The 72,089-nt window shown below is 32.4% G+C and overlaps 3 protein-coding genes across 5 annotated transcripts; 1 reads left to right on the forward strand and 2 right to left on the reverse strand.

Annotated features, from left to right (window-relative positions):
- Positions 1-8,540: 8,540 nt before the first annotated feature.
- LOC139492247 (translocator protein-like) lies at positions 8,541-11,902 on the reverse strand. Its single transcript, XM_071280442.1, has 4 exons — positions 11,793-11,902; positions 10,913-11,014; positions 9,710-9,925; positions 8,541-8,766 (listed from the first exon to the last, which is right to left on the reverse strand). The coding sequence occupies exons 1-4, from the start codon at positions 11,799-11,801 to the stop codon at positions 8,596-8,598; spliced, it is 498 nt and encodes a 165-aa protein (XP_071136543.1). The 5' UTR covers positions 11,802-11,902; the 3' UTR covers positions 8,541-8,595.
- Positions 11,903-16,955: 5,053 nt separating this feature from the next.
- LOC139492248 (uncharacterized) lies at positions 16,956-33,944 on the forward strand. The gene is made up of 8 exons (XM_071280443.1): positions 16,956-17,066; positions 18,893-19,053; positions 20,154-20,217; positions 21,434-21,595; positions 22,831-22,940; positions 25,507-25,844; positions 26,900-27,111; positions 32,308-33,944. Exons 2-8 carry the CDS (start codon positions 18,983-18,985, stop codon positions 32,806-32,808), a joined length of 1,458 nt encoding a protein of 485 aa, XP_071136544.1. The 5' UTR covers positions 16,956-17,066; positions 18,893-18,982; the 3' UTR covers positions 32,809-33,944.
- Positions 33,945-46,294: 12,350 nt separating this feature from the next.
- Positions 46,295-65,768, reverse strand: LOC139492249 (transcriptional enhancer factor TEF-1-like). 3 transcript variants are annotated; one of them, XM_071280446.1, is made up of 11 exons: positions 65,691-65,768; positions 63,606-63,851; positions 56,691-56,818; positions 55,962-56,123; positions 55,637-55,671; positions 51,171-51,336; positions 50,525-50,587; positions 49,675-49,782; positions 49,075-49,215; positions 47,992-48,144; positions 46,295-46,547 (listed from the first exon to the last, which is right to left on the reverse strand). In XM_071280446.1, exons 2-11 carry the CDS (start codon positions 63,835-63,837, stop codon positions 46,434-46,436), a joined length of 1,302 nt encoding a protein of 433 aa, XP_071136547.1. In that variant the 5' UTR covers positions 63,838-63,851; positions 65,691-65,768; the 3' UTR covers positions 46,295-46,433. The 3 variants fall into 3 exon arrangements, with proteins under 3 accessions (XP_071136547.1, XP_071136545.1, XP_071136546.1); XM_071280444.1 differs by having other exon boundaries at positions 55,962-56,138; XM_071280445.1 differs by lacking the exon at positions 65,691-65,768 and adding an exon at positions 65,244-65,369 and having other exon boundaries at positions 55,962-56,138.
- Between the last annotated feature and the right edge of the window lie 6,321 nt (positions 65,769-72,089).

Genomic DNA, 72,089 nt, shown 5'->3' on the forward strand with positions numbered 1-72,089 from the left:
TGTAGATAATAAGGACATACTACGTAGATGTGCATATCAACAGGAAATTACGATTCAATTTTTTTTCTAGGAGTTACGCCCCTTTGAACTTATTTACTTTAATGTACTACTGCAACAGTTTGTCATCGCAACTCCTCTCAAACCACACAACAGAATTTCACGAAATCTTTTTATATGAAAAGGACATATTATGTAGTTGTGCATATCGACAGGAAATTACGATTCAATATTATTTCTAGTAGTTACGCCCCTTTGAACTTATTTACTTCAATGTACTACTGCAACAGTTTGTCATCACAACTTATCTGAAACTACATAACAGAATTTCATGAAACCTTTTCAGATAATAAGAACATACTATGTAGATGTGCATATTGACAGGAAATCACGATTCAATTTTTTTTCTAGGAGTTACGACTCTTTGAACTTATTTGCTTTAAGGTACTACTTCAACAGTTTGTCATCTCAACTCTTCTGAAACCACAGAACAGAATTTCATGAAACTTTGTAGATAATAAGGACATACTACGTAGATGTGCATATCAACAGGAAATTACGATTCATTTTTTTTTTTCTAGGAGTTATGCTCCTTTGAACTTATTTGCTTCAATGTACTTCTGCAATAGTTTGTCATCTCAACTCCTCTGAAAACACACAACAGAATTTCATGAAATTTTGTAGATAATAAGGACATACTATGTAGATGTGTATATTGACAGGAAATTATTATTCAGTATTTTTTCTTATACAATTTTTTTTTCTTATACTTATTTAATTTCTCCAATGACAATGTGGGTGCGTGGGGTATGTGAGCGTGCTCACTAAGGTTCTTTGATTAATTATAACACTGCTTACAAAGTTTCATAACAATAGGATATATATTATAGACAGTATGTTAAATTCTATACTCAACTTTGCGTGTTAAATTTTGACATTAAAATTGAAAAATTTAAACTATCAACATTTTGGGCTTTAAAAATTCAAATATTGAAAAAGAATACTTTTTAAATGTCTTAATATATCAATTATCATGTACTAAAAGCAAAAGAGTACTCATTTGATTTATCAGGCTTAGTATAATTATTCAAAAGTCAAATTTATATGAGCCTGTGCCTAAAAATTGAGATTTTTCAATGAAAGGGGGCCTTACATGAAGATGTGATATTTTCCAGCAATTTTAAATTTGTGAAGCTTTTTGATTATAAATAATCCTTACATATGTATTAAATGTACTTTAAATGGTAAGAAAAATTACAAATAACATATCATATTAGTTTAAAAGGGTCTTAGGCCAAGTATTAGACTGGAAATAATTTAGGGTCTATTTAGGCCGTGCCACATATTTACATTAAAAAATGCATATTGAGGCTATAAGAAATAAAAATGTGTGTCTTTTTTATCATTTCTATACTCATGTGACATGTTACAACAAATCTGAGCACTAAAAGACTCTTGCAAGTAACTTTTCTTACAGACAGTATGGTCTGATACAAAGATTTTTGCCTTTTAAGGGAAAAACTTGCATGCAATTTATTCTCAACAGGCCTAGGCTTATATTTAAACCACTTGCTATCCTACAGAAGAACAAAAAGATATTATGTGAAATGGAACAAGTACAATAGACATTGTAAAGTGCTTTTGATACAAATTTAGTGAGGTCTTTATTATGGACTTCAAATTTTATGTACCAAGCACCCCACTTTTGACTTCATCCAAACAGGGCGTTAGACAAGGGTCATTTATACAACACATTTTGCACATATTGTCTGAGATAATCTTCTTTTCTGTAGATTCAGAGTTCATAAATAAGTAAAAGAACTAGATAAAAGCATAGAAACACAAATATTGACACATGAAAACCTGTCAGATAGAAAATCAGGATGTCATTTATGCATCAATATTAAAAAATCTAAAAAATGCCTATTTTGACCATAAAATGCCAAAATTGGTAATTTTTGCAGAAATTCTATAAAATAAAAGTTTAAATCCTTTAGTTTCATGCTATTTGACAAATTGACACCATCAAATCATTTAGGGGAGTTGCCAAAGTACAGATTCTACATTTACAGACTTCACAGGTCTGAGACCACAATTATTTCGTAGTGCATTTCTTTTAGAACATAAATGAAAATTAAAAATATCCCACCTGCGCTTTCTCAAAGAAATTTTTACAGTGTGTTGTACTACTTTTGGGACAAATTATATGAAAATTATAGAAAACTTCATCGGCTCTAACTCAAAATATGGACAATTTCATGTTTAGGGCGTCTTGAAATCTTTTGACAGCTTCCGAAGTGCTAATTTTTAACCTTTTTCAGCTGGACCAAATCACTACTTTCCTTTAAAATTCTAGACCCAAATTTTTTTACAGTGTGATTTCACCCCCCTACTTGCAATTTGAGGCATTAAACATGGAGAATTAAATTTGGAAGGGGTATAAAAATTAATGGCAAATAACCCACTGTCAACACTAGGGACTATATTCAATCAAGGGACGACAATTGAGGTCTCGGACCAACTGTGTATGCAGATTCTTAATTTTTGGTCCTGTTTTCAAATTGGTCTACATTAAGGTCCAAAGGGTCCAAAATTGAACTTAGTTTGATTTTAACAAAATTGAATCATTTGGGTTCTTTGATTTGCTGAATCTAAAAATGTACTTAGATTTTTTATTATTGGCCCAGTTTTCAAGTTGGTCCAAATCGGGGTCCAAAATTAAACTTTGTTTGATTTCATCAAAAATTGAATAATTGGGGTTCTTTGATATGCCAAATCTAACTGTGTATGTAGATTCTTAATTTTTGGTCCGGTTTTCAAATTGGTCTACATTAAAGTCCAAAGGGTCCAAAATTAAACTAAGTTTGATTTTAACAAAAATTGCATTCTTGAGCTTTTTTGATATGCTGAATCTTAAAACATGTACTTAGATTTTTGATTATGGGCCCAGTTTTCAAGTTGGTTCAAATCAGGATCCAAAATTATTATATTAAGTATTGTGCAATAGCAAGAAATTTTCAATTGCACAGTATTCAGCAATAGCAAGAAATCTTCAATTGCACAGTATTGTGCAATAGCAAGAAATTTTCAATTGCACAGTATTGCGCAATAGCAATAAATCTTCAACTGCACAGTATTGTGCAATAACAAATATTTTCAATTGCACAGTATTGCGCAATAGCAAGAAATATCTAATTGCACAATATTGTGCAATAGCAAGAAATTTTCAATTGGAGTTATCTTTCTTTGTCCAAAATAGTAGTTGAATTCAATTTTTTTAGTTTTAGGTTCCACCTAGCTACCATAATAGAAAACTGGGATTTAAAAGCTAGTCTATTAGAGGGATATTTCCAGTGGCGAATCCAGAAATTTTCATAAGTGGGGGTCCACTGACTGCCTAAGAGAGGGCCCACTCCGGTCATGCTCCAGTGGTTCTCTAAATAATCAACCATTTTTTCCAGACAAGGAGTGGGGGGGGGGGGGGGGGGGGCCTCTTAATTCGTCTTTGATTTCATTGGTTGTAATTTTGTAATTTTATTTTATCATGAATCAGATTTGAACACTACATGGGGAATGAAGGTAAAGACCGAATGTCAGTTTTAGTCTTATATATGTACTTTAATTTTAGTCTTACATGTATATATGTGTACATATATCACTGATTCAGTGGCGATGGTGAATAGCTATATAAAGGCACTGACATGTCTTAGATAACATTTTATAGTTTTGAATGTTTCTTCATCAGCTGACTAAAATTAGGTGGAGGTATGTTTTTATTTCAAACAGAGGGGCACTGAGACATGCTCAACCTATATCAATTTGTGCATGAAGCGATTGATAGTTGCCAGACACTGAATGATTATACCACAAATTTGTGAAAGTTTTAACCTATGCATATATACTTTAAATACGATAAAAAAAAAATCATGTCTTTTTCAGGACTTCTGATCCAACCAGTATGGCATGTTATTGAGATATGGTTCTGGTTGATGGATGTTCATGAAGGACCTGTAGTACAAAGTATATCACTGGATTGAGCTCTCTGTCTAAGTGTATTATTTAAGTGCTTTGCTTTGAGCTCGGTTCATTGTTATGCAATTCATTCTTTGTGAAATAAATATTTTACAGACAACTCTCATTTACAAGGATGTCTCAAAGTATTATCATTTCTATGTTCAATGTAAGTAACAGGGCGATTAAAGCATTTTATTTTTTGTTTGAACCAAACATTATTTGTCCATTGACCAAATTTAAAAAAAAAAAGAACAAATTTACACAACAATGCTAGTCCCGCTACTAGCAAAATGATGATAGGTTGTATTAATACATCTGTAATGCCTACTGATGACTCGGTCCTGAGTGTAAATGGTCATTCAATTATGTTAAAAATTAGACCAAAATTTCAACATTGTTACTCGTTTGTTTATTTTGTGTGAATTAACATTGTAACAGTAAATGTTAATTACAACAGCAACACTTCATATCACAACAAATACTGTATTGGTATCACTTATATTTGTATCCACATATTAACAAAAAAAATGAAAAGAGAATAATTTTGCAATACCATTTTCATATTGAATACTATAACTATTTAGATATTTGGACATATTAAGTAAATGTTTATAATATCCACTTGACATGCTTGAAATTCTTTCAGATAACTTTTGGAGCAGTTATGAGTCTTTAATGCATGCTCACAAAGGTTCTTTCGGTGATATCATTTTCGTATTGGTCAAAACTTTGTTTTGCTTTCACCAGCTTTGAAGGAGATATTATCAAAGAATTGATAGAAAACAGCACAGGTCAGAAGCTTACTTTCTAGCTCATCAGGCCCAATCATCATGTTAGGCATTGTCATTACTAAAAACCAATAAATGTCTTCTAATCTGAGGATCAATTCAACATTTTAAAGTGTTTTACTAATGATACTGACAAGCCACCACAAAGATATATAAATAGAACCATGCAAATACATATAAAAAAAGATGTGATATGATTGCCAATGAGACAGTTCTCCACAACAGACCAAAATGACATAGAAATTAACAATTACAGGTCACCGCACAACCTTCAACAATGAGCAAAGCTAATGCAGCAGAGTCAGCTATAAAAGGTCTCGAAATGACAATGTAAAACAATTCAAAGGAGAAAAATAACAGGCTTATTTATGTACAAAAAATAAAGAAAAAACGAATATGTAACACATAAACTACGACAACCACTGAATTACAGTCTCCTTATATCATGTTCTCAGATATCATCTCTCAATTTAAAAAAATCACAAAAATTGAACCTATTATGTGTTGCTCTCCTAGCTATCAAATGTATCCAAAATCAAAGATGTGGAACATATTCTATCATAATCATTTGGTAACTAATGCAATTAGTGTCTCTTCCATGCCCGTTTGGAACATAAAAACTAAACTAAATATAAAATAAACAACACTCCTAATGCTCAGGTTGGTTGTCATCGTGCAACACAGTTAATAACACATATAGGAAAATCATAGAACTACATTTATCATAAAACACTGTCAAACATCCAAACATACTATCCACACTCATCTGTGTCCACACTTGTATCATTATAAAAAAATGAAATAAAGGTTGTTTTCTCTTCAAATATAACCCAAAATATTTTGGGGCAATAACTCTTAAAGCCACCTACATATAGTTTTTATTGATCCTTACCTGTATATGCAATGATTGCATTAGTCAGACCTTTTATCAAAATAATATTAAATATTCAAAGTTTAAAGAAAATGAATCGGTTTTAATTTTTTTAAACAATTTAAAACCAATTAGATTTGCTCATCTCCTTTAATATGTGTCTCCAGTAATAAAGTACAGACTAAAGCTCCTGAACTGACATCTTCCAAGCAAGGACCGAAGCTCATAAACTCAGCAACCAATGCAATGATTGTGCAAGTGTTAAACGCAGGACTTTGGGAAAGTTCGGAGAGACGACAACCTTGCTTCGGAAGATGCTGAACTGACTAGTGAGTTATGTCCCCTTTTTGAAACTCTTCAGTAATAAGAGAGAGAAGATCTACACAAATGGCAGACACACAAGTTTACTAAATGTCAACCACTAAAACATATTTTAACCATTATGAGTGTAGAATGTACTTTCTTTAGGAAAATTGCATAAATCAATTGTGATCTGCAAATACCGTTAAATTTGAACAGTTTCAATCAACAGACTTAAACACAACTTTTTGTAGAGCTAGGGCTTATAACATTGTGACTCCAATCCTCATGATGATGATGGAACTAACATTTGTCAAAACCATTTAAATTTAATTCACCAAATATCAGCAAACAGAAGTAGAAAACAATCTTGTGACATTCCAGAATTAATAATCAAGAAACAAAGTAGGAGCAAAGGAACGGCTATTTCTGCAGACAGAAAAATTGGGGTAGAACATGTTCCCATCACTTACAGAAATACTGGATATGTTTTGCCGGTTGGAACAGGTACGTAAAAATATGTAATACTGATAATAAAATGAAAAAGTTTCATGATACGTGTGTGATACTTTAACTTACAGAAATCTTTCTTAGAATAAATGTGGGTGAGACATCAATCAAAAACCAAACATTCAGGAGGGTAGCTGCAAAACCCTTAGCTCTTATACATGTCCTTGTTATAATATTTTACTATTTGCGAACCATTGTCCTTAACCATGGTCGCAATTCCAAATGTTTTGAAATAGATAAAATCCATAGCTCTATGGGTCAATAATAGTACGGTAATAAATTATCATAAAGACCTAAGAGCTACGGTTCCACAGCTAGTAGGAGGGTACACTTCAATGTATCAATGGGGGTCTTATATTTTTGTATTATATAATTTTAAGGATATTTTTCACCTATCATTATACTTTTTTCCCATTTTTCTCCATTCTTAAACTTCTTAAAGTAAATTGACAGCTAACCACCTAAAAAAATACAATATTTCTATATACATAATTTTAAAGCAGACAGTGTAAGGGAGGTAATCCAACATATTATGTTTGGATTACTTTTGGATTAGTTAAAAACATATTTATTTATAGTGGATTGGGAAACAAGTTTCGCAACTTATATTAATCCCTTTCAACTTTGCGGGTGCGAGTGCTTGGATTACCTCCCTTAATTCCTCACCTGTTTGCACCGTAACCCCCAAAATGAATACAAACCTTCTATTTGTGGTATAAAAGATTGTGGAACAATTTCAGAGCAATTGAAATACAGATACCTAAGTTATTATCCTGAAAGTAGAAAATGCTTGTTTTAGGCCCCTTTTGGGACCCTTTTTCCTAAACAGTTAGGACCATCATCCCCAAAATCAATCCCAACCTTCCTTTTGTGGTTTTGAACCTTCTAATTAAATTTCAAAGAGATCCATCCATGTAAACTAAAGATATTGTCCAGAAACCAATGTGCCTTCGGACGATGCAGACGACAACATCATACCATTATATGATCCCAAATTTTTTTTTTGCGGTTGTATACAAATTCTTATTCGGGCCCCTTTTTGACCCCTTATTCCTAACCTGTTGGAACCATAACCCCCAAAATCAATCCCAACCTTCCTTTAATGGTATTGAACCTTTTGGTAAAAAATTATAGAGATCCATTCACTTAAACTAAAGTTATTGTCAGGACACTCAATGTGTCTTCGGACGACAAATCAGACGACGACATGATAGCATTATACTACGCAAAAAATTGACAACATTAGGAGTCACATTTATTCTAAAATGTGACTGATGACACTGCCTGCCAACCAACATGGCAGACATGGCTAAAATAAGTGCATGAGGGGAAAATGCATTTTGGGACTTGTATCTTTGAAACAAGAGCAAATGTATAACAGTTGCATTATTTCATGCATCAATTGTAAATAAAAACATCATGTGAGCGACACAGGTTCTTTGGAGCATCTAGTTTTAAAGCAGGGGTATATTTAAATGGTCTGCTTTTGTTGATCTATAGTAAATTAATTATAATGTTTAGATTCTAGTTTTCACTTGACCTTGTAGTCATTTAATGGTTTATTGGTGAGCATTATGCTTTTATGAAACATGTAGTCTGGCTTTGTGAGTTTTGTGCTTAAAAACATCTGTGATCAAAATATTATAAAGGGCAGCAAGTTATAAAAATTCCAATGCAAATTTGTATTTAGGGGTCATCCATAATTGTCAAACATTTTCCAAGTGTACAAAACATACACTTGAGGGGAAGGGGTTAAAAATCAACATTTTTACTGTATGCTTTAAAAAAAAATTAAAAAAATAAAACAGTCAGATATGTTTCGGTTTATTTTAGTACAAATTTTTGGGTTAAACTAAACTATACTAGACAGGATCTTCTTTTCATTGAGAATGATTGATTGTCTTGAAATCTGAAAATGGTTGATGTACACTTTTTGAGGGAGGGTTGGGGTTCGGAAAAAGTGTACGTTTTGTACACTTTGGAAAATGGTTGACAATTATGGATGACCTCTTATGTTGCATGTCTTTTAAATACTTGTACTAAAATATACAAAAAGCCAGTTTTCTTTAAATATTTTTTTCTTTAATCACATTCATATAAAGGTAATATAAAAAGTTAGTCTATTTTATCTTTATTGTCTTTCCATATTCTGTATGTTAAAGCTGTTGCCAATGTCAACCATGCCATGTATGGAATGAACAATAAACCAGCAGTTCTATTGACAGTTCCAAAGGCATATCCACAAGCACCTGCTGTTCCCCATAGAAATCCCATCTCAATTAAAGACTGAAAAAAAATAGTTAAAACCTTTTAAATGTCGTCCTTACAATCATACAAATTGTATTTCTTTTCATTTTGAGATTCTTACTATTTCTGATGCTGAGTAATTTTTTTTTTTTACTCCATATACTGTTTAGCTCCCTTCTCATTTCATCGAGATTTCACACACCAAACTTGTTCGACAACTTTATTAAATTAAGATTGTAATATTGTGCTTTGTACAAATCCTTATTCTTTGTATTTTCTTTTTGCAGATATTAGCATGAACAGTTGAGATGAATAATATGACGCATGCTGTAATATGGAGTTATGATCATACATATGTATTTTGAAAAAAATTAAAACTATTTAGAGTGTATCTCCTGCTATATTAGTCTTTGTTGTTTCTTTATATAGAATGAGAATATATTTATTTTGAGACGAGCAAAGCGAGGTAGAACATAACATATCTTTAAATGAACATTTACTCACAAATTAGAGCATTGATTGATAATCTAAGTTAACAGTATGATGGACAAAAAATTCATTACGATGAAAGATAATCTATATTGAAATGTTCGACCGCTGAAATAAGAAAGAAAAAGAGATTTCAACACTAAATTATTTGTAGGAATTACTTATTTGGCTAAATTGATTACATTAGTTCTATATTGTATACTTATTGACTGGGTATGAGTGGATTAGTAAGTTTATTGTCCCCTGAGGTGCATCTATTGTCCTGAGGTGTAGCAAAACTTTGTAATAGGTACCAATCTTCACCTTTATCCGAAACAATAGTGTAACATCACAACATAGAAAGCCACTGTCCTACTACTTAGCTATTCAGGTAAAATAATGTATTTACATGTATTTTGAAAAACATCTCTGAACCAAATTAAATAGTGTATTTATACATCAGCCTTTCTTATATAAAATTTTGCATCTCTTTCATAAGCTTTATATATCTTACAGCGCCTATTTTATGAGCACCAAAAAAGAGTGGTGACCAAGCCCAGTTAAGTGCAAGCTGTGAACCATATAAGGCAAGTGGTATTGTTGCTTCACCATTAAAACCACCACCATCTCTCCACACCATGTACGAAGCATATCCCATACTTGTGTATAAGGTTGTCCAGACTGGACCAAATACCCAGTTAGGTGGTTTCCATGAAGGTTTTTCTAAATGCTGAAAAAGGTTATCTATGTTAATATTGTAACAATAAAAAGCTACTCCATGAGTGCATGATACATCCCTTGTTTTTACAAAGAATAAAGTTTGAATAACTCCTCAATGTCATATCAGAAATAAAAAAACACCTAAGAAGGTTATTACAATAGATGTAAACCGGTTGCCAATTTTTTATGAAACATAAGAAGCTTTTTTAATAGACATAAACAATTAATCAAAATTTCATAAAAATTGCTGAAAGCACTTTTGAGTTATTGTATGGAAACTTGAAAATCTTTTTCAATGACCAAAACCTCATGACTCAGAAACCTAATATTTTGAATTTAGAAAATCAAAATACAATGAAATAGAATTTCCAGTTTCATACACATTTCCTCGGTAGTAATTTGTGTCTGTGTGATTCTTTTATAAATTTACTTCATACCAATATAAATAAATTTGGTGTATTTACTGTTTTCTGATTGGTTAAAATTAATAGTTTTATTTTCAATGTTGTCAATTTTGATGGTGACACGCCCACTCTGACATTGAGTATTCATACGCCAATATGTGTGTACGTTGTTTTTGTTAATATAAAAAGTTCTTTGAGCCATATTTTTGATAGAAATTTATTTATAATGAATAGCAATAATTTATTTTGATTTTATTAAACCATAAAACTAATTTTTGACTCTTCACATTTTACATAATCCGCTTTGTGGATTATTCAATGTGAAGAGTCAAAAATTAGTTTTATGGTTCAATAAATTCAAAATAGATAACAGCCATTCATTAAGTATGCTTTGTATAGAAATAATATGGAAACACTTAAACAGACAATATAGGTGACTGTTAATTAAATTACAGTCATCATCTTTACCCCCAGTGATATATGTAAGTAGGTCATTAAATCAATCTACTTATCAACCTACTTCCAATGCAATAAACTTATCTTTGATTACTAAATTATTTTCTACACAAGCTTAATGCAGAGAGTGTACCTACCTCAAACCATGTCTTCATGTTCTTTCTTGACACAAAACCACCTAAGATTCCTCCAATATGGGGTAGTAAAGTCGCTCCCACTGGTGCAATGTATTCTGACATCTGTAAAGGAAAATCAATGACTACAATGAAAAATTATCAGACACACACACACACAGAGTTATTGCTTATCTGACAAATAATACAATAATAGTTTCTTGTACATAATTTTGAATGAAGAGGTACAGATTAATTGTGGTGGTCAGATGTGGCCATATTGCCTTTTCGCATTTTCGTGTTTTCTCCTTTCACTTTGTAAACGTGAAATATAAAGGAAATCGAAAATGCGAGAAAGCAAAATGGAGAAAGCAAAAACCCAAAAAACGTGAAATGAATTTTCCTGATTCCACAATTTCATGCTAATGTAGATTTCTCGATTTCGCTTTCCCGATTACGTGTTGGAAAAGTGAGAGGAGAAACGTTTTTATACTGATATTTTCATTTTTTAATATTTTTTTTTAATGCTCGGGTGGTATATTAATAGTAAAAAAAAATATTGAGAAATAGGACATGTTATAGGATTAAAGTAGGAGCGAGATTAGAAAAGAAACAAGTCCCACGGCACAATTTAGCCTGTCTGGCAAAACATGCAGCTAGCCGTTCGGCACTTCATTCTGTCCATATATAATATATGGTCGATTATATGAACCCCTCATATATAGATAGTCGATCTTCCCATGACCATGTCCATGGATAGGAACAGGAGGCACGCCCCCACGAAATATAATTGATAATCTCAAACTATGCTTTAATTAATTATCAGTAACTGATAGTATATGTCCCTTCTTTGCTTTTATAGAATAATTTTTTCCAGATTTGAATTTTTCCAGAATCTAATTACCTTTGACATCCAGTATTTTGCAACCGCAGAAAATTATGTAAACAACTATTTATGAAGCAATCATCGAAAAAATGTTTCGTTGAGGTTACCTCCCTTTTCGCGGATTATTTTGGAAATGTCTAAAAACAGGAAGGTAAAACTTGAACAGATATTTTGATACGTTTTTACTTGTAACTTTTAATTATCTCAACATATTACCGAACTCAAACTACACTGTACAAGCTACAGAACAGATTTATGAAATAACACTATATGAACAGTTTTTAAAATTTCAAATTATTAACTATAAGTAGAGACAAATTTTTACAAGAACTTTATCATACACAAGAATGAAGGACATATAATTTTTTACATTAATCAGTACACGTGCTATGTCATTGATAAATAAAATCTTGAATCTTGAATCTTGATTAATCTTATAAATAGTTATCATTAAATTAAACGGAAAACAATTATACCCTGTTATATTTTTTGATATTCTTTTTTTTTTTTATCTTAAATGTGATAAAAAAAAAAATCCATAGCAAGTGAACTTTAAGAAGGATTTCCAAATATGATTCTTCAAAAAAAAAAATTTAAGTCAATTTTCTTGTTGTCAATAGCCATTAGAAATAACATTCATATTTTTATTATTTTCCCTATTGTTTCTATTGTCTTTAATGTACCTTTGACAATATGGGTTCATGCTTTTAAAAAAAAATCATAAAAATAAAATTGAGAATGGAAATGGGGAATGTGTCAAAGAGACAACAACCCGACCAAATAAAAAACAACAGCAGAGGTTCACCAACAGGTCTTCAATGTAGCGAGAAATTCCCGCACCCGGAGGCGTCCTTCAGCTGGCCCCTAAACAAATATATACTAGTCCAGTGATAATGAACGCCATACTAATTTCCACATTGTACACAAGAAACTAAAATTAAAATAATACAAGACTAACAAAGGCCAGAGGCTCCTGACTTGGGACAGGCGCAAAAATGCGGCGGGGTTAAACATGTTTGTGAGATCTCAACCCTCCCCCTATACCTCTAGCCAATGTAGAAAAGTAAACGCATAACAATACGCACATCAAAATTCAGTTCAAGAGAAGTCCGAGTCTGATGTCAGAAGATGTAACCAAAGAAAATAAACAAAATGACAATAATACATAAATAACAACAGACTACTAGCAGTTAACTGACATGCCAGCTCCAGACTTCAATTAAACTGACTGAAAGATTATGATTTCATCATATGAACATCAGGCACAATCCTTCCCGTTAGGGGTTTAGTATCATACCATCATAACATATATGAGAAGAACATAACCCGTGTCATGCCAACAACTGTTTTTAGAATAAATGTGTTTAGTTCCGATGCAAAGACCTTATCAGTGACTCAATATTAACGCCAAAATATATGCAATCTTTAATAAAAAGTCCATTTTTCGTCGCAGTTAATTTTTCCATAGCAGATAACATTGAAAAAATAATGAAATAATCTAATTATCAAGAAAAAAATATTTTAAATCAATATTTTCTGTTGTCGACTGCATTTTGAACTTCAAACTCCAAACTTGGGGTATCTCGCTTGGAAATTTTAATATGTTGATACTGATGACAAAATGGAGGTCAAATTTGATATTGACGATTTTCACTTTCACCATTCATCAGTAATGGTTTTTGTGATATTGCCAGGACACAAATAAATGTTAATAAATCCTGTTTGCTGTCGTTGTGACAGCCTCTTGTTCTTTATTAGGAAGTCTAAAATAAAACATACATTAAAATTGATACTAGTCAGTGGCGTAGCTATGCTATTTTTAAGTGTACGCCCCAACCTCGGCCACGGGTTTGAGAGCCCCAATCCGACCCAGGTTATAACACCTTCTAGTAGTGGGTTCGAGGTGGAGGACCATTTCTGTCATTAAAAACTAATCAATAGCAAGTTGAACATACCTTATAGACTACTTTTTTTTTTTTTTTTTTTTTTTTTTATCTTTTATGTTTAATGTTTTCATTGTGTTGATTTAAAATCTAATGGTCATTGGTGTTAGAGAAAATATCCAAACCAGTTACTTTAAAATGTGTTTAAAAGGAACCGTGGGGCAAAGCCCCTTTTTGTGCAAATGTAGTTAATGGATGTGAAATGATTAATTGCAAAGATGTTTAGGTGCATTATGAAAATTCGTAAAGGGTTCCGTGGAACCGTGGTTCTCGCTAGATTACCGCTTCCCGCGAAAAATGAATCTTTTTATCAGTCCATAACAGGATTTTAAATAATGCCAGCTGAAGGACGGGTCTGGGTGCGGGAATTTCTCGCTGCATTGAAGACCTATTGGTGACTTTCTGTTGTTGTCTGTTCTATGGTTGGGTTGTTGTCTCTTTGACATATTCCCCATTTCCATTCTCAATTTTATTTTTTTTAGATTTTTTTTGTCTTGAACTGGAATATTAACTTCTTCCAAAATTAAAAATATAAATTCATCATTATGGTCTGGATACTCTTTTGAGAATAAAAAGCTTCTGTCCAACTTTCGTAAAATTTCATGAAGGTTTGACAAAATTATTAATATTAAAAAAAACTTTTACCACATATTGAACCTAAATGTTGGCGCCTCCGATGAACTCTAGGTTCTCTATTTCTTGTTTTTGCGTCATAAATGTATGCTCGTCTAACATTCAAAGCACATATCGAATCTCAGCTAATTTTGAATTGCTTTAAAACAAAGGAAGAAGAATTTCCAGAAGATTCAGACTTTGACTGACAAAAAAATGAACAAATATATAATACGATATAATATATTATACCATTTGATCGAAAGAAAAGTTTGTCACTTTTATTCGCAATTTCAATGCAAGCTATTGAAGAAAGATTTAAAAGACTGGTGTGCTTTAAACCAGATCTTCTTAATTTATTGAGATTAAAATCATTTTTTTTAACCAAAATTCAAGTGTACGCCCGGGCGTTTTGACGTAAACGTAGCTACGCGCCTGCTAGTTCTTTTTCTTTAATAGAAAGTCTAAATGACATAAACATTAAAATTGACACTGGTTCTTTTTCTTTAATAGGAAAACTAAAATAAAACAAACATTAAAATTGATGCTAGTCCTTTTTCTTAAATAGAAAGTCTAAAATAAAAAAATAAACATTAAAATTGATACTAGTTCTTTTTCTTTAATAGAAAGTCTAAAATAAAACATAAACATTAAAATTGATGCTAGTCCTTTTTCTTTGAGGAAGTCTAAAATAAAACATACACATTAAAATTGATGCTAGTCCTTTTTCTTTGAGGAAGTCTAAAATAAAACATACACATTAAAATTGATGCTAGTCCTTTTTTTAATAGGAATTCTAAAATAAAACATAACGTTAAAATTGATGCTCGTCCTTTTTCTTTGAGGAAGTCTAAAATAAAACATACACATTAAAATTGATGCTAGTCCTTTTTTTAATAGGAATTCTAAAATAAAACATAACGTTAAAATTGATGCTCGTCCTTTTTCTTTGAGGAAGTCTAAAATAAAACATACACATTAAAATTGATATTAGTCTTTTTTCTTTAATATAGGAAGTCTAAAATAAAACATAAACATGAAAATTGATAATAATCCTTTTTCTTTAAAAGGTATTCTAAAATAAAACATAAACATTAAAATTGATACTTGTACTTTTTTCTTTGGTAGGAAGTCTAAAATAAAACATAAACATTAAAATTGATACTAGTCCCTTTTCTTTAATAGGAATTCTAAAAAAAAACCATACAATTAAAATTGATACTCGTCCTTTTTCTTTGAGGAAGTCTAAAATAAAACATACACATTAAAATTGATACTACAGTCTTTTTTCTTTAATATCGGAAGTCTAAAATAAAACATAAACATTAAAATTGATACTAGTCCTTTTTCTTTAAAAGGTATTCTAAAATAAAACATAAACATTAAAATTGATACTTGTACTTTTTTCTTTGGTAGGAAGTCTAAAATAAAACATAAACATTAAAATTGATACTAGTCTTTTTTCTTTAATATCGGAAGTCTAAAATAAAACAAACATTAAAATTGATAATAATCCTTCTTCTTTAATAGGAATTCTAAAATAAAACATAACGTTAAAATTGATACTAGTCCTTTTTCTTTAAAAGGAATTCTAAAATAAATCATAAACATTAAAATTGATACTTGTACTTTTTTCTTTGGTAGGAAGACTAAAATATTTTTTTTTAAAGAAAAACATACAAACCCATAAAAAATCAACATTCTGATTAAAACTTGTAATAAAAATATCATATTATAGTTTTGAAACAAAAAGTAACACCTGACAACTTCAAACTGCTTGACGAGCGTTACAAAACCAGTGCCTTGCTTTTTTGTAATTTTCTTTGAGTCTTGCACCAGAAAGGTGCTGCCACTGCAGACATGAACTGAACTGCAACACAAAACTTGTTTTTTTTTTTGCGTCTGCATCACTTTTTCAGACAAATGCAGATATATAAGTGACATTTTAGTATTCAGCATTCATAAGACTAATAAAATAAATTCTGTCAATAGTTAGATGTCTATGCAATGTGTGTACAATATTTTTTTGTATTAATCTTTAACGTCGTTTTGTCTGGTTTTCATGATTTTTGTAGTCCTCGTTTCACGTTTCTTCAGTTACACATAGTTGTCGTTTTCAAAGTACTGCAAAACCTGCCGTAGCTTTTCGTATCTGTCGAAAATCAAATTTGTTTAATAACATCACATTTGTTGTTTTCTATTTTTAAACGTTTAATATTCAACAGAGACAATCTAGAAGTCCGAATCATTTAACTGACCAGGAAGACAAGGCGGACTATTAAAAGGTTAATGACATCTAGCCACAGTATATACTTTGTGCATAAATAGTTTCCTTAAAATATGTATTTCATATCATCTTGATTAAAAATCTGAATAGAACCAGCTAATTTGCCGGAGCTGGCAGGCTATTTTGCCGTAGCAGGAAAAATATATAGCCACTGCCTTAAAATAATTATGAAAGTGACCTGCACAACATAAGCTTCTCGTTTTAACTCTCATCACTTCTTGTTAGTTTACGAAAAAATAATTAATTATATATCGTCTCAGAACTGACCCCCCATATATAACTTTTACTGAATTATTGCTTAAACTTCAGAAACTTGAGACCGGGACCAAATCCCACTTTTAGAAACACTACAGTAGTATTTCCGGAACAGTTGTGAATAAGAATTTTTGTATGCCAATATTACCAGATTACCTTCTTTGCAATCGCCGATAAATTTCCATGTTTTATAATGTAAGATTTTAACACCATTGTAGTACAGGTTTTAGTACTTAATGATAACACCATGGTAATCTGGTGGAAAAAGTCAAATAACGAAAAAATACCAAACTCCAAGGGAAAGTGAAACGGAAAGGCCCTTACATATATATATGGCAAATGTATTGGCTCAAACACATCAAACAAATTGCAAACAACTATCATATTCCTTACTTGGTACAGTCATTTCCTTATGTCGAAAATGGTTGATTAAACTTAGTTTTATAACTAGCATTGTAGCAAAACCTCGTGAACAAGACCAAAGTTTTAGATAAATTCTTATGATTAAAATTGATCTGTATTCCGCTATATCAACTGGTATTTGACCAACCCCTACTAGACAATTGTGATATCAACTACATGTAACTCATAGTTTTACCAACTAGTTCATCACAAACAAGTTGACAAATATGGAACATCATGAACATGGCTGTGTTTTTAACATGATTAAAAGCAGTCTAGTGACGCCTTCTATATAGGAAGGTGTCCAAGAAAAAAATAAAATAGCCTTGCCAGACATCATAATCATTTGGACTTAAATACATCTAACAAAACAGATTGGCCTGGGCAGGGTACTAAATATAACTAATATGACTAATTATACATGTACATCCAACATATAAAATACAATAAGTGCAGATATGAGAACTCACTGAATTAATGTTTTAAAACATCTATTGAAGGAAATCATGCATCAAAGACTATTTTCTCACTTGTTGTGTTTTGGCTATAATCTTTGAAACAAATATGATAGATAGAGAGGTACTTAAAACAGAGGCGGATTTAGGAGGGGGGGCGCCCCCCCCCCCCCCTTTTTGGGAAAAAAATTGGTTGCTTATATTGGGAATCACTGAAGCGAGACTGGAGCGGGCCCCCTCTTAGGTCAGTCAGTGGGCCCCCACTTAGGAAATATTCTGGATCCGCCACTGCTGAAAATTGCAGCAAAATTTATCACACAGATATATAAGATCTATATAATAAGTCAAAAGTATCAGTCTATTCCTTGTATTGGTACATTGATTGTTTTAAATGAAACTAAAATGGATAGTGACAATAGTCAACAAGTTAGATATAAACATAAATGAAAGCAATTGTAAGTTGAATCAATAAAGTGTTATTATCCTTAACATGCCGAAAGGACAATTTTGACCAATGTTGGGAGTTTCTCCCTAGAAGATAAATTGACTAAAATTGAAAAGTACAAGCTAAGTTTATGAATAAGATAATCTGAATGAAATTGTTGATTTGGCCTTAAATCACAATTTCAACTCATTTTTCTCTTTAACAAAATATACATGTATATCATGTATATACTGAAACTTGGTGACAACACAACACAAGATTTTTTTACCCACCCAAATTCTATTTTTAAATAAGGTACAAATATTTGTGTTGCAATGAATCATTTTTAATGCGAGAATTTCAGTTGCAGCCTTTAGTTTGCTCATATAAATAAGTGTATGAAAATACATTATGAAGGATTGAAAAAGACAAAAAATTGATCAGCAAATAAGTCTTCAAATTAGCGGAGGTCCGAGGTCTGTGACCTTTCACTTTTGCAAACAGACCTTCGTTTTGGTTAGTACCTACACCTGACGGACATGACAGACCTTCGATTTGAAGGAAAATTAAAATAATCTTCTCTATATACAATTGGACTGATTTAACCAAACTTGGCCACAATCATCATTAGGGTATCTACTTTATAAAATGTGTCTGATAACCAGGATAACTGTCTGTTATAAAAGTAAATTTCCTCTGTCAATACAATTTTACATGTTTTTCTTTTTATTTGATTACAGATTTATAAGGATTTAGCTGGCAAAGGTTTAAAATTTTCAGTCATGGAAAAATGTGGAACTTGATATTAACAGAAATGGTGATGGAGTAAAATGGCTATGTTTCGGAACGTGTTTGGAGGTTGTGTATCTGATAGGAGTACAGAGGCCATGCGTCGTCAAAAGTAGGTTTGATGCTTACAAAGTTATTTTAAGCTTTCTCCCCAGGACTTTGTTGTAAGACAGTTATAAGTGTGCAACATTCTAGAGGGGCGAAAGATACCAGAGGGACAGTTAAACTCAGAAATCGAAAATAAACTGACAACACCATGGCTAAAAATGAAAGAGACAAACAGACAAACAATAGTGCACACCACACAACATAGAAAACTAAAGAATATGCAACACAAACCCCACCCAAAAACTGGGGGTGATCTCAGGTGCTCCGGAAGGGTAGGCAGATCCTGCTCCACATGTGGCAACTATCGTGTTGCTCATGTTTTAACAAATCCGGTAAATAGTCTAATTCAGCAGGTCTCATTCATGAAAGGGAAGGAGATTGTAGTTACGAAGTTACTTATTCACCTCTAACATTATAATGCTGTGTCTATGACTATAATGATGAACTGTTGTTTGCACAATAAAAAATAAAAAATAGATTAGGGATGTCAACTTAGTGAACAATCAAATACTCTGAAATCTCAATGATCAATCTTGGAATTTTGTTCATTTCATAATAAATCCCAATGATTAGTGCACACAATAATTTGTGAATAAACAGTTTTTTAGGATGCAGTATCTAAACACATGTATATATATGTGATATGATACAGGTTGTAGAAAGAGGCGAAAGATACAAAAGGAAATTTGGTTTCCATTCTCTAACATTATTGTGCCTCAACCAAATGTTATGAAACAGTTTAAGTTATACTCAATGCTTATTTCCATAAAACACAGATCAATTTTGTATTTTAGTGTTGTCACTTTTATTGTTCTAAAGTGATGCCCCTTTACACATGGAAAAATTGCTTGATTATTTCAACCAAATATTATGAAACATAAACACAATGCTTACTACCTCAAAACTCAGTTAAAGTACAAATTTGGGTAGCGCCCTTTTTACAATTCTTGAGTTATATCCTTTTATAACATTATATGAAGGTGGGGGCATCACCTGAGTCCCATGGAGGCTCCTGGACACAGTCCCCATTTATTTTAAAACAATTGCTGGGGACAAGTTTATCATATGCACAAGGCACAACTGTTTAACTATTTTTGATTACAGATTAAAGTTTGGAGTTCCACTGCACATTGCTTTAAAGAATGGATATATACCTGTCTCACTAGTTGTAAGTATTATTGGTCATTTTTATTATCATTTTGGTCCAGATATGGATCCTATTATGTCCACACTTTGCTTTCAAGGATCTGACAAAATTAATTCAACTATCAATTCTCGAAATTATCTCATCTGCCAATAAAATTACTGCATTCAAAATTTTGAAGGGTGCATACAAATATCAAGATCTATCCTCCTTCCATTTAAAGCCAAATTATTAGATCAGGAGGCAATAGGTGTCCCAACTATCTTTTATTGTTTAGGTCTTCCTAATGCTAAGAAACAAACAAGATTAAAATTGATAGCAAATTTATTACTGCAATCCAACAATTAACCATATGTAGTCAATTTACCATGAAACTTTTTAATTTCGTTTACAGGAGAATTATGGTATACCAATGTCTGTCAAGTCTTGTTAGCATTTTCATGTGTGCAATTCTTTCCAGATTTTTCTGAGACTTGTATCATAATTTTATATCAACAAAGTCTCAGAAAAGTTTAAAAATCAGTGCTGATCAACTATTTTGATACGTATATTTAGAAACAGGACGTATTATGGTATACCTTTGTCCGTCTGTAAACAGCATTTGAGACAACATCTAAAAACGTATTAAAACTAATATACATGGAAAATTAGTGAATTGTTTACAATGGATTCATTTGTTTTAGTGGGTACCAATTTTGTGGATTAAGGAAAACGTACATCTTTGTGGATATTTATATTCATGGTTTTGCCGAAGTCTGCATACAAGCCTATAGAAAAATTAAGGGAAAAGAATGATTGTAAGGTGTATATGTATTTCTTGTTTGGTTTATTTGACCTTGACCTAATTTTCTTGGATCATATTAAGTTTATGCAAGTTTAAAGCTTAAATGTTGTGTCTATACTTCCTCAACTGGTCAGGGTTCAAACTCTGAAGGAAAATCCGATTAGCTGCCTATCTAACAGCCTCTTGTTTTGTTTTGTTTTTTACGTACATGTATACCTTAGTTTATTTCTTTTACAGGAACTTTTAGTCTACATGGCACTTGAAGGAATGTTTACTGCAGACTTATTTAGACATCCTATTTATTTTACAGGAACTTTTAGTCTACATAGCACATGAAGGAATGTTTACTTCAGACTTATTTAGACATCCTATTTATTTTACAGGAACTTTTAGTCTACATAGCACATAAAGGAATGTTTACTGCAGACTTATTTAGACATCCTATTTATTTTACAGGAACTTTTAGTCTACATAGCACATGAAGGAATGTTTACTGCAGACTTATTTAGACGTCCTGGAAATCCTGGTGACACAAGAAGAATTGTAAAGAGATTGTCAGAGGGCAAACCTGTTATTTTCCAAAATTATAATTTGTATACATTAGCATCGGTTGTAAAGGTAACTGTCAATCACAGCTGGTATAATTATTCTTTTACATTTCATATTATGAAACTAATACATAATGCTTACTACCACAAAACACAGATCAAGTTTGGATTTTTGTGGAGTCACTTTTACCGTTCAAGAGTTATACCCCTTTACAAATTGAAAAATTGCTGGACTTTTTGTTTCCATTCTCTTACTTAAGTTTGCCTTTATCAAATGTTAACATAGGACCCTATGGAAAATACATACAAATGTATTATGGATTTCAACTGACCTTGACCACAATTTCAAGGGTATAAACTAAAGACCTCAAATCAAAAGACCCTAGAATATATCCATTGAGTAATGTCAATGTATGAACAATTTTTAATGTCTACACACCCTTTCAACCAAAATTTTATGATTTATGACATGTCGCAAATGACGATTTTATAATAGCATGTTGACGGTATCTTGTAAGGTTTATAAAAAGAAGTGAGAATAAGCCAAAATCAAAAATTAGAATCTGACCTTGCCCTGGCTTCATTTTTTGGACCAAGGAACCAAAATCAAGATGCCCTAGGTCTGCATCACTTATGGTTCCTGAGTTACATTCACATATCACTTATGTCAAATACAAAAGGGGAAATAACTCTCAATGTTGATGATGAATTATTTACTTGCAAGTGAATTATTTCGACTTCATTGAATCCATATTATTGTAAACTTCAATTTAACCCCTTAGCTAGAGATATATAACACATGATTTATGCGTATTCAGTATTTAAAAGAAAAGAATGTCAGCATTGAAAGTTGAAACAAAGGTTAATCATATGATGGACTGATTCGATCAAAAAAAAATCATTCCAATACAGGTAAAATCAAAAATTTTAATTTTAACCTTCAACATGAAATCAAACAGACATAATTAAATCCATTGGCACGCGGTCCATATCTATTTATATTTATGTTTATGTTTATATCATGTTATGTAACCGTTAGTAGTTTTTGGGGTTATCTTGATAGTTGATTAGATGTCATCTAGACTAAAATACACACAAAATTCTGATATACATTATCTAGTATATGCATTTTTAACTGTTTATTTAAGACTTATTATTATTTGAATATATTTTTAGTATGTTATAAATCAAACATGAGTATTTTGAGTCAAATAGCTAGTGTTCCTTATGGTTTTCGCCTTTAGAACTGATAGCTGCTATAAGGGATATACAATGAGTAAATTGATTTAATTTATATTTCTACAGAAATTTTTGCTGAGACTTCCAGGTGGTATATTTGGTCCTGAGGGTGAACAGACACTTCTACATGTTTTAGCCATTGGCCATAAAATGGAACAGTATGAAGCTGTACACAAGTAAGATACCAATGTTATGTAATAAATAAACCAATGTCATATGATAAATAAACCAATATCATGTGATAGATAAAACCAATTCATGTGATAAATAAACCAATGTCATGTGATAAATAACATATTCAGGTACACAAGTAAGAAAGTAATGTCATGTGAAAAATAACATACCTTATAGCAGGTTATTTTCGTGGGGTGTAAATTTTTGCTTATTTTCCCGGATAGAACAAAATCCCCAAATTAAATTCTGCCAAATAAAAAGTGTACATGCAAAGGTATTGATAAATTTTTTTTATCCGCCAAAATAATAACGCCAAAATATTTTGTATACCTTCTTCAATGAAAATAGCCAAATTTTACACCTGCATAAATAACCCGCTATACGGTATTCAGTAACAATGGAAAGTGACTGATGGCACCTACAACTTCAAAGTTACAAATTTTCAGGGCTTGACTCTTGATGATGCGACTATTGTTAGAACCAGAAATAAAGTGTATGATAGATATAAGAAGATGTGGTGTGAGCCCCAATGAGACAAGGCACCATCCAAGTCACAATTCAGTTGGTGTTGTGTGGCATGGTTTTTCCATGAGAGTGGGAGGTTGTGGGTTTGAACTTTAATAGGTTTTTGCTGCTTCTCCATTAAGCATGCAGCATTAAGGGGAAAGAGCAAAGACTGGTCAGCTCAGAATCAGAATAATGTGTCAATGTATAGTGTCATTTCTTCCTGACAACTGTTTCCTTGTCAATGAGAAAGTAAAAAATCATCTCAGCGTGTCAGTCTAGTCCATAGCAGGGTTACTACTCATATTTCATTAACATGTTTTTTGTAATGAATAGGCATTTAATATCATGCAGGGTTACTGATGTACAGTAGTTGTCGTTTGTTTATGTAATATATACGTGTTTCTCGTTTCTCGTTTTGTTTATATAGATTAGACCGTTGGTTTTCCCGTTTGAATGGTTTTACACTAGTAATTTTGGGGCCCTTTAAAGCTTGTTGTTCGGTGTGAGCTAAGGCTCCGTGTTGAAGGCCGTACTTTAACCTATAATGGTTTACTTTTTAAATTGTTATTTGTATGGAGAGTTGTCTCATTGGCACTCACACCACATCTTCCTATATCTATTTACTACTCATATTTCATTAACATGTAATTGTCAGCAAAAGAGCTTTATCAATGTTCTTTTTTGTCTACACAATACCTAAATATGATTTGAAATTAATTCAAACTACACTTCCAATCTTTCTATGAGTGATTTCCATCACTTTGATTGATATTTTGTCTGATATTAGGAATCCTGATTAATTATCCCCTGCACAATGCTTTGAAAGATGTGAAAGCACAATGGATTTCATAAAAAATTGAATTATTTGATATGCCTAATCTAACTGTGTATTTTGATTTTTGATTTTTTCCGGCCTCATTATCAAATTGGTTCACATTGAGGTCAAAAGGGTCCAAAATTAAATTTGTTTGATTTCATCTAAAATTGAATTCTTTGGGTTCTTAGATATGCCCAATGTAATTATGTATTCAGATTTTTAAGTTTTGGTCCCGTTTTCAAATTGGTCTACATAAAGGTCCATAGGGTTCAAAATTAAACTTAGTTTGATTTTAACAAAAATGGAATTCTTGGGATTCTTTCCTATGCTGAATCTAAACATGTCTTTAGATTTTTGATTATGTAGATATACATGATATAGGAAGATGTGGTATGAGTGCCAATGAGACAACTCTCCATCCAAATAACAATTTATAAAAGTAAACCATTATAGGTCAATGTTTGGCCTTCAACACGGAGCCTTGGCTCACACCGAACAACAAGCTATAAAGGGCCCCAAAATTACTAGTGTAATACCATTCAAACAGGAAAACCAATTGTCTAACCTATATAAAAAATTAACGAGAAACATGTATAAATTTCATAAACAAACGACAACTACTGTACATCAGATTCCCAGTTTTCAAGTTGATCCAAATCAGTGTCCAAAATTAAACTTTGAATGAATGTAAGGGGATCTTTGATATGCTGAATCTAACCATGTATTTTGATTTTGTACCCCCTTATCAAATTGGTCCACACTGAAGTCTAAAGGGTCCAAAATTAAACTTTGTTTGATTTCATCTAAAATTGAATTTTGGGGTTCTTTGATATGCAGAATCTAACCATGTATTTAGATTTGGGATATTGGACCATAATAGGTAAATTTAAAAATATTAAGTTCTTAGACCACATTCATTCTGTGTCAGAAACCTATGCTGTGTCAATTATTTAATCACAATCCAAATTCAGAGCTGTATCAAGCTTGAATGTTGTGTCCATACTTGCCCCGACTGTTCAGGGTCGACCTCTGTGCCCTTTCAAGCATTTTTTATTACATATGGCATTACTATATAGAATATGTCCATTTCACATACTTGTCGCCTCTTCTTTGGATTTTCATGTCACAAAATAGCTCCATTTTATTTCTGAAAAGTGTTAAAAAGTGTAAAAAAAATTTAAGGAAAAAAATGGGTGGTTTTCATAATCCTAAAAAATCTTTTATTAACTTTTATGATTTTACAGGTTCTTATCATCATTGAAAGTAAGTCATCAGCATCTGATTTCACTTTTGTATGGCATATGGTTTACAATGATAAACAACTGTGACATAAACTTTATGACAGTAGAGGCATTATCACGCAGTGTGGCGGGTAGTATGTTTCATACCTGTGCAACTAATCCAGCCAGGGTGGAAAAAGCCAGTAGAATAATGCAATTGCTCATTGAAAATTTTGGTGTAGCTGGTATGTTTGGACAAGAGAACATAGAATATTTTGCAGAAATTACTAGTACAGAAATGCATATACGTGAAAAATTTAAGTGTCAGTTTGTTTATTCTCCTCCAGAGGACTCAGTTGCAAGTAAGTAATACTTTATAAATATCTTCATATTAGCTTACTGGTTTGTATGTGATTAAGGATGGTCTATCTAAGAAACATTTATGGATGTGTACAGGTATAGAAACACTGATTCAGGGAATAATCAGAAAGAATTTACCAGAATAATTTAATTTTGAATGTAACACATCTTCTGATTGACTGACATTGTTTTGTTAATCAGCTCATAGACATAATTTAGTCATGTGACCCTGACGTCATGAACGTTTTTTTCATGATTTACTCCAGTTTAAAATGGAATTTAGAATTAAATTATAAGAAATAACTTATATTTTTCTGTCTTTGAAATAACATATAAAATAGCTCCTTAGCATAGGCCTAACTTTTAATAACTTATAACATTTAGGTAATTTATATATAAAACAGTATCAGATGAAAGATAAGGACTGTATATTATTTTAGAATTCTTGTTTTAGGAATAAATCTCTGATAATTATGCATGTTAAAAATTTGTGAAATAGAATTACAGGTATGTTGAATTTCACTTCCCATGGAAACTAAAGCAAGATATACATTGTAGCATTCTAAGATTCTGTCATCAAGAAGTAGGTTCAGTCTGAAATTAAAGAATGTTATAGACCTCGGTAACTTTGTCACACCATCATGGAATTTTATGTACAGAAGCTTGTTTGGATTACCTCCCTTACACTACTTTTAAATTATGTTTAAAGAAATGTTGTATTGTCTTGAGGTGATTAGCTATCAATTTATTGTTAGAAGTTACTATTATAAGCCATGATAACATATGTCATATAATTTTTAATTACTATCCAAATTCAGACCTGTATCAAGCATGAATATTGTGTCTATTTTTGCTCCAAGGGTTCAGGGTTGGACCTCTGCGGTTGTATCTAGCTCCGCTAGGCAAAGCAATTTATTGCACATTGATAAAAAGCCATATGGTGAATTGAACACATGAAGGTTCTTAAATCAGAATTATTTTGCTTCTGTTGGATAGTTTTCTCATTGGCAATCATGCCACACCTTCTTAATTTACATTGTACATTATTACTTTTTAGCTATATTGGAAGATGGATTTAATGAAATGTCTCAAATGCATTCACAAAGAGAGCATGTACATGAACAGGATGATGATGTGAAAATGTCGGAGAGTGGATCACCAGAAATGGTTCGATATATTGGTATGAAATCTATGGCACGTTTACATGCAGTCTCAACTATTTCTGCACCTGAAGTATCACTGGTTCCATCTCCAGGACTCATTAACAAGGTACAACTAAAGTAGTAAATCCTACATTTGCATTATTTTTACATTTTGTAAAGAAATAATAGATATAAGCATTTTTTGTTCAGTTTCATTTTAGATTTATCCTCCAAAGGAGTACATTTGTAGGTCCGGTAAGATCCCATTTTGGCCTCAAATTTCAGGTTCATCTGACAAAAGATTTTGACCACTTTTTAAACACTTAAGTATCTATTTCATTTGATTCAATTAGTTAATGTGAAAGATTTTAACTGATTAATTCATTAAAAACGATCCGATTCAAGCTTATATATGAAAAATCTACCAAATATGCAGAAAAATGTCACTTTTCAGATGGTTTTTGTAAAAAATGAAAGTGGCCGCATCCGTGTTCATCCTCAACCTTTATATATGTTATGTATTATCATAAAATACAAGTTGCATTTCAATATTAAGGATGAACACGAATGCGGCCACTTCCGTTTTACACGAAAACTGTATAAAATTTAACTAAAATGCTAGAATTGTGAAGATTTCAGTAATTTAGCATGAATTAATGGTGCTAGTACCCAATATATGTGCATTGTATTGTCAAAAACAGCACATATTTATGTAGAAGAAGTATTCTACTGTCCAATAAATAACCAAAAGTTTACATTTTAACAATTTTGTAAAACTGCTATATTTTGGGGCCAAAAAGGGGTCTTACTGGACCTACTCTTTTGCTAATTTTTAAACTCTAAATGACCAATCAAAATTTGTATGGTTGATGTAAAATGAAGATCCATTTGCTGATAACATAATAATAAAGTTAGTAGATAGTTTGATAAAGACTATAAGAGCAATATATATAGAACTCCATATCACGGCTTTGTGACGTCAAATACGTTGACCTGGCCTTAATAACTTTGACCCGGACATATCAGCGACGTCATAATGTTTGAACCGACGTTGATAAGTTTGACCCGAACTTATCAAGTCAACTTCCTGTTGCTGGTGAAACTAAGACAATACTTCCAAAAGACGCAAATACAGCCCGATAAATCGATTATCAGGTTATCGGCATATTAATATTGTAAAATATCAGCTGCTCGACATAATATGAAGGCTTTTTGATCTTGTTCGCTGCGCTTACTCGACAAAAAGCTTCATATTATGTCTCGCAGCTGATATTTTACGATATCAACATGCAGACAACCTGATAATCGGTACATAACGGTACTGATTGTGTTCACTCATTATCTGTGGGAATATATACTGTGTTTGTTGTCTCCCTTCTGCTATATAGTTTAGTTTTATTGTCATGTATTTTAATTTCAAATAGTTTAATGAAAAAGATCCCCACAATTATTTGTACACTTTAATTTAAACTGCAATTGTACTGCTCCTCGGTACGTCTTGATTGACAAATAAAAATTGTTGTTGACAAAAGCAAAAAATTGATAATAAATTTAAATCATATAACCAATTCTAAGTTCTTTGACTACAGTTATTCTGTGTCAAAAACCTATTATGTGTCAAATATTTAATTACAATCCAAATTCAGACCTGTATCAAGCGCAAATATTGTATCCATTTTTGCCCCAACTTTTCATTGTTGGACCTCTATTTTTAACTGGTAGGGAACTATGTATTGCCATGCAATACTCACAAAATACTTGTTTTTCTTGGAGTTATGCCCCTTTTTTCTTGTTGTTTGCCCTATGACAATGTAGGGGCAGGGTATGTGAGCTTGCTCACAAAGGTTCTTTATTAGTACCCTTTCAATGAAGTTGAAGGGGACTTTCGGTTTGCACTCCGTCTGTCTGTCTGTCCATCTGTCAGTCTGACATTAATCAGTTTTCCATACTTTTTCTTCAAACTTTAAGATATTGATTTGAAATTTAGTAATTAGTTTTATCATGACAAGTTACAGATCAAGTTTCCATTATGTTCCGGTCCAATGATTTTGTCCTTTGTTGGAATTTTGTTCCGTTTTTAATGATTTTGTGCAGAGTTATGGTCCTTGGACTTAATAAATTCACTCAAATAATCAGTGTTCCACACTTTTGTTTGTCATGCTTGTGATGTTTGTTCAATAGTTTACACCATGACAAGTAATAGATCAGTTAGCATTTTGTTCCAGTTCAATGAATTCTTAACTGGTAGGGGACAATGTATTGCCATGTAATACTCTCAGAATGCTTGTTTTACAATTATTTTCATTTGACCATTTGTACAGGAGTTATAAGACTATCCCACCACAATGATACCTTGTGAACTCCCCATGGACAGTAAGACTGTCAAATAGAAAACTCTCATACTTAGTAAGAATTTGACAGTTTTTTCAATGTTTTTGATGTAATGGTTCTATACTGTACACACAATTTATCCCAGTAACACAATAGTTGGAAACCTTTTGACACATTTTAACTATCTGGTCAATCTGAACATAACGACTGTGCGAAGTTTGAACAGGAATGAAACAAGTTTCCTTTGATGTTGTTCAAACTAACTCTCACAGTTTTCCTAACAGTATAGATAGTAATGGTGGAATCATAATTACACATTGGCCCTCTATATAGCATTCATTGACCCCCCCAAAAAAAAGACCACTCTTCACATGGTACACTTGCGAAAAATATCTATAATACTAAAATAACGAGGTACAATTTGTCAGCCGTCATCGGGTAAAAATGACAAATCAAAGAATTCAACTTTATATATAGCTAATATAGGACAATGGTGTAGATTAAAAATTACACCACTCCAGACCCTTTTGTTTTCCACATAATTAAAATTGCCAATAATTAACAAGTTCCAGGTCGAATCCGATACTGATACCAATAGTATATTCACCTGTTACCTATTACCTTATCTGTACTTTCCGCATCTGACAGGCGCACCACCAAACGGTGTATTTAGGATTTTGCTATATACAAGGGTCATAATCACAGGGCTGACACAACTAAATTCAATCATTGTATTTGTTAGCCGGCATGACGTTAAACAGCGAATCACAGAATTCAACTTTATTTATAACTTACTGTGGATTCATTTATTTTCGTGGGTACCAATTTTCGTGGATTAAGGAAAATTTGCATGTTCGTGGATATTTGATTTCGTGGTTTTGCAGAAATCTGCTTACTAGCCTATAGAAAATGTGATATTCGTTGAACATTTAATTTCGTGGTTTACCTGTTCCCACGAATACCACGACCATTGATATCCAACGAATAATAATGAATCCACAGTATATAGGACAATGCTGTTGATTAAATACTCCATTCCAGGACCTTTTGTTTTCCAAATAATTAATATTACCAATAATTGATAGTCGACGGGTTCAAACAGAAAGATTTGAAAGCAGAAAAACTGTGTATCTTATAATCGGCATGACTTTATCAGATGACAATACCAATACCAAAATAAGGCTTACGCATAGTTATATACTTTAATTCAGTCACGGACCCGCGATATCACGGGTGTGTTCTAGTATTTTATATTTTTCTAGAGTTCATATCTTTAACAATGATGGCACATGTTAGCAGGATCTGCTTACCCTTCCGGAGATCACCCCAAGTTTTTGGTGGGGTTCGTGTTGCTTAGTCTTTAGTTTTCTATGTTTTGTCTTCTGTACTATCATTTGTCTGTTTGTCTTTTTATTTTTAGCCATGGCATTGTCAGTTCATTTTCAACCTATGAGTTTGACTGTCCCTCTGGTATCTTTCGTCCCTCTTTTAATCTGTATGCAATCACATTGCAAAGTTTTAATTATGTTGAATGGAAATTGTTCGCTGGATTTCACATGAAACAAATTAGGTACCCTCTATAGAATTCTGAAATAGGGGATACTGATCTTCAATTTAATCAAAGTGGGTTAATGTTGAGGATAAGAGCACAAACTATGTGCCCTCCATTAATTATACCCCACGCAACAGAATTTCATGAAACCTTTTTAGATGATAAGGACATACTATGTAGATGTGCATATCGACAGGACATTACAATTCTATTTTTTTTAGGAGTTACGCCCCTTTGAACTTATTTGCTTCAATATACTACTGCATCAGTTTGTCATCGCAACTCCTCTGAAACCACACAACAGAATTTCATGAAACCTTTTTAGTTAATAAGGACATACTATGCAGATGTAAAATTGAGAATGGAAATGGGGAATGTGCCAAAGAGACAACAACCTGACCATAGAAAAAAACAACAGCAGAAGGTCACCAACAGGTCTTCAATGTAGCGAAAAATTCCCGCACCCGGAGGCGTCCTTCAGCTGGCCCCTAAACAAATATATACTACCGGTAGTTCAGTGATAATGAACGCCATACTAATTTCCAAATTGTACACAAGAAACTAAAATAAAAATAATACAAGACTAACATACATAATAATACTATGCTGATGTGCATATCAACAGGAAATTATGATTCAATTTGTTTCTAGGAGTTATGCCCCTTTGAACTTACATGTATTTGTTTTAATATACTACTGCAACAGTTTGTCATCACTACTCCTCTGAAACCACATAACAGAATTTCATGAAACTTTGTAGTTAATAAGGACATACTACGTAGATGTGCATATCAACAGGAAATTATGATTCAATTTTTTTTCTAGGAGTTATGCCCTTTCCACACAACAGAATTTCATGAAACTTTGTAGATAATAAGGACATACTATGTAGATTTGCATATTGACAGGAAATTATGATTCAATTTTTTTCTAGGAGTTACGCCCCTTTGAACTTATTTGCTTCAATATACCTCTGCAACAGTTTGGCATCGCAACTCCTCTGAAACCACACAACAGAATTGAATGAAACTTTGAAGATTATAAGGACATACTATGTAGATGTGCATATCAACAGGAAATTATGATTCAATTATTTTTTCTTATCCAATTTTTTTTCTTAGTTATTTTATTTCTCCAGTAACAATGTGGGGACATGAGTGGGGTATGTGAGCGCGCTCACTAAGGTTCTTTAATTTGTCATTGATTATGGACAAATGAACGGAAATAAGGAAGCCTTCATTACACCTGATGTGGCGTCTGGGTGGTGAAGTAAATATCAACTCCTCCAAATACACAACATATTTAAACCAAAATTATCTTCTTTTGAGTATTTTACACAAATTACAAAAAAGCAGCACAGGCTATTTGGATCAGTTATTTAAGGTAAATTTGTAATATCAAAAATATTTTTAAATTTGCTTAATATTATTTCATTTGTAGAGACCAAAATCATTTGAAGACAACCTAAATGAAACTGCTGAAATACAGTCATCAAGGCCTAGCATAAGTAGATTTAATTCTGTTAAGCGTAAACAGCTTGAACGTTTAAGAAACAGGTCTGACTGGTTTTTAGGACCAAACTCATCTACAACTTTAGAACAATCACAGCAACAACAACAAAATTCACTGGGAAATGAACATCAAGTGCTCCAAGCAAAATCATCAGGGAATAGTGTAACTAAGGCATCTTCTGAAGGGACTGGACTAGATTTACATTCGGATAATGACAGTGTATTTTCTGAATCAAGTCGTAGTGAATCGCCAGCATCAGAACCTGTTAGATCCCAATCAGTTAGAATTATTCGTGATATAATTCATAGTGATACTTTAGAAGATGTACAAATGTCAGAGACAAGGGAAATTATGAATGAAGATATGGCAGTAGGAGACTCAGACATTTGCTATTTTGTGGTTGAACATAAGTATGGTGATACAACATAGTCCTAGTAATGTCGTCTTTCTCAGGACTTCACCTGTCATTATTGAACATTGCAAATTTTTTAACTATAGTATTTAGTACCTCCCTTTTCAGCTAACATGGCCAATGAGAGCTGTTGTTTTTTTACTATAGTATTTAATACCTCCCTTTTCAGCTAACATAGCCAATGAGAGCTGTTTTTTTTTTTAACTATAGTATTTAATACATCCCTTTTCAGCTAACAAAGCCAATGAGAGCTGTTGTTATCTCATGGCATTTGTCCTCCAACATATTATGTTCTCTAGGTTGTCTCCTCAGAAGTGTTTTTAATCAAACTTTATCAGAGTTTTCTTGTGGTTTGTATCGGTAGTTTTCTATAAATTTTATCCAAGGTCCTCGCTTAACCAACCACCATGGTTTCCACGTACAGTTTAATATAGGAGAGTAAATCGCAAGTAATAGCCTTTAATCTATAATAATATAGATGAAAAATTAATATGACAAATAGATTGATTGATTGATTGTTAGTGTGTTTACAAAGCCACTTTTAAGCACCTCTGATAGGCTATTTCATGGTGACCATTTTTTATTGGTGGAGGAATCCTGAGTGCCCAGAGAAAACCACTGACCTTCGATAGGAAAATTGACATTCCTACTCTTTTAAGATTAAAATCGTGTCCATCAGCACTAGCGGGTTTTGAACTCACAACCTCAGTGTTGACTGGATAGTGATAACAGTAGTAGACCTACATAGACCACTTGGCCACTAAGGAGTCCTAATAACAAATAGATAAAACATAAGTAATCAAACATCTCCTTTCGGATTAATTTCCCTTAATTAATAATTTTGACTGATTAAAGCCAAAAAGAGGAAAGGACAGAAGATCTACAAATTTGTCATATGATTGAAACCATCATTGGACTTGTTATATGAAAGAAGCTTATGATAATCAAAAAACTATTTGATAAATTAAAGTCAGTTCTATTATCTTGGAAGCTAGAATGAATAGACATAAACTGTAAACAGAAAAAATGATAAGCAATATACATGTAAGAGCTCAAAAAGCTGATATTACTGGAGTTTCAGTAACTGATTACTTTATTATCTTTATTATATTTATGAGTTATCTTGGTACAGTTAATAGAAGAAAGAATGTTCTTTCTGTTTGTTGTGCATGCAGATGTGAGTGAGTTTGATCCCTAGAATGGTCGAACCGAAGACTCCTATTAGGCATTCGCTGCTTCTCCACTAAGCAAGCTGCATTTTGGAGTAGGAATAAAGACCTGTTGTCTTGGAGTGTCACCACAGTGATCCTGCAGACCTTGTGAACTAGCATTTTAAATCTGGCTTAGTTGGTAAGTCATAGCCAAAGCAGTGTTCATATTCATTACACATTACATGTTCTTATCCATGTTATCAAGGATTTCTACTCACGTATGTCGGGTACTTGGTTTTTTCCTCTCTTTTCATTCATTTTTATACGATCGCAAACATTGAAAATTTTTTGGTCGTATACTGTAAATTCAGAAATTATTGCGTGCATTTATTATTGCGATTTTGTCATTTTTCACTTGAATGCGATTTTAATTTTTACGATTTTGAGAAAAGTCATGCTTAATTCAATTAAAATATTACAAAATGCGAGTTTTAATTATTGCGTTTACAACTCAGTCGCATTATTCGCAATAATAAAAACCTCGCAATAATTTCTGAATTTACAGTATTGGTATCACGTTGGCCTCGTCGTCGTCGTCCGAAGACATTTGGTTTTCACACTCTAACTTTAGTAAAAGTAAATAGAAATCTATGAAATTTAAACACAAGGTTTATGACCATAAAAGAAAGGTTGGGATTGATTTGGGGTGTTTTGGTCCCAACAGTTTAGGAATTAGGGGCCAAAAAGGGCCAAAATAAGCATTTTTCTTGGTTTTCGCACAATAACTTTAGAATAAATAAATAGAAATCTATGAAATTTTAACATAAGGTCTATGACCACAAAAGGAAGGTTGATATTGATATTGCTTTTGGGAGTTTAAGTCCCAACAGTTAAGGAATTAGGGGCCAAAAACAGGTCCCAAAATAAGCATTATTCTTGGTTTTTGCACAATAACTTTAGTATAAGTTTATCAAAATCTATGAAATTTTAACACAAGGTTTATGACCTCAAAAGGAAGGTTTGGATTGATTTTGGGAGTTTTGGTCCCAACGAATTAGGGGCCACAAGGGGCCAAAATTAAACTTTGTTTGATTTCATCAAAAATTGAACTATTGGGGTTCTTTGATATATTGAATCTAACCGTGTATTTAGAATTCTTAATTTTTAGTCCCGTTTTCAAATTGGTCTACATTAAGGTCCAAAGGGTCCAAAATTAAACTTAGTTTGATTTTAACAAAAATTGAATTCTTGGGGTTCTTTGATATGCTGAATCTAAACATGTACATGTACTTAGTTTTTTTATAATGGGCCCAGTTTTCAAGTTGGTCCAAATCGGGGTCCAAAATTAAACTTTGTTTGATTTCAACAAAAATTCAATATATGGGGTTCTTCAATATGCTGAATCTAACCATATATTTAGATTTTTAATATTTAGGACCGGTTATCAAATTGGTCCACATTGAGGTCTAAAGGGTCCAAAATTAAACTTTATTTGATTTCATCAAAAATTGAATTCTTGGGGTTCTTTGATATGATGAATCTAACCATGTATTTAGATTTTGGATATTGGAATACCACAAAGGGATGGTAAGAATTGTCTTTTGAAGTAATGGCTCAAACTGTTAAAGGAATAAGGTGCAAAAAAGGGGGAAAAGGATTTCCAGGTTAATGGATAATTACTTAAATACAAAACATAATTTAAAAGCAGTTTAAGGTTGGTAATTGAAACTCATTTTAATAGCTCACCTAAACTGCTCTTAAATTATGTATATTGGAAATTTTCCAAAAACTTTGTTATTAATAAATTCCTCTGGAAATTTGCCAATTTGCCAAAAACTTTAGTTTGATGAACTTTATTGGAAATTTGCCAATATAAAATGTTGCATTGGAGTTATCTTTCTTTGTCCAGAATAATAGTCATATCAACTTAAATCATGACTGTATGACATTTTATATTTTATGATGTATTTAAATGAGTAGTTATTGTTGAAAACTCCATAAGAAATTTGAATTGAGATCATTTTTGGAATAAGGGAAAGGGGAGGTGAAAAAAAATTGGTGGGGTTCAATTTTTCTCATTTCAGATTTCAGAAATGAAAAAGAAAATTTCTTCAAATATCAAAGGATTAATATTCAACAGCATAGTGAATTGCTCAAAAGCAAAAAAAAACATTTTAAGTTCATTAGACCACATTCATTCTGTGTCAGAAACCTATGCTGTGTCAACTATTTAATCACAATCCAAATTCAGAGCTGTATCCAGTTTGAATGTTGTGTCCATACTAGCCCCAACCGTTCAGGGTTCAACCTCTGCGGTCGTATAAAGCTGCGCCATCTGGTTGATCATGTGGAATGGGAGACATATCAATTGAGCACAATGATTAGGTCCCCCATTAAGTGTATAATATAACTTTTTCATTGTTTCAACTGCTCTGACATACTAAATACATTTAGGCAGGCACAATATGTTGTGCAAAGTACATTATAGAAATTAATCCTTTCATTGTGCCCTTACCAATATTCATTGTACCATCATTTTCCAGTGGCAGCCTAACCTAAATAATCCAGTTTTTATATTCTGCTCAATACAATCTCTACATTAAGGCTTAGAGAATCAGAGACAGTAATAGCTTGAATTCCTAGAATTTGTTGCAGTCCAAATTATCCCACTTTGATCCTCTATTACATGACTTACCTTTTGTATTCATTGGTAGTTTTTAAGCTAGGGCCAAGTGAGCTTTCCTCATCACCTTGCATCCATCGTCACTCGTTGGTTAACTTATACAAAAATCTTCTCTGAAACTAATGGGCTAAATAAAACCATCATATATCTAATGACCCAACCCATCAACTAAAATGGCCGCCATGGCTTAGAATAGAACATGGGGGTAAAATGCAGTTTTTAAACTGCAAACATTTTTTTGGTTTGTATACTGCTATGATGTCGTCAGTCTAAAGACACATTTGGTTTCCATATAATAACTTTAGTTTAAGTGAATGGATCTCTATGAAATTTTACCTTTTGATTTTGGACTTTCCTTTTTGAATTTTCATTGGAGTTCAGTATTTTTGTGTTTTTACTTTTTACAAGAAGCCCTGTAAAACTGTTATGTAGGGAGTGTAGAGACTGTGCCCCACTGTCCCAATTCTTCAAAAAAAAGTATGTTCTTGACCACTTTATTGAAGGTCTTATTCGAAGTAATCCTTTTTATTATTTTATACTAATTATAGGTTTGTTTGCATGTAATAAAGTGTTAATGTGTTGATGTAGTTATATGTAAAATGGTTGAATAACAGAATTTACACGTTTCCTTGCCAGTTTCTTTATGTTAGTGTGTCCAACTATTGTGCTAATAATAGTTTTTTATGACCCAGTCGTAGCGGAGGGTGCATTAAAGTTTTACCATTGTACGTCCGTACCTCCGTTCGTCAGTTCGTCCCAAAAATGGTTTCCGTTCTCTAACTTTCTCTTAATTTTACCTCAATTAATTGTTATGAAACTTGTACACAATGCTTTTTATCATAAAATACAGATATAATGTGAGTTTTGGTGCGTCACTTTTACTGTTTTAGAGTTATACACCTTTACAAATGAAAAAAATGCTGAATTTTTCGTTTCCGTACTCTAGTTTGCCTTGACCAAATAAATGTTGTGAAATTTATACGCAATGTTTATTACCACAAACCACAGATCAAGTTTCAAGTTTGGTTGGGTCACTTTTACCATTCTATTTATAGTATGACTAAGATCTAACATATAAATTACCATACAGAAACATTTAAGTAGACCAAAATGATAGCCGACATTGTTGCAAATCTGTAAATCATGTAAGTCACAGTGTTATGCAAGGAACATAAAAGAATATTGAACTGGAAACTATTAATTGAATCATCTACGTGTCCTAGCCTTAAAGAATTGTTGTCAGTAAAACCTGCATTTATTCTAGCGACTGGTGTTTTTGAAATTAAAAATCCAACCTGGAGACTGCTGAACACACGAAGAACAGTGATACTCTTTCCTCATCATACAAGGGACTACGAAGAGAGAAAGGGGAGCGGAGTGGATCCTGCCATTTTAAAATGGGGGGGGGGGGGTTCCAACTATAAGATAAGATAAAGATATGTCCCCATTCAAGTGCATTGATCGGCAAAAAAAAAGGGGGGGTTCCAACATCATCATGCATGTTTGAAAAGTTTTTTAACATTTCGAGATGGCTGTCAAAACCATGGAAACAGCAGGTTCAGAACCATTGCTTGCATTTTTATTTTTTAGCCATGGCGTTGCCAATATGAAAAAAAGATGTCAATCGTCATTGTTACCAGGATTAACGCGTGTTTCGTCAACATAAGACTCATCAGTGACGCTCGAATAAAAAAAATGTTAAAAAGCCAAATAAAGAACAAAATTAAAGAGCATTGAGGACACTTTGACATGATTTATATTTCCAAGGGCACATCTTCTTTCACTTTCCGCACTCCATCGTAATATTGATGACTGTGCTGTGCATCCCGTTTCCGTGGGTATAATTTACAAATTAGTGGGTAAAATTTACAAATTATACATCTACATAAAAAAAAAAAAAAAAAAAAATAGACTTGGTTTTTATACGCCCGTCAAAATTTTGACGGGACGTATTATGGTATACAAATGTCCGGTGTCCAACCGTCTGTCTGGCGTAAACATGTCGCACCGTAACTTGAGAACGACTTATCCAAATTTCATGACACTTAATATTGTTGTTTCTTATGATGGTCAAATGATCTGTATACTTTTTGGTGAAAATAAGATTTAAACTTTTTGAGTTACGGCACTTTATAACTAAAACAGGGGTGTGTTTTTTTTTCACATGTCACACTGTATCTCAAAAACGATTCTTGATTATGACTTAAAACTTCAAACACTTCTTAGTTATATTAATCTCAATATCTGTATACTTTTTGGTGATGATTCAAAATTTCATTTTTGAGTTATTGAGTATTTTGTAAAAAAGGGGGAGGGTTTTTTTACATGTCGCGCCATATCTCAAAAACTATTTATGATTATTGCTTAAAACTTTACACATGTCTTTGTTATATTAATCTCAATATCTGTATACTTTTTGGTGATGATTCAAAATTTCGTTTTTGAGTTATTAGTATTTTGTAAAACAGGGGAGGGTTTTTTACATGTCGCGCCGTATCTCAAAAATAAGTTATGATTATTGCTTAAAACTTTACACATTTCTTTGATATATTAATGTAAAGATCTGTATACTTTTTGGTTTTGATTCAAAATTTTATTTTGGTAATATTTAGTTTTTGTAAAAATAAAACAGGGTGGGGGGTTTCACATGTCCCGCCGTGTCTCTAAAACAATATATGGTTATTGCTTAAAACTTTCTCACAAACTATTTATGATTATTGCATAAGACTTCGGGCGTATCATGCGCTCATGGCGCAGCTGTTTATTATGTTATTTCCACTGTGCATTAAAGATAAAAACTATTTACAAGGTGTAACAATTACATGGTGTAGTATTGGTTGAGAACAGATGTTCTCTGAAGGTGTCCACTGTAGTGCATTGAACAGCAGCAACTGGTAAAAGGTTCCATTGGATTATTGTCCTTGGATAGAATGGAAATTTATATGAGTCTTTTTTTGCCGGAATGAGTGACTGTGAGTGTAGTCTTGTTCGACTGTCTGATGGTATTAACAAGTTCGTGGGGGTATAATGCTATTTGGTGGTATATAATTTTGAAGAAAAATATAAGCCTTGTTCTTATTCTTATAAGTTCAAGTGTTGGTTAATTAAGATGGTTAAGCATGTTTGTCACAGAGCTGGTGTTATGGTATTGATTGCATGTATACATGGCTGCACGTCTTTGGACCATTTCTATTTGTGATTTTGTATGTGGGTCCCAAATGCAGCTACAACACTCTAGCTTTGGTCTCACAAATGAGATATAGGCCTTTCCTTTAACTGACTGAGCTGACTCTAAGGTTTCGTTTGATAAAATTCAGTTGTTTAGTTGCATTTGCTGTGATGTTATTTGTGTGTTTGTTTAATTTTAAATCAGTTCGTATTTTTAAGCCAAGACATTTATTAGATGTTTCTTATTGCAAATTGTGCCCATGTAAGATGTAATCATATTGGAGAGGGGTTTTCTTTGTTGTAACTTGGAGGACTGAACACTTGTCCGAATGGAAGGACATAAACCAGTCCTCTTCCCACTTTGCTGCTGCTGTTAGGTCTTCTTGTAATTTTTCTGAGTCATGTTTATTTTTTATGGTTTTGTAAATAATGCTGCCATCTGCGAAAAGTCTAAGAGTGCCATGTTTAATATAATCATTCAGATCGTTTATGTACACCAGGTATAGGATAGGACCTAGTACCGTTCCTTGTGGTACTCCTGGTGTGACAATTATTTGTTGAGATTTGATGCCTTCCAGTACTAATACCGTTTGTGTGCGAAGTGAGAAAGTCTTCTATGTCCAATTCTTTGTTTTGTTGTCGACACCATTTTGTTTAAGTTTTTAAAGTAGTCTTTTTTTAGGGACTTTGTCAAATGCTTTGGCAAAGTCCATCACAATTACGTCTGTTTGAATGTTATCATTGCTATATTTTGACAGTGCTTGTATGAATGATGCAAACTGGGTTTCGCAAGATCAACCCATGTTGTAGATCGTATAGAATGTTGTTATTTTCAAGCTGTGACAAGTGCTAATATGTGCTCCATGATCTTACTTAGGATGCATGTTAGGGATAAAGGCCTGTAGTTAATAGGGTTGTTTATTTCCTTTTTTGAATACTAGGCAGACGCTGGCATGCTTCCAGTCAGTAGATATTTTTTCGGTGTTCAGAGATTTTTCGAAAATGAATTTTTTGGGTGCGGTATCAGTACTAAGTTCTTTAAGCACAAGTCCATAAATATGCCATCTGGCCCTGTGTGGGATAACCTTTTCTAAGAGTTTTAGTATGCCTTTCTCTCAAATTTGTATGGTGTTCAATTTTGGATGGTTAAAAATTACCATGTCGGGTATTGTTTCTGTTGAGAATGCCTTCTGAAATTAGTTTAGTAAATTGGTCTTTTCTTCAGTGTTACCAGTAAGTATGCCATCTTTTCTTAATGCCTGAACTGTAATTTTTCATGTTTTAAATGTAACTGTACAAGATTTAGGTTGTCTTTTAATTGTGTTATTATCTGGTTCGTTTACTGGGAGATCAAATATCATGTTCTCGATGTAATTCCAGTAAGATCTTCTCATATCTGTTTGAATTGATTTTTTTTAGATGCTTGTTCTTTTTCTTCAGTTGTTCATTTTTTCTGCCCTTTTATGAAGTCGTTAAGCTTTGTTGATGTCAATTTTAAGCTTATTAACCCATGGTATTTTTTGGTAACTATTGTGTTGGAGATATTTGCTTCTAGTGATTGTGTTAAAGCTTCTGTATTTATTTGTGTATTCCATAGAATATTTGAGGTTGATTCTATAAATCGATCTTTAAATTTGCACGAAAGAGTTCCTAAATCTGTTCTTATTTTACTCGTCAGCTTTGCTATATTGTAGTACTTTAATTGGTTGTTTTTTGTCGAGCCTGCAACTTTTGTTGCAGAAAGCTCGACATAGGGATAGTGATCCGGCGGCGGCGGCGTTAGCTAACTTCTTAAAAGCTTTATATTTTAGAAGGTAGAAGACCTGGATGCTTCATACTTTGTATATAGATGCCTCATGTTACGAAGTTTCCGTCAGTCACATGTCAAATGTCCTTGACCTCATTTTCATGGTTCAGTGACCACTTGAAAAAAAAGTTCAGATTTTTTGTAATGTTGAATTCTCTCTTATTATAAGTAATAGGATAATTATATTTGGTATGTGCGTACCTTGCAAGGTCCTCATGCCCGTCAGACAGTTTTCACTTGACCTCGACCTCATTTCATGGATCAGTGAACAAGGTTAAGTTTTGGTGGTCAAGTCCACATCTCGGATACTATAAGCAATAGGGCTAGTATATTCGGTGTATGGAAGGACTGTAAGGTGTACATGTCCAACTGGCAGGTGTCATCTGACCTTGACCTCATTTTCATGGTTCAGTGGTTATAGTTAAGTTTATGTGTTTTGGTCTGTTTTTCTCATACTTTATGCAATAGATCTACTATATTTGTTGTATGGAATGTTTGTAAGGTGTACATGTCTAGCGAGCAGATGTCATCTGACCTTGACATCATTTTCATGGTTCAGTGGTCAAAGTTCAGTTTTTGAGCTTTGGTCTTTTTATATAATACTATATGCCATAGGTCAACTATATTTGGTGTACGGAAATATTTTATGATCTATATGTCAGTTGCGCAGGTTTTATTTGACCTCGACCTCATTTTCACGGTTCATTGCTCAGTGTTAAGTTTTTGTGTTTTGGTCTATTTTTCTTAAACTATAAGTAATAGGTCAACTATATTTGTTGTATGGAAGCATTGCTAGCTGTACATGTCTGCCTGGCATGGTTCATCTGACCTTGACTTCATTTTCATTAGTCTTTGTTTAGTTATCTTGGTTAATGTTAAGTTTATGTGACAGTTTTTAATAAAGCTTTATACTTAGGACTTTCAACATAATATCAATGATTAGTAAAGAAGGCGAGACATTTCAGCGTGTGCACTCTTCTTGTTTCTTTTTAAAGATACATTGCATTCAGAATAGACAATGTCGTGGTCCGCATTCCCAATAGGGGGCATGGTTTCGATCTTGTTAACTATGCTTGGTGTATTCGTGAGTAGGAGGTCAAGTATTCGGTCACCTCAAGTAGGCTTATTTTTAATTTGCGTAAAGAGTGGTCATTTATGATGTCTAAGATTTGTGTGCCTGGAATAATGGAATAATGCATGGTACTTCCAAGTCAATGTGGCCGAGGTCGCCACCTAGCATCACTGTGTTTTTTGTATTATTGTTGATGCGATTAAGTTAGATGTTTAGATCTTCAAGTGATAAGTGATTGTCGTAAGGTGGTCTATAGTAACAGCCTAGTATAAGATTTCTTGATTTTGTTTATTTCTGACATATGCTTTCAGAGTGTTAGTAATTCTCTGATTTCATTTGATAGTAATTGTGTTGATATGGTAATGAGGACGCCGCCGTAGCTTTTGTTATTATTGGATGGATCGCGGTCTTTCCTCTACACTGTGTAATCAGTAGCTGGAAAGAATTCAGATGATAAGATATCGCTTCTGAGCAAGGTTTCAGTGCATAATATTATTTCTGGTTGTACAGATGATATAAGTTTGTTTTATAGGTGACGATGTTGCTTTAGGTAAGCCAGGACTTCCTACTGAATGTTCCGATAAAGGTGAGAATGAGTTTGATGTTTCAGGTATGGTAAGATCATTATTGACAGTTTGCATGATACCAAACATCACATGAATGGCAACATAATGCTTTCTGATTTCATGTGACAGCTTTTCCACATGTCCCACAGGGCCACCTAGGTGTTCTGAGGCCTGGGTTTATTTCAGGCTCTCCCGATAGTGCAAGTTCCAGTAAACATTTTATAACTTGAATGTGTGCTGCGTAAGGGACATTGGGATAACTACATGCATCAAATCTTTAATAAAAGTTTCATAAAGTTCTTGCAAAAATAATACCCTTGACACACAGGCACTCCTCTCAGAATTTTGTCTCATATATACCTTTATAAATATAACAGTGACAGCACTAACTACTTGGTATTCAATTTTCAATATAATACATGTTAAAATACTTTTATACAATAATGGATTGCCACAGATCTTCCATCTCAGCCAAGAGTCATTGATTATATAAACCTGTTATAAAAATTCAATTAATTCGGACAAGAATTGTATACATCAAAAGCCAATTTTCCATATAATCAATATTTATAAGGAGCACAACTCTTTTAAAAATAACTGATCACACTGTTTTTTGAACTGGTTCATAAGTGTACAAATAAACTCATTATAGATACCGGGATTAAATTTTCGGTATTTCATATTCACGCCAGACAAGACCCACGTTTCTTCTACAAAAGACTCATCAGTGACACTCGAATCAAATGACAGCAGCCCTAATGATGCAATTTTTCATGATAACAAGGTTTCCAAGAGGTACAATTGTTTTAAAATAAGTGCATACACACTGATTTTCGAACTTGTCCGAGACCTTTCTGATATACAAACAAGTAGAGTCACCAGAAATAGCCAGCTATTTTATAAACAATTCTGCAAAAAATTGTATATGAGAGAGGGCATACAAGACAGGACTGACAGACAGAGGCTTTATCTTTTCCCCATCCAATATTCGGAAAATAAAAGGTTGTCAAAAGACTGTAAACAAACTTATTTGCACAAGCGATTTATTTTCATGTCAGTCTTTTGCCAGTAGAAAAATAAATTGTCAGGAATATTTATAACATTTCCTTATACAAGTCCATCAAAAAATTAGAAAATAAAATACGAAAATAAATACTGTGGATTCATTATTATTCGTTTGATACCAATTTTCGTGGGTGGAGGTGAAACATGAAATTAATCTTCAACCAACTAATACATTTTCTATGGGATTGTATGCAGGTATCAGGTCTGTTCACGCAAAACCATGAAATTAAATATCCACGAAAAATTGGAACCCATGAAAATAAATGGATCCACAGTAGCCCTCAAGTTGACTAGAAAGTCTAAATGCGAAATAAAGTATCTAAAATAAGCTGTAAAGTAATCTCCAATGAAAAGACATGTGTAAATTCTAATGCAGCTGCATATAAAATATCACACAAATTGTTCCCCCATTAATTGATCTAATCACAAACGAATACATTGCTCAAGTTGCTAAAACGGCAAGGAATTTTATGAAAGAAAAACAAATTAAAAAATTCAATTTGATAAAAAAAATTCGTAGATTGCAGCTGGATACGACTGCAGAGGTCTAACCCTGAACAGTTGGGGCAAAAATGGACACAATATTCGCACTTGATACAGGTCTGAATTTGGATTGTTATTAAATATCTAACACAAAAAAGCTTTCTGACATAGAATAACTGTGGTCAAAGAACTTGAATTATATTAATTTTTTTGCTTCAATGCAACATACTATGCTGTTGTGAATTTACCCCACACATCCCCATCCCCTTTTAGAACCTTTAAGGTCTAACTTGTCCAAGACATTGCTGATATCAGTGGCAGATCCAGAATTTTTCCTAGGGGGGGCCCACTTCAGTCATGCTTCAGTGATTCCCTATATAATCAACCCCCCCCCCCCCCCCCCCCTGGATCCGCCTATGGATATAAATCTATAATACAAGTTTTATATAAAAAAAAAAAAACCAATACAACTGTACAAGTGAAGGCACTTAACAAGACAAGATGGACAGAAACTTGGATACACACTCGGTATTTCTATGTGCCCACAAGGCACAATGCATCAAACAGTGGTGAAAAGAATACTGTAAATTCAGAAATTATTGCGTGCATTTATTATTGCGATTTTGTCATCTTAAGACTTAAATGTGATTTCACTTTTTACAATTTTGAGAAAAATCCTGTTTTATTCATATAAAATATTCCAAAATGCAGGTTTAAATTATTGCGTTTTCAACTCTGTTGCATTTTTCGCAATAATAAAAACCTCGCAATAATTTCTGAATTTACAGTAGATTAAAACTGCACATTTCAGTCTATTTCTTCAATAACACATGATAAGATAAAGTTTTTACTTTATGTTGAATGAATGTTATTTCATTGAGGAAAAAACTTCAAATATCCTAGTAAACAGAAATTGATGTGGATAGTTTCATCTTTAGTAGATATAAGAAGATGTGGTATCTATTAAACAGGAATTTCATCATTTCTTATTTTGCTATAAATGTGCAATGCAACCTTGAAACTAATTCACCAGTTAATGAAAAAAAGGTTGTCAATGTAAAATGTGAAAAGAAAAAAACAAGTGTCTCTGAAGAAAAGATATTATATATAGAAATATTCATGTAAAATTAAATATGAAAAGGAAAGGGTTGAAAACCAAGTGACATAACCCTGAAGCCAGTTGAGCACAATGCTGTCCGTCTTTTAAACAAGGAATTATTTGAATCTGGAATAATTTGCATTCTGGAAAATTGATTAGAAATTTATGATGAAAACTAACCCAACTAAATAGGGTTAGCCATGTATCCATGGCTAAAAGGGGGGTGTGTAGTTAGTTCATACAGAATGATAGTGAAAGTAAATAAGCCTGAGCCATGCATGCATGGCTAACCCTATTGAGTTGGGTTTGCTTTCAACATATATTTCTAATCAATTTTCCATAATTCAAAATTCCAAGATTCCAATTATTCCTTGTTTTTGATAAATTTCTATATTTTCAAAGTGCTTGATGAATTTCTAATTTTTTATTGTTATCTGTAACAATTTCATGATTAGATGCAAGATAAAAGTTCTACTTTGAGAAAATAAGAGGATGATAGCTATATACAGTCATGTTACTACAATGCTTTAACAATATATTGCATAGATTTAATCTTTCACAAGACGATAAATATGATGTTGTGCACCGTGTTCATTTGTTGAAACTTCAAAAACATAAGCAATGCATAATAATGTCTCTTGTGTATCTCTGTTTGAAACAACCTGAAAAAAAAGAAATATTTCATTATAAATTTTAAATTCCCAGTATTTTCTAGGATCATGCAGGGTCCAGAATACCATCAATACGAAACTACATAGAGTGTTATTGCGAACCCAATTATACCTTACCACAGATTCACCTGATAGTTACCCATTTAAACTTTAGGCAGTTCTATTGTCCCATCTAACAAATACAACAGGTATTGTTCTCTGTATAGTTTATTCACTGGGACCTTTAAATTTCTTTTAAAGAGAAATCTATCACTCATTGATTAATTTACCCGAGTAAAAATTGTATCTGCTAAATAGATTGAAAAAACATGTTCAACATTTAAAAAACTGCATGTGATTTTGTGTTTATTCAATATTGATAATATTGTTTTCAATCCGTTCAAAATAAACACTAATTTAATCATAAAAAATTGATTTTTGAAAAACTTAAGTATTGTTCCAATCGATATTTGAGTTTTTTAGTTTTTGTTTACATTTATATATAGTTATAGAATACTTATAAGGCCTTTTATAAATATCACCATTTTTAGGTTGTTTTGTCAATTTTTTTTTCCAAATAGGAATAATGTTGAAAATTTTGTCAGAAATAAACTTTTATTTAAAGTTTGAATCAGTGTGACAGATTGAAAATATTATAAATACAAACTCGCATGCAGGTTTTTAAATGTTAAATATGTTATTTCAATCTATTTAGCAGATACAATTTTTACTCAGGTAAATTAATCACGATTTCTCTTAGAAGAAATTTAAAGGTCCCAGTGAATAAACTACACAGAGAACAATACCTGCTGTATTTGTTCAATGGGACAATAGAACTGCCAAAAGTTTAAATGGAAAGGTAACTATCAGATGAATCTGTGGTAAGGTTCACAATAAAATAGTATCTATGTATTATATTGAAGAAGTTTTGTCAGATTTAAAATAAAACTGCATACTGATTTGATAGATAGATTGAAGGTGAACCTTTTTTAAAAACTCAATTCAGCTTCAATAAAATGCTTCGCTTAACATAGCAAGATACAAGCGCAGAGGTCAAACCCTGAACAGTTGGGGCATTTGAACACAATATTCATGCTTGATATATAGTCTGAATTAAGATTGAGATCAATTTTTTAACATAAAATAGGTTTCTGACACACTCTGTCTGCAAGTTTTGGTTCTTAGCAACTGTGTACTAGTTTCATAAAATTTGGATGTTAAAAACTTAATTTATGTGCAGAAACAAAAATAATCACCATGGAAATGAGAATTGCTAATACAATTAAATGCCAATTACTTTTAATTCAAAGTTAGTTGCTCCTTTTCAAACAGACCTAATCACTAACTTAACAAATCTTTGACACTGACCTTGCTGGATATTTCTTTGGTCCCTACAGTTTACTCCAATATAGCTTATAAAACAAATGTACAAGAATGATATGGATTGGTTTATTACCTGTAAAATTGTGAAATTTTCCAGCACACTGTTCATCATATATTTTTCTGGTAAATGTTTTAATTTGTGTACAAAGTTTATCATGTATTCACACATTGGAGATCGATGAATTCGATATACGAAGCGGCCATTTTCATACCGTGGATACTCAGTCTGAAAATAAAAATCAATAATATATATACCTTATCAATTATGCTTCATGTTTGCAACTGAGAATTTTACATGGTCATGCATTATATTTGTGAATGTAGGTTAATGCAATATTATATACATGTATGTCAGACAAAGATATATAGATTATAAAACCTAGTCATGTCATATGTCATTAATATATTTTTCTTGCATCCATTTACCATGTTTCTCACTAAATAATTCAAAGTGTAATAAAAACCACTAATAAAGTAAGTATAAAGTGAATAATGTCCATTTTATGACATAAATTATTATTTATCTTAATAAAAAAAATAATGGGGAATATGTCCATAGGATTCAGATGGTGCCCCTGCATGCATATCATTATAAGTTATAAAGGAACAAAACTGAAGAACAGTTGAAGTGATGAAATTGGTACTTGATCTGAGTTTTGTGGTAATAAATATTGTGTATAAGTTTAATAACATTTTGTTGAGGCAAACTTAAGTAAGACAACAGAAACGAAATAGTCAGCACTTTTCCACTTATAAAGGAGCATAGCTCTAGAACAGTTAAAGTGACACCACCAAAATTCAAACTTGATCTGCGGTAATAAGCATTTTGTATAAGTTTCATATCATTTGGTTGAGGCCAACTAAAGTTTGAGAAGGGAAACTGAAGATAAAGCAGTTTTTCCATCTTTAAAGAGGCATAACTCTAGAACGGTTAAAATGATGCCACCAAAATTCAACCTTGATAGGTGTTTTGTGGTTATTAAGCAATTGTGTATAGTTTCATAACATTTGGTTGAGGTAAACAGAAAGAAAGAGGACAGAAACCAATATACGTTAGTTTATACAATGATACCATAGGACTGTATGATTCAAGCCTAATATTTTCACCTCCTAATTACATATTTAAAAAAAGAATAATCTGACACCATTGACTTACCTCAACCTTTTCTACAACTTGTTTTCCAAATGAACACACTTTAGTTGAACAGTTAATAGGTACATTTTCATTTCCTTCATATTGGCTCGTCACACCATAAAATGCACCACTTTCATCAGCTTCATTGGTGTTAATGTCAGCCTGTAATCAGAATAGGTAATTGTGAAAATTCTGACATCAGAATCAGCTAGTTATTTTTAAATAAAATGATACAGAAAGCTAATTTTCTTAAATTGTCTCAGTCAAAGGTTACTCAATGCTCTTCAACATTTTACTATATTTGGCCTTTTTAACTTTTTTGGATTCCAGCGTCACTGATGAGTCTTTTATAGACGAAACACGAGTCGGTGTAAACATAAAATTTGATCCTGGTATCTATGATGAGTTTACTTAGTAAAGTTAAGTGGCAAGACGTCAATTGGAACAAAATTCTCATGTTATTTGTACAGGTAGTTACTCATTTCAATAACAAAATTCTACAACACATTTAAGAGGGTGAAAATCTAAATCTACAGGTACCAGCTCATATATAGAGACAACTAATGATTAGAGTAGAGGTAACCAAGTTGTAAAAACAAATACTTGTAATGATTTTCTTACCCAAAACTTCACCAAGAAAAAACTTGATTGAGGACCTTTATCATACAATTCTTTCAATCCACCTTTCTTTTCTGGAAATTTGTCATAAATTTGTCGAATATCTACAGCCTAAAAAAATTAAGACTAAAGTATTTAATAAACATTTTTTTAATTCAATTCATGTCAATTCAATTATATATATATATAACAGGGACTAAACTTTTTTAATGTGAAAAGGGAGAAACACTTTATAACAGGTTCAACATATTATCTGCAACATTATTTTAACTGCAGAGTTTGTGTTTTTGAAACAAATGGGAACAATCTGACTTTATTCATAAATTCTAATAAGACACTCATGCAAACTCGTAAGTCAAAACTTGTTTGAGCTTGTCATCAGCATACCGATAGCTTTTTTCACCATTAATGTCTTTATTCATACTGTTTTATTACGGAAACAGCAAAATTTGCTTTAACACAAGTTTTTGTTACTGTCTTTGTCCTATTAGAACGGAAATAATTCATTGGGGATTGAAATCATTTCAATTTTTTATAACAGGTTGGCCCTTTACAAACATACCGTACATTTAATTTGAATTGAATTCGCTAATTCCTTTCACACAATCTTCTTATTTTTAATTTGAATTGAATTCCGAAGTGGCTTATTTGCATTAGACATATGTTAACGTTAATACTCATTAGTTAATTTGCATTAAATCGAATTAAGACTCAAGCTGTGGACACTTACTATTACATACCCCAACATTTCTAGACTATAGAGTCATACTGGTATAAATGTTTAACTTATACAGGTAAAATGGCTTTAACTACTGTGGTCAAGCAGTTTTGAGCTGAATTAAATCAAACTTACCTCTAAAAGTGGATCAGAATATGTTGCTGTAGCACCAATGTGTACAAATAAATGTTTTGCATACTGAAAAAAAATAACAGTTCATTGAGTATTCAGTCCTTTAATGGGGCACTATCTGTCAAATTTACTTTCACCAATTTGAATCATATAACATATCAAAACATACATCCAAATTACAAAAAAACAAAAAGAAACAACTTACAATGCATGGACTTGTTATTTTTAATTTTTTAATGGATCACTATTTAATGTGTAGTTTAGACTAAATCCCATCTGAATAGCCATCAAGATGACCTCTAAAGAATGCAGATGGTCACACTACTAGTCATTAACATAGCATAAATATCAATATAAATACATATTCAAGTACATACAATCGTAAAGCAGTGATCTTTTTAGGTATGTTTGGATTTCTTTTGTTGATTATTAGTATTTCGCAATTTTGCTTTTATAAATGTTTGAAACAAAGAAAATTCTGCTAAATCAAACTTTTTTTCAACAACACTGTATGATCTCCCCCTGACACAAGAGTTTTATTTCTAGTCTAGTTAAGATTTCACTGCATAAAATAATTGGAGCCGATTTTGAATATCAATTGTTTAAATCTTATTCAAATATAAAGTAAAATGATATGAAGGCGGCTCACATTATCTGGATCTCTTGTCTGTTCTAAGAAAGCACTAAATTCACAAAGACGTAGTTTTGGTCCAGCTATTGACCTGCCTTGCCATGGCGGAGCTACCACTTCACTGTTCACAGACGTTTGGGATTTGTGTTCTAAATAACCTGGTGTACCAAATGGTGGCTTAACACTACAATGATAAAAAAAAAAAAATTAGCTAGATATATATAACAAGACTTTTTATTGTTCAAAACTGCTTATCTTTTTTGCTCCCAGACCTAGGCCTCGACATGGAAAAATATTTCAAAATCATGAAAATAAACATTTTTATTGACTATTTTCTTATAAAATATTTTTTTCAGTCATATCAAGCAGTACAGAACCATCGAAAAAGGTCACAACTACTACATTTATGAATTCCGATTAAAGAAGTGGAATTTATTTAATACTTGAAATAGATTAATTGAAGTCTACTGTTTATATCAAAGTAACTAACATGTATAAAACTAACAAAGGGTAATATTGCAATCATAATTTCTACTGCAATGTGACATATATTAAACATCATTTACATTAACATCTGGCATAATAGAAACGCTTCTTAAAGATTTAAGGATAAAAAACTGAGACTATTTATAAAAACATACATTTTAGCAGTTGGTTTTTTGTTCAGTTAGATAGAACTAACTATGCTGAGAATTTTTGCATTTTCACTTTTTACCAAGCTTTTGAAGTTTTCAAAACAATAGCCAAGTAATTAATGTCAAATAAATGGAGAATTATGTCCCCTGATGTGATGCCCCTTGCATTAAACATTTCAAAGGGTCTGAAAGGGATGCAAGTATGGAACTGTAAAAGTGACATCACCCAATTTTAAACTTGATCTGTGTTATATGGTAATAAGCATTGAGTATAAGTTACATTACATTTAGTTGAGGAAAAATAATAGAACGGAAATGAAAAATTTGGAATTTTTTTCAATTTATAAATGGCATTACTCCAGAATGACAAAAACGATGCCACCCAATTTAAAATTTGATCTGTGCTTTACGGTTATAAGCTTTGTTTTTAAATTTTATTACATTTGGTAAAAAAAATTGGTTAGAGAACAGAAAAAAAAAAAATATTACCATTTTTTTCCCTTGTTTTCAAAATTCCAATAGGGAACATACTTTTTATAATTGTATAAATAAACTAATTTATCAAGACGTTTCGGCCATTGGCCTTCTTCAGTTCTTTATTTTTCCTCTCAACTACATGGCTGACATTTTGTTTTCAATCATTGAAAAGATGTTATAGATAAAAAAAAATCCATTTATAAAGGGCATTACTCCAGAATGGTACCTAAGATACCTAATTTCAAATTTGATCTGTGTTTTACGGTTATAAGCTTAGTTTTAAGTTACATAAAATATGTTTAGAGCAAACTTGATTAAAAAGGGAAACCAAAACTTTGTCAATTTTCATGTTTATAAGGATGCATTACTCATGAACAGAACAGAGTTACCCACCCAATTTGAACTTGATTTGTGTTTTGTGTTTAGCATTGTGTGTAAGTTTTATAACATTTGGTTGAGGCAACCTGAAGTTGGAGAACAAAAAGAAAAAATCAGCAATTCTCATTTTTATAAAGGGACATTACTCATGAAAAGTAAAAGTGATGCTACCAAATCTGAACTTGATCTGTGTTTTGTGATAATCAGCATTGTGTATCAGTCTAAAGGCATTTGGCTGAGCCAAATAAAATTAGAGAATGTAAACCAATTTTGGGAATGAAAGGGACAGAAGGACAAGGGTAACACTTTATGCCCCTGAATTATGCATTAAAATCATAAATTGGAAGAAAAAAAATAATATCATGAACTTCAATTTACATTTCTTGTGCCTAAACCTCATCACTTAAGGTGACATGTGTAGATGTTGTTTTATATTCCATTATATATTATACATTATATTATAGTGATCAAAAATTTCTTGATCCAAGCATTTCAATGTGTTGACTTATTTCTTTATATATGTAAACCTCAGATCTGTGTACGACCTCAAATCTGTGTCCGTTTTTCAAATCTATGCCCCATCGTGACGTCAATCGCTAATCTATGTCCGTAAAAAATGATTCTTCCTCAAATCTGTGTCCGATTTTTAATCGCGACGTCATTCGCAAATCTGTTATATGAAAGATAAGGTCTCAAATCTGTATTATGTTTTAATTTTTTTTTCCAATTTGTTTCACCATACGCAAATTTATGCCCGTCTAATAAGTTCGGTCTTGTAGGTTTTTTATTTTATTAAATAATTTCCCATAATTCAATATTAAGTTGGTATGTGTTATCCATGTATGTGCAACAGCCGAAGTATAGTATACGTTTAAGAAAATCCAGCTAAATTATTTAGCTGGTATTTATGATATTGTTTCAAGTAGTCTTATATGCCTTTGTTTTATTAAGTCTTTTTTCATGTGTGTGGTTAAAATCTTTACATATGATGCGTGTGTTATTATTGTATGCCGTCTTTAAGAATGAAACCACAAAACCATATTTATTTTACTCAAAAAGACAGTAAAGAATGAATATTTGTTTGCAACTTCAACTTACTTCGTTTTGTCTTTGAATTTGTTCATATCGCTGTTTCATTGACATTTATACCACTTTATCTATGTTTTTTCTTGAATACTAGTACATGTATCAAAAAATCATTTTAAATTGCTAAAAATAAAACGTTTTTTTATATTTTTAATTGAAATATTTGTGAATCACAAAAGAACATATTTCAATTGTTTGGTCTTAGCTGGTATCTATTTAGTTTAAATGTAAAACTTGTAATAATGTCTTTAATAACGAAAATATTTCCCCGAGAAGAATCATTCTTTATGTTTTGGCATATCCCTTCTCTCCAGAAACTAGATGTCAACACCGCAGTCCCCTTGTTCATGGCTGGATTTGTTTTGAATTGTAAATATTCCACAATAGTAGGAGTAAAGATATCCTGATAATTGTGAGAAAACATTTCAAGAGGATAAATCTCTATAGTTGACGTTTTTGAAAATATTCCATCAGTCCACTATTCATAACAGATTTTCCTCCAGTTTTAAAGACAAATTTTTGAAAATTTTCCATCAGTCCACTATTCATAACAGATTTTCCTCCAGTTTTAAAGACAAAACATAAAGCAATTTTAAATCATGTGTAGTAATAGTTAAAATGCTAACCTGATTTTGTCATATAAACCACTTGTACTATTTTGTTCGGTGTGAGTTAATGATCCGTGTTGAAGGCCGTACTTACACCTGTTATTGATAACTTTTCATTGTTTACTTGATGACGTTTTGTTATGTTTTACGTCGATGAAAGGACATAGATTTAAGCCAAAAATGGCCATAGATTTGAGTAAATAAAGGACATAGATGTGAGACAATACAGGACATAGATTTGAGACAATAAAGGACATAGATTTGGAACGTCTATGACGCAATATTAAAAAGGACATAGTTTTGCGGAAAGGACATAGATTTGAGGCTTACATATATAAATATTCCAAATCAACTTCACAAACAATAACAATGGTCTTGAAGTATAGAACTTAGGTACTGATGTTGTTACTTGTTATAGTGTTATTTAATAGTTTTTGTATATCATTACTAAGACTGTTTTTGGTAAAATCCATTTGACAATCACATGTCTCTGTACTTATTGTGTTATGGTAAATTTTTATACTCATCTTTCATTTTTGCTAATGTGCTTTGTCTATATGCCTGACATATTTTTTGTTCTGTACTGCTGTACCCCTATTTTGTCGTTTTTACCTATTATGTCTGGGTTTTTTTTGTTTCACATATTGTTGTCAATATAATTGTAATGTATGCGACTGTCATACAAGTTAGAGGTTTAGCTTCATATAAAACAAGGTTCAATTGACCATATCCTAAGTAAGAAAATGTCTGTACCAAATCATATATATGACAGTTGTTATCCATTCGTTTGATGTGTTTGAGCTTTTGATTTTACCAATGATAAGGGATTTCCTGTTTTGAATTTTACTCTGAGTTTAGTATTTTTGTTATTTTACATTTTTTTCTTTGTCACAACATGCAAGAAATGTCAATTGTGGATTTTAAATCTTAGCCAATGAAAAAAATTGCATTAGAATCTTAAATGAGACATACAGTACTACTGAAAGGAAAAGTGAAGTTGACTTCATCTCATTGCAAATTATCATTATCTTCAAATAACATTAATTTTTCTATTTATTGAACCAAAAAATGTCATTTTCCTATATATGCATGTACCCTTATGTAGGATGTTAATGTTCCTTTCCTCTATGACAAATTTCTAGCACTAATATCTGACTTAATTTGACAACAAATTACAATATCACAAATGGAAATTTGGGAATTTAAAACATTTATATATATACCATACATTTAAAAACCTGGAAAAATGATATTATTGATAAACATTTAAAGCAAACAAGCTTTTAACACATATACTTACTCAGTTTGAGGTCCAACATTATTTTGAGGCCAAAACTGAAACAAAGTACACAACTCAAATAAGGCTTGCAAATCAAAATAAAAAATACAAAGCAAATCATTACAGCAAAAAAATGTAATTACATTTAGAAATATATAATCTTTTAACTTGAAAAATACATGTCTAATGTATTCATAAAACTTTCATTAACCTATCAATTAACAGATATTGTACTTAAAATCATTCAAATAAAACTATAATTAACAGTCTTGACAACAGTTTTGAGCATGCCCACAAAAAGTACAACTGAATTTGTGTTACAACAGATCGTTTACAGATAACTAACCTGTGAACCGCTAGCTGAGTAGGACGGTCGTACTGGACCAACACTGTGAGGAATTGCAAGTCCCTGCTGAATAGCTTTATTGTGAATGGCACTAGCAGATACAATTTGTGCTGATGACATGGACGCCATACTTTGTAATGCCTTGTCCTTCGCTGACTGGTCCTGCATTGGAATGGACTATTTTGGCATTAGAATTAAGATTTATGCATGCATACATCCATGTACCATTAATTATATAATCAAATTTAATTTAGCAATAAGAAAAGCAAAGCCCTGTATGCTGAATTTCATATTCCTGTATACTGAATGTCAATGCCCTGTATATGAAAAATGTCTAGAAGAGATCTAGGTGGGTTTTTTTCGCATGGAGGTCATAAAATGTTATTTAATTTAATTGTTTTTTTCTATTTCATTTGTGCTGAAAATCATTTCAGAATTATAAATTTCCTGTTTATAAAACTTTGAATTTCTTATCCCAGGCAAAGATTACCATAGCCGTATACGTATTAGGCACAACTTTTGGGAATTTTGGATCCGCAATGCTCTTCAACTTTGTACTTGTTTAGCTTTACAACTTTTTTGATATGATCGTCACTGATGAGTCCTATGTAGACGAAATGTGTGTCTAGCGTACTAAATTATAATCCTGATACCTTTGATAACTATTACAACAATTAACTCACTACAGGAGGTGATGTTTATTGTGTAAAGTTAGATTTAATCTAATACCTTAAGTTGTGCTTGTATTTCTTTTGCTTTCCTTCTTGCCAGAACCTGTATGTGACTGGACACTTGTTTTCTAGTTCTTGTCTTTCCTGTCCGTAACTTTATATATCTGGCAATAAGTTCATTTCTTCCTGCAAAGCATAAGACTTCAAATATAACTTTTTTGACAATGTTAGATCTACGTTTTTTGTCTTTAGGGATAATCATACAGATGAACAATATCTAATAAGCAGTGCACAATGTCATTTTACATGTACATGCAAAAGAGATTCAATGAAAATTCAGATATGAGGAGAAAACAAGAATGTGTCCATAGTACATGGATGCCCCAATCGCACTATCATTTTCTGTGTTCAGTGGATTGTGAAATTGGGGTCAAAACTCTAATTTGGCATTAAAATTAGAAAGATCATATCATAAGGAACATGTATGCTAAGTTTCAAGTTGATTGGACTTCAACTTCATCAAAAACAACCTCGCCAAAAACTTTAACCTGAAGCAGGACAGACAAATGAACGGACAGACGGACGAACGAACGAACGGGCAGACAGACCAGAAAACATAATATCCATAAATGGGTCATAAAAATGAATGCAAAAACCTACAAAAAGCAAGCTCACATGCCTTATAGCATAATTGAACTACTAGCCTAGTCTATTTTTATGAAAATAAGAGATAGTTGTTTTATTGCCAACTGTCCACTTCAAATTAAAGAAAAAGGATGCAAGTAACCATAGGTCACTCTACAGCCTTCAACAATAAGCAAAACCCATACTTTGTTGTCAGCTATAAAAGGCCTCAATAAGACAAAGAAGAAGCCTAAGACAAGATTCATTATTAGTTAGAATATCTAAACTGGTTCACCCTCCCCCTCCCTTTCATGCACACCTTCAATATATGTACAAACAGCAAGCAAAGTAAAAACTACCTAGCATTCAAACTGTAGGAAGAGTTATCTGGAATTGCACCACTTATGCTAGTAAACACTCCAAAAAATTACAAAGTTTAGCTATCTCCAAAAAGAGCAAATATTAATAAAAATCAAACCCCAGACTTCAATATATGTAAAAAAAAAAAAAAAAAAAAAAAAAAAAAAAGACCAGTTATGTGGAATATCTATATATACCCATAATGGGACGGACGGAAAGATGAGCAGGAGTAAAACAATAGGCCCTTAAACTTTCACTTGCTGGGGCATAAACACTGCATAATTTTCTTAAATTTTTTAATTTGATGGCAGCAACCCAACAATGGGTTGTTTATCATCTGAAATATCATGGCTGATAAAACTTGACCTATAATGAGCATTTCTACTTCACATCAGATTTGCTCTAAATGTTTTAATGTTTGAGATATAAACCAAAAATGGCATTTTACCCATTTGTTCTATTTTTAGCCATGGCAGCCATGTTTTTTTATGAAACAGAAAATAAAACACAAACTTTATTCCAGATATCCTAAAGATTATTCAGCTTAAGTTTGGTTGGAATTGGTTCAGTAGTTTCAGAGGAGAAGATATTTAACATGAAAAACAAATTGTGTAAAATTATCCTTTGGGCCGGTTAAAAAAAAAATTAAAAAAATTATCTTTTGGGCAATAACTCCTTTAAGGGTCAGTTGACAATTTTGGCCATATTATACTTATTTGTAGATCTTAATTTGCTGGACATTTTTGCTGTTTACAGTTTATCTTTATCATTAATAATATTCAAGATAATAACCCAAAACTGCAAAGTTTCCTTAAAATTTAGTGGCAGCATGGGGGGAGAGGGCTCCTTTAATGCTTAATTGAAAGGGGGTTCTGCTGGGATTCTATTACCCCACCCTTTTCATAAAATTTAGATTCTAAAAATGAATACCTTTTCCCATATGGTTTGAGTTTCTTGTGGTGTGTAATGGTCTGTTATGTAAGAGTGGAATAACAAAGTGTCAAAAGAGAAAAATTGGTTGATAAAAACACTTTAAACAGCTGGAAACACCAAGAAAGATGACAGAAGAAGAAGTTAAAAAAATAAGGGGAACTTTGTTGACCTAATCATATATATCTGATAGTTTTCACACTGTTGAAAAGCTGACCTATCCCAGTGGCAAGTCCTATCACTTTGTATTTAGGAATTGCCCCCCCCCCCCCCCCCAACAAAAAAAATGTCACTTAGCCTTTTTTTTCTTTTTCTGATTTGCAGATTTCAAAGTAAAGTGTTGAGGTTCTGAATCTACTAAACTATGGTTTAAAGAAATAGCTATAGTCTTCAAAGGCCTGCAGTTTGAGATATATTTGATTATTATTTTTTTTTCTTTCAAGCTCACCCTATATTTAAAATAAAATTATAAAAATGCTCTCTAAATGATAATAAATTATTTACTGTAAGTCTACTGTCAAAAATCTAACTTTATATCAGATGTAAATTATTTACTTATTACATGTACTTTAGTGTTATGAATAAATAATAATCAATGTGAAAATAACATTATGTAACCTAGCTCTGAACACCCCCCCCCCCCCCCTTCTCCCTTTTTTTTTAATACCCAAAACTTAATCAATATAATTTTTCACTTATAAAATATAATGTAAAAAAATCTGTGTTTATCTCTTCTGTCAAAATTATAATTGTATCACTCAGACTGTAAACAAAAATTACACACAAATCCCTTCACATACACTGCCAAAAATATGAACAATAACAAATACATCATGACCTATTTTTTCCTTTGTCTGGCAACAGACCAATTCAGTTTTATTATGCAAGGTACCTGTGTAGGAAGATGTTTTATATTACCAGCGCTCTGATTATAATTTTAAGATGTACAACTTATCTTTTAAATCCTATTAAAAATATTTGGTCATTTTAAAATATGTTTTCAAATTCAAAAAACACATAATACTAAAAAGATATATGTCTAAGCAGCCTGTGCTTGACCTAAGGTTAGACATTAACATAAAACCTAAATTTGGAGGAAGGATATTAGTCATAAAAGAATGACTCATTGATCCAAGTAAGTTTACCTGGGGTTCTTAAAGGAATAGTGTCATATCATATTATTTCTTATCATGTAAACCTCACATTTAAATCGGTAGTTTGTAAGTTTTACAGAAATGATAAAAAGAATAACTAATATTTTGTTATTAAGATATATTTTTTAAAATGATAAGACGTATGATATTTGTTCAAGAGGTGTCTAATTTTATATAAAATACATGCACACAACAATAAATGATTTGTGTGAATACTTTTTACTTTTTATCAGTTACAAATGTATATAATCAATCAAACATTCAAATTCCTAATATGTTATCAAAGAAACACCCCTTAAATATAGGATGAAATTACATATTAGGATAGAGATCTTTCAGAAACTGTTGATATTTATAAAGAATCAAAATCAAAAACATTATATATATATTTTTTTCATATAAAGATAGTGCTACTCAAGTAGAAGAAAACTTAACAAAAATATTTTTGAAAAAAACAAGAAAAGTTCCAAATTAATTCAAAATCACTGGACCATGACCAGGGGGGGGGGGGGGGGGCAGTGCTTCAAAATAGTTGTCAGACTGATTTGTACAGATAGTAATGCATCTTCATACAAAATATCCTTAATCGATTACAAGAAGATCTTATCAAACTTAAACTTAAGCAGAAAACTTAACATTGAAAATTGCTAATTAATTCAAAGTCAGTAGACCATGTCTTCATGTCAAAACTGAAGAAGATGTGGTATGATGGCCAATGAGACAACCCTCCACAAGAGACCATATGGCACATGTAGGTCCATATGTAATTCCAGATGCGGATTAAGGGTGGGCAGGGGGCACCCTTTTCTGGGAAAATTTTTGTTGATTATATAGGGAATCACTGAAGCATGACCGGAGCGGGCAGTTAGTGGCCCCCACTGAAGGAAATTTCTGGATCCTCCACTGAATTTCTCCAACAATGAGTAAACCCATACCTCAAAGTCGAGCTGAGTTATTAAAGGACCCGAAATGAAAAATGTAAAACATTTCAAACAAGAAAACTAATGGCCTGATATGATTACAATATAATAAAAGAATATAAAATTAATTAATATATGTTTTGTGTTCAAATATATTGCTACACGTAAATTGTAATTGGTGTACAGGTAGATGTGTTCTGGTAGTCATGGTAGTTAAAAGGTTTATAAACATATTGTAACTTTGGGTGATAGGAAAGGGGAGGAAATTCATTTTTCTTCATAATGTTAAACATGTTAAACTGTTAGTGTTTATATATTAATAAATTTCACAATTTTAATTAGGAATAGAAGATGTAGTGGAAATGAAATGATGAATATAATTATGTCTAAGTTGAAAGGATAATATTATAATGTACTTTGTTTAACATTGTCATTTTGGGGCCTTTTATAGCTAACTATGCAGTATGGGCTTTGCTCATTGTTGAAGGCCATACAGTGACTTGTAGTTGTTTATTTCTGTGTCATTTTGGTCTCTTGCGGAGAGTTGTCTCATTGGCAATCAAACCACATCTTCTTGTTTTATATTTGTTAATTTTTTTTCGCAAAAAACAAATTTGTAAAAGTAAACAATTAACAGGGGTTTCATTATCTTTCATGTTGACAGGTACTTTCCACATTTCTACATGTAGGTGGTACTTTTCAATTGATTCCATGAATATCTTATATAAAAATTCCTACATTTAGGCGGTACATTTGTACTTGTCAATAGCATAGGAGGGTAAAAGTACCTGGTGCCGCCTCCTAATGAATGGCCTGAATTAAAGGTCAAAGTAGGGTCTTCAACACTGAGCCTTGGCTCACACTGAATTGTAAGCTATAAAGGACCCCCAAAATAACTAGTGTAAAACCATTCAAACAGGAAAACCAAGTCTAATCTACATAAAAAAACGAGAAACACTTATGAACCACATCAACAAACGACAATCACTGAACATCAGGTTCCTGACTTAGGACAGGTGCACAGTATTTCAAGTTTATATAAACCCCATTGAAATAGTTTAGAAATAAGCAATTCATAGACTTTATTAAATGGGGAATGTGTCCATTAAACACAGATGATGCCCCCCCCCCCCCCCCCCTCTTTGCATATCATCTAAATTATAAAGGGACATAATTGAAGCAGTAAAAGTGACGCTGCCCAAATTTGTACTTGATCTGAGTTTTGTGGTAAAGAGTATTGTGAAAAAGTCTCAATATGATAACATTCAATTTGGTTGAGGCTAACTCAAGTTTCTGATAGGCATTAATCTAGAGCAGTAAAAGTGACACCACCAAAATTCCAACTTGATCTGTAGTAATAAGCATTGTGTCTAAGTTTCTTCACATTTTCTTTGCTAACTTGATCTATAACCTATCATGGTTAAAACGACACCACCAAAATTCAAACTTGATCTGTAGTAATAAGCATTGTGTCTGAGTTTCTTCACATTTTCTTTGCTAACTTGTTCTATAACCTATCATGGTTAAAACTATATAACAAATAGCAAGTCAATATCTTTAAGCATGACGAAAACAAGTCACTTAGAGTGGAAAACTGATTATTTTAGTGATAAGGCCATAACTCTGCACAAAATCATCAGACTGGAACAAAATTTGAACTTGATCAGTATCAATATGAAACTATATTCCAATTATAATACCAACATCTTCAAGCATATTGAAAAAAATTGAGGAAACTGATTATTTGAGTAAATTTTCTAAGTCCAAGTACCATAACTCTGCAAAAAATCATCAGAACGAAACAAAATTCTAACTTGATCTGTAAGTTGTTCTGATAAAACTATAAACCAATTATAAAATCAATATCTTCAAGCATGGCAAATAAAAGTGAGCAATACTGATTATTTGAGTGAACATATGGAAAAATTTGGGGTTATATACTTTGCTAAATTACTTAACCATTTTGCCATTACAATAGGATTATACATGTATATATGCCCCTTCAATAAAAATGCCAATATGCCAATTCCTATGTTGGAACAATTTTTCCACATGTACAAATGTAGGTGAATTGTTCATCTTTTTAGAGTTCTGTTGGTGTATAAATGAACAATATCTACTCTGAAATTTTTTTACCTTTTCTGTTTGAAAATTGGAAGTGTAACCTTGGTAAAATTGCTGTACTGAGTATAAATGGTATATACAAAATAAGGAAAAATCATAATCAAAACAAAAATAAAGATACATGTACAAGGAGATGTTGTCCTTGATTTGTCCACATATGCGGAAACACCTAGTAGGTTGAATTTTAAAGATAAATAACGTTTAACTTACATGCTGTCTTAGTTTTTCGGCCAAATTCTTTAGAAAACATGATGATTTCAACCTTCCCATTCTGTAAAGTCTATTTTTAGGCATTTTCCCATAGAATTTTGCACAACATTTTTGTAAATCTCGGCCAAAGAAAGTTTTGGAAGACACATGTACATTGGTTTAAGACGCATGACAGAAAAGGGACTGGATTATTCACAATTTGATATAATTTATATTTTCAGTCTTAAACTAAGGGAAGAAATTTAATCAAAATTATACGAATAAAGTACCTTTGATTTTGCCATATGATTTTCTTAGTCCAAGACCATATCTCTGCACAAAATCAGCAGACCATTACAAAATTTGATTTTCTTAGTCCAAGACCATATCTCTGCACAAAATCAGCAGACCATTACAAAATTTGAACTTGATCTGTAACTTACCATGATAAAACAAACACCAAATATTGACATGATTGATTGAAAATCTTTAAGCATGCATGTCGAAAACTGATTTGCCAGATGGAGTGCAAACCTAAAAGTCCCCTTCAACTTTGTTGGTAAGGGAATTATAACAGGTTCCTGATGTAGTGTTTAACATATTTGTGAGATAAGGTGTCAGACCACCAATTCAAAATCCCAATCTATTGTAATAACAATATCTCAAACCTACCATACATTTTTCCTTCATCAGACAAAATAATTTTTCTACGTCCGCATGGTGGATATATTGCTAATGCTTCTTGAAAGCTCTGTTCAATGTCTGGACTCCAAACACCTTCAGCATCATTTGAAAGGTCATCTACATCACCATCCCCACTACCAGAATTACTTTCAGCTTTAGTCATAGTTTCAGGAGGGCCAGGTGGTAAATTTTGATCCACATTTGGCCAACTGGAAGACATAATTTGTTTTGTACCTACAATAGCAACATACATTTTTTTACAATAAGACACAGAATAGTAAAGAATCTTAGACGTAGGAGAAAGTTTACCATAGATGGATTTTTATATTTTTATTTTACAGTTGCTATAAGGTCATATGGCTTTTCACAAGTTTGGGGTCTTTCTTGTCTTTCAACTTTTTTTTTTATCAAAGTGTTCCTTAAGTATATCTGTAACTTTTGGTATACAAACTGTATACTCCACATCTTCTTTCATTCATTTCTTTACAGAATTGTTTGTATGTTATACACTTTGAATAGCATAATGCATTTCATGTATGCATAAAAAGTCATGATGGTAAAGATGTTTTAACGAGCCTGTAATTCAGTGGTTGTCGTTTATTTATACAGTATGTAATTTCATTTTACATATTTGGTTTTAGTTCATTTTTGGTACATCAATTAGGCCATTAGTTCTCTGATTTGAATTGTTTTACATTGTCATTTTGGGGTCTTTTATAGCTGACTATGCGGTATGGGCTTTGTTCATTGTGGAAGGCCGTACGGTGTGCTAGAGTTGTTAATTTCTGTGTCATTTTGGTCTCTTGTGGAGTGTTGTTTCATTGGCAATCATACCACATCTTCTTTTTTATATTTAGCATCACAACTAAAATACCTTTACTGATACATGTAGTTTTTTTTAACTTTAAGTGTTATATACATTCATAAATAATTACATTGTCGAAATCATTCTAATTTAGAATTTAATAAAATATTATGAGAAACTGGAAACAATTATAAACCACATCAACAAACAACAACACTCTACTGGACTTAGAACTGAACCTGACTTAAGACAGGTGCGAACAAAAGGGTAGTAATGCCCATTAATGTCAGGTGCTATTTGCAGCTACCATTTGCGTCACATTGGTTAAAAAATTACCGTGATTTGTCAAAATATCCTTAATTTGATTCGTCAGAGATCTCAAATAATTAAATTAAAGTTACCGTAATTTTTTGAAAAAATATAAACGGATTCATCAAAATCAGCTGATGCTATTATCGTTTAAAAGAAAGTGTACATTTTATCGTCATAGTCCGAAAATTACAGTTAATGTTATTTGGCAGGAATTTTTACCTTTATTCGTCATGATTTAGGTACCCCCATTACGACCCTCAAAAAAATGCAGCATAATAATAAAGCACATTTAACAAGTTTCATACAAGTGAATCTAGTTCCAATAGTCATCTTATATTATGTTCCATACATGTAGGGGGTACTCCTCACAGGGGCTAATTTGTTATTGTCATGCATGACTGTTTTTCCTTTGGTTGTAAATTTTTCCCAATGAAATATTCTCACTATAAATGACTATATATATGTATATGCACGATCAACTGAGGCTTATGCAATCTGTAGACTATTACATTTTGATTCAACTCCAATTGTAACGATCCAAATTTTTGTAGACACCTGGATGTCCTGAAAAGTGTATCAGTGTATTTTCGGCCATTTCTGCATTACGTTCACTTCACCTTTGAATCATTGTGACATTGATATTAAAAAAAAGTACCGAAATGAACTTTTTATGAGGTCAAATAACTTGCATTAGAGAAAAGGTAAACTTTTTCTGTTTCAAAAGTTCATGATACAAAAGTTTGTCGCCCGGAAGTTATGCCATGAAGAATGACAAATATTTCAGAGATTCGAAGCCCGCACAGACATTTCGGCCATGCTGCTCTGGTTTGAAGTTTCTAACATATTCCAAGCAAGTTTTCACTTTTACACAGTACATTCATATGTAATTGTAACATAAATTCATAAAAGTTTCAAGTGTTAACTTTAAATTCAAATAAAACAAATATTTAACTCACTTGTTGGTATGCGTGGAATGGCACAAAGAATCTGGACAACGTACTGACTTACTGCGCATGAACACAGCGCATGGGGCGGGCCAGTCCTTCGTGTTGGGAGAATGTGACACTACTTCAAATCAAACAGACTATTTAAACAAAGTGGGGTGTATTTTCATTCTAAGTTTACAGATGTCACAAAAAGATATTATTCTAAGGGGCATTGTCGTACACTTTCTTCGGAAACATATTCATTAATCAAAATTATATTTACAGAAAGGTTTGTATGGGTTCCTGCTTCTACATGTTACCTCTTAGAACCCCTTTCATGTTTGCGTTCGCGCCTGCATTTCTCGCGTTTTCATTAAACCAGTGACATATATATGTATGTATATGTCTTTACATATATATGTCTTTGATTTAACCACGGAACTGCATATTTAAATGTTATACAATTCCTTGATTAAACCAGAGACATATGTACACATATGATGGTTAAATCATGCATATATATAATGATAAAAATGCAAACTCCATCTCTTTTTACCTAATTTTTAGTATATATCGCGATTTAATACTAATACAATATATGCATGGTGACGGAAAATATAAAATTTATTTGTATGAGCTTTAGAAATAGAAAGATAAGCGAGGCTTTGTCGAGCATTTCTCCTCTTTCTTAGCGAGTACAAATAAATTTTATATTACCCTGAGACTACTATGTCTCAGTATTACCAGACAACATACATTATATTGTTTTTATCCTGAAATTACTCCCAACACTTTTAAAAAATTCAGTTATTTAAAAAATCTAAATCATTGTCTCTAATTTCTCAAAGAAGTCAAAATAGTTGAAACGCGGACCGCGAAGAGGACCCCAAAATGAACTGGTTTTGAAACAGAAATATTCATATTCCCCCTTGCTCAACATAAAAGTGGGGTAACAGGAACTACAGTGGTGTCAAGCTATCCAGCAATTCTCATCCTGCAATTCTATTTCCAAAAAGTACTCTGTCATTCGTCATCCTTTAAAGACGTTTGAAAAACTACTCCCTTTTTTTCTGAGGTAAGCCCTCTTTAAGCCGAACATTTTGTTTGAAACATGGTGAAAAAAGCCAAATTCTATAAATCCCGCATTGGGTGTTATATCTTTGCTTCCCTTACATTGTTTACTAAAATAAAACCATCATCTAATTAAATTCAAGCTACTAACACAAAAATGCGTAATTCACTCGTGCAGCTTTCTTTTACAAGACATTTATTAAAAAACATATAAAAAGTAAAATCATAAAAATACTGAACTGCGAGGAAAATTCAAAACGGAAAGTCCCTAATCAAATGGCAAAATCAAACGAATGGACAACAACTGGCCCTAGAACACAGTTATTTCGTAGTGCATTTCTTTTAGACAATAAATTCATATTAATTAAAAAAAATTGCACCTGCTCTATCTCAAAATTGTTTTTACAGTGTAGTGTACTACTAGTGGGACAAATAATATCAAATTTATAGAAACTTCTACCAGCTCTAACAAAAAATATTGACAATTATGTGTTAAAGAGGTCTAAAATTCAGGTTGACAGCTTTAATTCAGACGTAATAAAATTTGACCTATTTTAATTAGAACAAATCCGGCACTACTTAACAAAGATTCAGCACCCATTTTTATGCCCCACCTACGATAGAAGAGGGGCATTATGTTTTCTGGTCTGTGCGTCCGTCCGTCCGTGCATCCGTCCGTCCGTGCGTTCGTCCGTCTGTCCCGTTTCAGGTTAAAGTTTTTGGTCAAGGTAGTTTTTGATGAAGTTGAAGTCCAATCAACTTGAAACTTATAGTACACATGTTCCCTATGATATGATCTTTCTAATTTTAATGCTAAATTAGAGTTTTTAATCCAATTTCACGGTCCATTGAACATAGGAAGTATCGAGATCTAATAAAAAATGCAAGTTATACACTGTTCGTACGTTGGGACTAAGACAACGAAAATCAAAGGACGATAACTGTGTCCTTGGACCAACTGTCATATGATATACCTGACTTGCTACAGGCATTTTCAAATGTAGAAAATGGTGGATTGAACCTGGTTTTATAGCGTTAAACCTCTCACTTGTATGACAGTCACTAGCGCTTACTTATTTAACATAGACATGTTTTTGATGTTTAGGAACTATTTTACAGGATGCCGAGTTAATGGACGGCTATTTCGTATGAGGCGCCGTTTTACTATTTTTTCCGTATTTCCTTATATCGAAAATTATTTCTTGGCCTCATTGATCAGATTGAATGCTTTGAACGACACACAGGGAGCCATCATACATTTATTTCTTATTTCTGATATCAAAACACAAAAAAATGATATCAGGAAATCGATGTCTTGATGTAAAAAAAATAAAGAATATTTTCTGATATCCTTTGCTATTCCTTTGTAGTACTATCATAGACCGAATAATCTGACTCTTCGTGTTTATTTTTAATATTTCATATTATTTCCTATTTATCATTTGGATTTTTCATTATTATTCTTTTTAACACGTGTCCAAAATGAAATAACCAAGAATGTGTCCTCAGTCCACGAATGCCCCACTCGCACTATCATTTTCCATGTTCAGTGGACCGTGAAATGGGGTAAAAACTCTAATTTGGCATTAAAATTAGAAAGATCATATCATAGGGAACATGTGTACAAAGTTTGAAGTCGATTGGACTTCAACTTCATCAAAAACTACCTTGACCAAAAACTGTAACCTGGAGCGGGACAGACGGACGAACGGACGGACGAACGGACGCACAGACCAGAAAACATAATGCCCCTCTACTATCGTAGGTGGGGCATAAAAATATCAAAGGCCAAAATGAGGAAAATAAAATATGGGAAGGGTGAAATATGGACACAGGAGACAGAAAAATTCGGTCTAGTACTATCCAATAGCTATTTTAAAACCATAGACTATAACCCCTAGCATTAAAGAACTACCAAGACAATGGGTTTGAAATTTGGTACCCTAATGCGTATTATATATATAGCGTTCCTGATGAAGGTAAATCCAGAAAAGCGCTTTTGACGCAATAAATTATTAAACGTGTTGTTTTATATTTTTACATCACTGGGTCGATACCTCTGCTGGTGGACTATCAGTCCCCGAGGGTATCATCAGCTCAGTAGTCAGTGCTTCGGTACTGACATGATTAAACAAACTTTACTAAAATTGTCCGTTTATAAATTTTGAAATTATTATGAAACCTAGGTTTCAACTCCCTCAGGCAAAGTTGGCTTTAGATGAATTTGGCTATTTATTTTAGGTATTTTTGACATATATAGCTCTTCAACGATTTTCGGTACTTATACATCTTCGGATTTCAAATGTTTGGCTTTGAGCGTTCCTGATGAAGGTAAATCCAGAAAAACGCTTTGGACGCAATAAATTATTAAACGTGTTGTTTTATATTTTTGTAGAATTTAACATTTTCAAATTGAAGACCGGATTATTTGTGCTTTAAGAATGCTTACCCAAGAATATTTTTGCAATCCCGTTGTGGCGTCTTCCAATAGCTATTTATCTAAGCAGAGTCCTCAATACTAAGTCATAAAGAACTACCGAGATAATGGGTTTGAAATTTTGAACCCAATGAACCTTGAAAATGAGGTCAAGGTCAAATAAAACATGTGCGACTGACATATTAATCATAAAATATTTACATACACCAAATATAGTTGACCTATTAAATGCATATAGTATTAGAAAAAAAGACCAAAACTCAAAAACTTAACTTTGACCACTGAACCATGAAAATTAGGTCAAGGTCAAATGACACCTTCCAGCTAGACATGTTCACCTTACAATCATTCCATACACCAAATATAGTAGACCTATTCCATACAGTATAAGAAAAACAGACCAAAACACAAACACTTAACTATAACCACTGAACCATGAAATTGAGGTCAAGGTCAGATGACACCTAACAGTTGGACATGTACACCTTACAGTCCTTCCATACCCCGAATATACTAGACCTATGGCTTATAGTATCTGAGATATTGACTTGACCACCAAAACTTAACCTTGTTCACTGATCCATGAAATGAGGTCGAGGTCAAGTGAAAACTGTATGACGGGCATTCAATTAGTCACTGAACCATGAAAATGAGATCAAGGACATTGGACATGTGACTGACGGAAACTTCGTAAAATGAGGCACCCATATACAAAGTATGAAGCATCCAGGTCTTCCACCTTCTAAAATATAAAGCTTTTAAGAAGTTAGCTTTTTGTCGGCGTCACACATTGGCGTATAGACCGGCGTGCACCAAACGTACAGAGAACATTTACAAAGTTGGTATACGTTACTTGCACGCCAGAGGAACGCTAATCAATCGTTAAACGCGCGTTGCATAAGTTTGAAGTACGTCGAAATACAAAGTTATACGCTTAGTGGAACCCTACAACTCGGGAATTTTTTATGCAGCATAAAAAGTTCATCCAGCTCAAGCGTGTGTCTAGCGTATACCTGTACGCTACACGCACATAATACATACGCTACAAGCGCGTTGAAGACGCTACAGATAAGTTTGAGACACGTTTAGGGCACGTTGTATATGCTTTAAGATCGTTCGACTTTCACTAAAACTTATGCGGGTTTGTTTGTAACAAACACCCCATAATAGAACGTCCAAGATACGACCGGGACGCGTCTCAAATACGCTCAAGAGACTTTTTCCTTCGTAGCGTGCATTCCACAGTGGCGGATCCAGGGGGGGGGGGGGGGTTCCGGGGGTGCGCACCCCTCCTTTATTTTTGCCGATCAATGCATTTGTATTGGGACATATGTTTTGCACCCCCCCTTTGTCCTGGGTGCCCTGGGTTAGCACCCCCCCTTTCGAAAATTCCTGCATACGCCCCTGTTCCATCTACGTTAGACAAACGCCAGACATACGCCAACATACGTTACTTGGACGCCCAATAAACGCTTAGGTACGACATAAACGGTCGAGACAGAGGGTGGGAAGGTACTCCTTATGCGTATTTTCGAGAATTTAAAATTTTTTCACGTTTCGAGTCGAGATTTTGCTTTATTAATGCTTACCCCAGTAATTCTATGCTATCAGGTTGCTATACTATTCAAAAGCTTTATATCAAAGCGGAGTCTATAATCCTTAGTCATAAAGAACTGCCAAGACAATGGTTTTGAAATTTGGTATCCCTAATGCGTATTTTATAGAATTTGAAGTTTTTCAAAGTTTCGGACAATTTTTTTTCGGTAAGAGTGCTCACCCCGGAATTATGTTCTGCCCTGTTGTAGCTTTATTCAATATATATTTATTGATGCAGTCTTTTACCCCTAGCCATTAAGAACTCCCAAGACAATAGATTTGATATTTAAGAATACTTAAGTAATAAAGATAGTTAATATACATATACAACATTTTAAAGAACATTTTACTCTTAACAACAACCATAAAAATCCCTTTTCTCGTATCAAACATGAACTAAAAGAACTATAGCCAAGGAATTTGTTTTTGTCTCTGCTGATAAAGCTGCTAATAATATCGTTATAGTTTGACGTAAATTTTACATTGAGGTTCTGCAAAAGGAAATTCCGAAATCACCAACAATCAAAATGACTTCATTTTTAGAAAACGATATCTGTAACAAACATAAACTATTAGCTACTTCATTACAAGCCGAACCAAATATAATGAAAGTCCCAACTATGTACTGGCTTCCGAAGCTACACAAATCGCCTTACAAAATATAAATTTATTTCGTCTGCAAGTCATTGTTCCACTACTAAATTGTCTATTCTACTTACTAGTACACTTGGTACAATCAAAAACCTGATAATAAATTGTTCAAATAAGGCCTTTGAAAATAGTGGAATTAATTACTTTTGGAGTGTTAAAAACTCGTTGGAAGTACTTGATAAATTGCATGCATATGTTGGTGATTTTGAATCTGTTCAAAGTTTTGATTTTGCTACCCTATATACCACTTTGCCTCATATTCTGATTAAGAAAAAGTTCACACACCTAATTAAATGGGCATTTAAAAAGTAGGAATGCGAATACATATGTTCAAACTCTTTTCGGTCATTTTTTAGTAGCAACAAACAAAAGAACTATGTCAATTGGACATGCTTTGGTACTATATCTACACTTGAATTTTTACTTGATAACATATTTGTTCGCTTTGGAGATTCCGTATGTGGTAAGGTTATTGGAATTCAAATGGGGACTTACTGTGCACCACTTATTGCAGACCTGTTTTTGTATTGTTACGAGTTACAATTTATGACAAAAATCAGCAGACCCATCGAAACAACATCTGATACAAAATTTAACAATACTTTTAGATATTTGGATGATATATTGGCTTTCAATAATGATGACTTCAATATGTATACTAAAGAAATTTATCC

Source organism: Mytilus edulis, chromosome 10 (assembly GCF_963676685.1).
Source record: "Mytilus edulis chromosome 10, xbMytEdul2.2, whole genome shotgun sequence".
Classification (NCBI taxonomy): Eukaryota; Metazoa; Mollusca; class Bivalvia; order Mytilida; family Mytilidae; genus Mytilus; species Mytilus edulis.

What these genes read in the sequence shown, in the direction of transcription:
- LOC139492248 (XM_071280443.1), top strand. Translation starts at nt 18,983, where the DNA reads ATGGCTATGTTTCGGAACGTGTTTGGAGGTTGTGTATCTGATAGGAGT. An exon ending in ATATACCTGTCTCACTAGTT is followed by an intron (nt 20,218 to 21,433) that starts GTAAGTATTATT and finishes TTTATTTTACAG; the next exon opens with GAACTTTTAGTCTACATAGC. An exon ending in CTCCAGGACTCATTAACAAG is followed by an intron (nt 27,112 to 32,307) that starts GTACAACTAAAG and finishes TTTCATTTGTAG; the next exon opens with AGACCAAAATCATTTGAAGA.
- LOC139492247 (XM_071280442.1), bottom strand. An exon ending in ACATGAAGACATGGTTTGAG is followed by an intron (nt 9,926 to 10,912) that starts GTAGGTACACTC and finishes AACCTTTTTCAG; the next exon opens with CATTTAGAAAAACCTTCATG. An exon ending in GTGCTCATAAAATAGGCGCT is followed by an intron (nt 8,767 to 9,709) that starts GTAAGATATATA and finishes ATTTTTTTTCAG; the next exon opens with TCTTTAATTGAGATGGGATT.
- LOC139492249 (XM_071280444.1), bottom strand. Translation starts at nt 63,837, where the DNA reads ATGTCTTCCAGTTGGCCAAATGTGGATCAAAATTTACCACCTGGCCCT. An exon ending in TGATGAAGGAAAAATGTATG is followed by an intron (nt 56,819 to 63,605) that starts GTAGGTTTGAGA and finishes TATGCTTTGCAG; the next exon opens with GAAGAAATGAACTTATTGCC. An exon ending in AATGTTGGACCTCAAACTGA is followed by an intron (nt 51,337 to 55,636) that starts GTAAGTATATGT and finishes TTATCATTGTAG; the next exon opens with TGTTAAGCCACCATTTGGTA.